The sequence below is a fragment of the Microcaecilia unicolor genome, chromosome 1, assembly GCF_901765095.1.
Source record: "Microcaecilia unicolor chromosome 1, aMicUni1.1, whole genome shotgun sequence".
Taxonomy (NCBI): domain Eukaryota; kingdom Metazoa; phylum Chordata; class Amphibia; order Gymnophiona; family Siphonopidae; genus Microcaecilia; species Microcaecilia unicolor.
Genome location: NC_044031.1, coordinates 165,509,952 through 165,582,040, shown reverse-complemented (window position 1 = coordinate 165,582,040; position 72,089 = coordinate 165,509,952). Strand labels below are relative to the sequence as shown.

General features: G+C 43.8%; 1 protein-coding gene across 1 annotated transcript; it reads left to right on the top strand.

The window, feature by feature from the left end:
- The first annotated feature begins 34,541 nt into the window (after positions 1-34,541).
- Positions 34,542-65,646, top strand: NPVF (neuropeptide VF precursor). Its single transcript, XM_030205159.1, has 4 exons — positions 34,542-34,632; positions 51,550-51,629; positions 58,696-59,078; positions 65,408-65,646. Exons 1-4 carry the CDS (start codon positions 34,542-34,544, stop codon positions 65,505-65,507), a joined length of 654 nt encoding a protein of 217 aa, XP_030061019.1. The 3' UTR covers positions 65,508-65,646.
- Positions 65,647-72,089: the final 6,443 nt, after the last annotated feature.

Here is a 72,089-nt window from a genome sequence, read left to right as displayed (position 1 = left end):
TACTTTTGTCAGTTGTGTTGGTCCCAGTCTCTGGTTTCTACCTTTGTCTTCTCTTAACTCTGTTGCCAGAATTTCCTATTCATTTGTCTTTTTTCTCACCTCCTTTTCCTTTCAGCTTTCTTAAATTTATTTCTGCCTCTGTCCACATTTCTTTCTTACTGTCCAATTTTTGATGTCCCTCTTTTGACTGTGTCTACCTATACTTTGTCCCTCCCTCGTCCCCACTTTAATCATCTGCTCCTCTCTCTCCCCATTTCCATCCAGCATGTCCCCTCTTTCTCCTCTGTGTCCCTATCTTAACCTGTCCTGCATTTCCATCTTGAATCCATATCCCTTCCCCTGTGATCAGCATCCACCCCTCCCCATGATCAACATTGTCCATGTCCCAATATATCTTCTCTGTCTTCCTGTTCCTCCTCTTTTCCCTTCCTCCCATGCCCCGCATCCCCTACCCCCTTCCCTGGGGCCAGTATCTCTCTGCTTCTCTCTTCCCCCCCCCCCCAAGCCTACTATATCTCCCTTTTGGGTACAGTGTCTTTTCCCCTTTCTTCCTCCTGGGTCCAGTGACTTCCCCCGTCTTCTTCTCTCCCCCTCCAGTCTCTGTCTCTGTCACCTTCTCCCTCCCTTCTACTCCCCCACTAGTCCAGCATCTATCCCTATTCCTGTACCTCAACCTCTAACTCCTGGGTCCAGCATCTCTTCCTTTCTGTCCCTCCCTCCCACTCCCCCAGCCCACTATATCTCCCTCTTGAGTACAGTGTCTTTTCCCCTCTCTCCCTCCTGGGTTCAGTGTCTTCCCCCCTTCATCTCTTCCCCTCCAGTCTCTGTCTCTCTTACCCTCTCCTTCCCTTCTACTTCCCCCACTAATTCAGCATCTATCCCTATTCCTCTACCTCTATATCTCCCTCTAACTCCTAGGTCCATACCTCTGCATGTGTGTTCCTCTCTATCCCCCAGTCCACTATAGCTCCCTATTGGGTATAGTGTCTTTCCCTTCTTTCCCTCCTAGATTCAGTGTCTCTCCCCCCCCCCCCAAATCTGTCTCTCACCCTCTCCCTCCCTTCTACTCAGGGCCAGTCTTAGCAATTGCAGGGCCCTGTGCAGACCAGTTCAGTGGGGCCCCCCAGCTCCTTGCCTAACCCCGGACCCTGGGTTGAGGGTGGTGGGGTCGCTGCCACTTACCACCAGAGCTTGATGATTATAGCCGGGGAGAGGAGGATGAAGAAGAGTCCAGAGCTGAGTACAGGAAGGAGGCAGCATGGTGTCCCACAGCCCCGGCCTCCCTCCCTGAGAGCTGAGTAGCGAGCAGCCAGAGATAAAAGGCAGGAGCAGGCCTCCAAGATTCCAGGCTGCCGGCACTGGCAGCAAAGTAAGTGCCACCTTCAGCCTGCCCCGGAAGCCTTCTCTGTATAGCCACTTCCTGTTTCCATATAGGCTGGACACTGTACAAAGAAGACTTCGGGAGCAGGCTGAAGGCGACGCTTACATCGCTGATTCACTGGCAGCAGCCTGCAGTGGACATGCAGGTGAGCAGGCGGGAGGTGGAGAGAGGAAGGAGAAGAATGCTGCACCAGTCAGGTAGGGGGACGGATGCACATGGCAGCATCACTTCATGATTGGCACCTGGGGCACGCCGCCCCCACCGCCCTGCCCTTAGTATGCCACTTCACCAGTACCAGTGTGCTTTGCATTAAGGTAGGTTCGTGGAGGGTCACGGGGCCTCTGGGAGCACGAGGTCCTGTATAAACACCCCTATCATCCCTGCCTAAGACCGGCCCTGCTTCTACTCCCCCTGATAATCCAGCAGGCTCTATCCCTCCAACTCCTGGGCCCTGATCCAGTAGACCAGCACCTTCATCTCTCTGTCCCTGGGTCCAGCACCTGTCTTTCCCCTCCATCTGGCAGATTCAGAATCCTATCCCCTTTCCTTTCCAGTGTCCTTCCCCCTTTCTCCTTCCACCTGCTTCCAGTGTCTCCTCTTTCTTTTCTTCCCTCCTTCCTGGGTCCAGCATCTGTCCCCCTCTCTGCACTCAGTCCCTCTGACTTTTTCCTTTTGTCGCCGGTAGCGGTACTGCATCAATTAAATCAGCCTGCCTCAGGGCTTCGGGCCTTCCCTGTGATGCGTACCGCACTTGTGGAAACAGGAAGTTGCATTGTTGAGGGCTGGACACATCATAGGGAAGGCCCAAGGAGGTTAGTTTGAGACAGGAGATGACATAAGCCTATATAGCCCTTTATGTGGACTGAATCCAGCAGGCAGAGCTTGCTGTCATTTTACAACAGTTGGGTGCGCAAGTTATAGTATTCAATTGCGTCCTTAGGAAATTGAAAGATTAGACATCCAAATGGAAGATTAAATTTAACGCAAAGTGATGCACATTAGAAAGAATAATCCAAATTATAGTTATCTGATGCTAGGGTCCACCTTGGTGGTTAGCACCAAAGAAAAAGATCTATCTGAAACTTCTACCCAGTGTGTGGTGGTGGCCAAAAAAGCAAAAAGGATGCTAGGAATTATTAGGAAACAGAAGGGAAATAAAACCAAAAATACTATAATGCCTCTGTATCGCTCCATGGTGAGACCTCAGCTTGAGTATTGCATTCAGTTCTGGTCTAATTCTGCTATCTCAAAAAAATTAGAAAAGGTTCAAAGAAAAGCAACCAAACTGAAAAAGGGGATGGAACGCCTCCCATTTTAGGAAAGGCTAAGGAGGTCAGGGCTCTTCAGCTTGGAAAAGAGATGGATGAGGGGAGATATGATTGAGGTCCACAAAATCCTGAGTGGTGTAGAACAAGTAGAAGTGAATCAAATTTTTACTCATTCCAAAAGTGCAAAGACTAGGGGACACTCAAGGAAGTTACATGGAAATACTTTTAAAAGGGAAATGGGACTTGATATAACGTATTTCTGTGTTTTTCGCAAATACATTCCAGTTTAGATAGTATATACAGGTACTTATTTGTGTAACATGAAATGATTTATACTTGGGGAAATTGCTTGAGAGCACTCACTAATATTTATAAGTTTCAAGATATATATATTTCTCCACCAGTTGCCCTATGAAGCAACAAGATTCGCGATTACAATGAATGAAAGGAATTAAGTATATTTATTGGATTACCTGCTTTACCAGGTCTAAGAGCATATGTAAAGAACAGAATATATATTTAGCTTCAAAAGGGTTTATTAAGTTACAATATGATTAATGCAATCGTATAAATAAGGTTACAAGCGAGAGATAGTTCTTTTAAGAGATCTTACAGAGAATCTGTGCTTGTAAGGTAGCAGGTTTAAAAGTTAAGGTTATAATTTAACTTACAGGAGAGTCTTTGTTACAGAGCATGCTGTGATCCAGCTGATTGATGAGCAGCATGAGGTGAGCACATGGTCAGGAGCAAGGCATCAGCAGAGATGGATCTGGGTTGCAGCTGAAGAGAAGAATCTGTGTTGTGTGGAACACTTCTTCCTTTTATATTCTTAGTTTGCAGGGAGAAATGAGTGCATATCCTGGATCATTTGCTTCCTGGTTTGCACCGGACTCTGGGTATTTGCAAAGCATTATGGTCCTGGTTTCATTGGTTGGTGTGTAGTTGTATCATGATAAGTCCTTATCTTCTGCACATGTGTGCTGGGTCTTTTGTCTGTAGCCAGCAAATGGTCACAGACAACAAGGTTTTATGGCTTCCTGTTGGTTTTATTGCAAAGCATCCTAGCACATGGTTTATTGTAGTAACTCCTAGGTCTGGTTTTCTGCTATCCATCTTTGATCTTTTGTTGTGTTGATATTTACACCCACAATGGTTTTGATCAGTAGTCTTTTGTTAAGGGAAGGGGGGAGATGAAAGCCAGACCAGTTTCTCTGTTGTAGTCCTTTTGTTAAGGGTCCCCAGAGGGAGGAGGGAGATGAAAGAGGGACTTGAAATTCAAACTATTTTCTCTGCTGTAGTTTCAATAAGTCCTTTAAAACTGTATTTTATATTGGTACCTGATTCAGCACAATTCTACATATTTCAATAATTCTGCTGCATATTTAATTCTGACAATTGAACTGACATCATGTTACATTTGTACCTGGGGCAATAGAGGATTAAGTGATTTGCCCAGAGTCACAAGGAGTTGCAGTAGGAATTGAACCCAGTTCCCCAGGATCAAAGTCCACTGCACTAACCACTAGGCTCTGGAAGTCTTTGCTGGAGGATGTAGTAACAGCAGTTAGTGTATCTGGGTTTAAAAATGGTTTGGACAAGTTCCTGGAGGAAAGTTTCATAGTCTGTTATTCAGATGGACATGGTGGAAGCCACTGTTTGCCCTGAGATTGGTAGCATAGAATGTTTCCACTATTTGGGTTTCTGCCAGGTACTTGTGACCTGGCTTGACCACTGTTGGAAACAGGATACTGGGCTAGATGGACCACTGGTCTGACCCAGAATGGCTATTCTTATGTTCTAACATTGTACCTAACTTCTGGGAATGCCTGCTTATCCGCCCATGTTCCTCCTATAGCCAAGCCCTGCTAAAAAATTTAGACACAGATGTTATAGGAGAGTGACTAGTGCAGATACACATCCAAATCCAACCTATTGCCAGTTAACTTCCATTACTGATTGTTGATACCTTGTTAGTTAATTTGCATGTGCATTTGCCCTGGGCACCCAAATGTGGGCACCCAGCTTTGAGCGACTTATATAGAATCCAGGGGTATGTTAAGAAAACGAACCTCATCTCTGCTTCTCAAAGGAACAGAGATTAAAAATAGGTGCTAAATTTAGATAATTGTAACAGAAGATAGCTATTGCACTCTAGGTATACAAAGATAGATAGATAGATAGATAGATAATCATCGTAGGCCTTTTTAAAGAGAAACATTTTAAGAGCCTCTTTACATTTTGGGAAAGACAGTTCAGTTCATTGTGCCAGAGGCACAATGTGAGCAATTTTGGTAACCGCATCTCAAAAACGATATAGTGGAATTAGAAAAGGTACAGAAAAAAGCAACAAAACTAATAGAAGGGATGGGACGACTTCTCTATGAGGAAAGGTTAAAGCAGTTAGGGCTCTTTAGCTTGGAGAAAAGACAGCTGAGGGGAGATATGATAGAGGTCTATAAAATAATGAGTGTAGTGGAATGGGTGAATGTAGTGGAATTGCTTGTATACCTTTTACAAAAATACTAGGACTAGGGTCACACAATGAAGCTAATAAGAAGTAAATTTAAAACAAATCAGAGAAAATATTTCTTCACTCAACATGTAATTAAACTCTGGAATTTGTTGTTAGAGAATATGGTAACAACAGTTAGCTTAGCAAGGTTTAAAAAAAAGGTTTGAACAATTTCCTAAAAGAAAGGTCCATAAGCCATTATTAAGATGGACTTGGGAGAACACATGGCTTATTTCTAGGATAAGCAGCATAAAATCTGATTTCCTCATTTGGGATCTTGCCAGGAACTTGTGACCTGGATTGGCCACTTTTGTAAAAAAGATACTGGGCTTGATGGATCTTCAGTCTGTCCCAGTATAGCAACGCTTAAGTTCTTATGTTCTTAATACCAAAGAAGGGGACAACACAGAAAAATTCACTCTGTTGGGTGGAGCTGAGATGTACAGAGTGAACAGAGGGGACATATGATCATCCGTCATCTAGTGAGCGAAATGCTCTGGAGGGAGTGTATAAGATGATCAGTGAGGCAAGGTATGAGGAGGTGCCCATGTACAGAGTCTTGCGTGTTAATGTAAGAATTTTATATAGGTAGCTTTGGATGAAATTAAATTTTCTCGTTGCCCAGAAGTAGTGTTTGACTAGGGACGTGATATGATTTTCAAAGAAGAGATGCTGATCTATTAGTATTCCCAGGTAGTGATTTATTTACTGCCTTTTTGAAAGAATTCACTCAAGACGGTGTACAGCAAGAACAACTCAAACATAAACTACAGACAATTACAGCAGTAAAAATATTCAAACAACAATACAAAGTATGGCATAGTATATTACATTACAATGTCAACACAAAACACAATAAAACATTTTAATAAACAGCATAAGATGTAAGCAAGAATAGAACATATAAATAGATAAGATAGAGTAACAGGAGTAAGAAAATAAGGAACTAATTTAAAGAACGTTGCAAATGAGATCAGAAAGGTGCTTGAACGTTATCTTAGCTAGGGTAGGAGTGGTTAGTAACGCTTAACCTGCTATCCCCCACTGAATATCCCCAGTTAGCGACTAGCAGATAGCTGGTTATGTAACCCCTAAGGGGTTAAAAATTACAAAAATGTAAAAGTACCTTGTAGTTGCAGGGCTGAGCAGCGATTTCGGTGGGGTGGCGAGTTTCAGCCACATCTGTTGTAGCAGCATGTTTTTTTAGCACTGCAGGAGTACCTCAAGGAGGGAGAGACAGCTGACAGCATGAGCCAGATGCTGGCTTATGGCAGAGCTGTGCAGTGGGCACATGCTGGAAAGAAAACTAAACATAAAGCACTCCAGGACTTTAAAAAGGTATGAAAAAATGTTTAAATGTTAATTAAATGCTGTATAATGTTAAAATGTTATAATTTATTGTAAAACTTGTGTTTTGGAGTTGTTTAGTGTACTTTATGTTAGTGCAGGGGCTTGTGCTGGGCTCATGTCATGTTATTTATTTATTTTATTTGTATCCCGCGCTTTCCCACTCATCGCAGGCTCAATGTGGCTTACATGGTAACAAGAGAATACAATCTGTAGTATCTGAATTAACAAAGGAGGTATGTGGTATTTTTTTTGTTACATTTGTACCCCACACTTTCCCACTCATGGCAGGCTCAATGTGGCTTACATGGGGCAATGGAGGGTTAAGTGACTTGCCCAGAGTCACAAGGAGCTGCCTGTGTCTGAAGTGGGAATTGAACTCAGTTTCTCAGGACCAAAGTACACCACCCTAACCACTAGGCCACTCCTCCATGGTATAACATGGTAAAGGTTCTAAACTGTGTGTTTAGGCAGTTGGGAGATAGGTTTGATGCTGAATAGACCTGTGTTGGTGGTCTCTGGTCAGCTGTGAGGAAAAATCCATTTTAAAATGGATTAAGTGAATTTTAGAAATTTAATATGTGTTGAGAAGTGTGACTGAATTAATTAATTAATTTTAAAAGCCTCCCACATCTTTTAAGGCTTATAGAGTTGTGGCTAAGAGCTGTATGGTAAAGCTGCTGTTTTAATAATAAAATAATTTGATATATCAAACAATATTAATAGTTTGTTAAGCTGGTAAGGCTTGTTTAGCTAAAAGTATGTCACACTGAGTACTTATGACAAATGTGTTTTCTTCTGTGCACACAGGGCCGTGCCAACCCGGTAAGCGGGGTAAGCACGGCAGGGGGGCGCCTGCCTTCAAGGGCGCTGCCGCCAGCCAAGACAGTGTTGTATTAAAAATTAAAAACATAAACCTACCGTACCGCGTTGGCGGGTTGGCGCGTTGGCACGTCGGTGCGTATGCGCAAGCGCTGCTGCCTTCCCGTGCAGCACTCGGCTGTTTGGCACCGCCCCCAGCTCTTCCACGCACGCGCCTTGGAGCCTCGCTCGCAGATGTGAAGCACATTGCCAGGCAGACAGTCCCAGTCCAAGTCTCCGACCGACTGTTTGATGGTTCCGATCAGAACATTGGTGTTTTCAGAGTCCTGGGCTGGTGTGATGCCGCACTGATGCTAGGCGCGTGCAGGAAACCTGACATCAGCTGTTCCGAACCCAGGCCAGTAGAACTGACAGGCAAGGTTAACATGGTTTGTTTGGGGTAAAATAAAACCGTGTCAAGTTTGGGTGTGGTGTGCAAAACTGATCTGTCACGATTTATATATGGAAATTGTTGTGCTACACATGGGGCTAAATCTATCTGAGCTATTTCTCTACAAGCATATAGTGCACTTGGGGCAAACCTCGTGGTACATCTTGTTTCTGAAAACCTGCCAGATGCCAATATGAAAGTCAGTCAGATTCTAATTTGGAAGGTTGAAGGGAGAAGATTTCCTGACTCTGGCAGATCACATTAACCTTCCCCTGACTGTATTTTTATACACTAGATAATCTGGCTCCTCTTTCTTAAAGAGTGAAGCGAGAGATTAGTTTTCCTAAGTGCAGGTTGATGCTGCAAGCCAACGTCTGGCCTCCCTTCTTCCGAGAATTTAGGATTTTTGTTTATGCTGGAGCGAGACAGGTGTGCTAAACTTTTATTCAGTGAATTTGTGAAATATAGCACTTTCAAATATATTTATTCCTCCTCTGTAATTCATGGTTATGGTGGTGGCTTAGTGCTTTATACAATTTCTTTCCGAAATGAGAACTCACAGTACCATTTCACAAACTTCACCGATTATCCAGAAAAGAAATGTCATTAAAATACTAATGTACTTACTTCACCACAATTTTCCCTGAAGCATTTTTATTTTAGCACGTCAAGAGTTAGATACCTGAGGACTCTGCGGTATCCTTAAAGCTGCTTGTTGGCAAAAACTATACAGCTGTTGCCTGTCTTAAGGTATCTCCAGAGCCGGATTACATTGGCGATCTTAATATCGCTATTGCCTGCTCAAGGATCCCTGAGGGGGGGCGCCAACTGATAGTCTGCAGGGGGGCGCCAGAGACCCTAGGCACGGCCCTGTGTGCACATTTAAGTTTGTTATTCTGAAGTGGGTTCTGTGAGAAATTGTTAATTGGAAAACTTCCGCTGAACCTTAGAATAAATTACTTTGAAAAGAAAAAGTAATTAAATTGATTAAAAATACAGTGGACTTTAGCACAGCTGTAGACTGTTCTGTTGGAGTAGACTTTAAAGTCTCTGAATTTGTATACCAATCTCAGTACTTCTGTAAGTGAAAGAGTTATACTGAGACTTCTGAAAATCCTTTTGAAAATTATTTGTGGGAGGGATAGAATAGGGTTAAACAATTATACATTTTTTTTACTGGGGAAAGCTAGATAGGGAAGTAATTCAAAAGTTACCTAATAGGATTACTTTAATAACTGACTTAGTTAGGGTTTAGGTTTTTTTTAGTTTTTTTAAAGTTCAGAGTAGTAGGTATCCCGGACCTGGTTCCTGCTGTCATCATGTATAAGGTACCCAATGATAAAAGAAAGGTGAAGAACCGAAGATATACAAGAAAGCTGGAAGAAATAGCTAAATTATCTAATTCAACTATACAAGAGAACTGACACACAAGACACTAACTAAAGAGACAAAAACAAAAACATATTTAATACTTACCTGCTCGTTTAATGAAGAACCTGAAGAGTAAATAAACACACAGAATCAATTCTTACAAATTAGAGGAATTTTAAAATAAACTATTGATGTTAAATGCATGTTTAAATATAAAATTTTGCTTGTTTCAAAATTGATACTTATCTGATAGGTTTTTGTTGTGTTCAGAACTGCAATGGTTTGGTAGTCTATGGAGGAACAAAGATATTATCAAACATAGTAGAAATTTGATGTTAAATTAATAGTTTTGAATAAATTTATTTAACTTTAAAGGTAAAACATCTGCCTGACCTAGTTACTTATTTTAGATTTATTCCCCTCCTATTTTAGAAATAGGAAGGTGAGGCTAGTGACAATATTTGGACCTTTACCTCCATTTTGATGGAGTATATCTGAGGTAAACATCTAGGTACAGTAAGATATACTTTTATCCTTGAAGGTGAGGTCACAATTATATCACACAATATAAACAGCTATCTGCCGATTTTTAAAGCGAGTTTAGCAGATATAATTGGCCAAGTAAAACAATAGAATATCTTTGGCTGGTTTCAAGATAACTGGCTAAATCTGAATATTGACACGACAAGGCGGTGGCCGTGGCCAGAAGTATACTAGACTGTATAGAGAGGGGTATAACCAGCAGAAGAAAGGAGGTGTTGATGCCCCTCTACATGTCGTTGGTGAAGCCCCACTTGGAGTACTGTGTTCAGTTTTGGAGACCATATCTTCCTAAAGATGTAAAATGACTGAACGCGGTGCAAAGAAAAGCTAAAAAAAAATGGTAGGGGATTTGCGTTGCAAACCGTACAAAGAGACTTCCCAACCTGAACATGTATACCTTGGAGAAAAGGAGAAACAGGGGTGACATGATACAGACGTTCAAATATTTGAAAGGTATTAATCAGCAAATAAACTGCAAATAGAATATTAGGTATTATTAGGAAAGGAATGGAAACAAAAATGAGGATGCTACAATGCCTTTGTATCGCTCCATGGTGCGACCGCACCTCGAATATTGTGTTTAATTCTGGTTGCCGCATCTCAATAAAGCTATAGTGGAATTAGAAAAGGTGCAGAGAAGGGCGAAGAAAATAATAAAGGGGATGGGATGATTTCCCTATGAGGAAAGGCTAAAGCGGCTAGGGCTCTTCAGCTTGGAGAAAAGACAACTGAGGGGAGATATGATAGAGGTCTATAAAATAATGAGTGGAGTGGAACAGGTAGACGTGAAGCGTCTGTTTACGCTTTCCAAATATACTACAACTAGGGGGCATGCAAAGTAGTAAATTTAAAATGAATCGGAGAAAATTTTTCTTCACTCAACATATAATTAAGCTCTGGAATTCGTTGCTAGAGAATGTGGTAAAGGCAGTTAGCTTAGCAGAGTTTTAAAAAGATTTGGACGGCTTCCTAAAGGAAAAGTCCATAGACCATTATTAAATTGGAATTGAGGAAAATCCACTATTTCTGGGATAAGCAGTATAAAATGTTTTGTATTTCTTTGGGATCTTGCCAGGTATCTGTGACCTGGATTGGCCACTGTTGGAAACAGGATGCTGGGCTTGATGGACCTTTGTGGGCTCATTTTCGAAAGAGAAGGGCGTCCATCTTTCGACATAAAACGGAAGATGGACGTCCTTCTCCCAGAAACGTCCAAATCGGTATAATCGAAACCCGATTTTGGACGTCTCCAACTGCAGTCCATCGTAAGGACGTCCAAAGTTCAAGAGGGCATGTCGGAGACATAACAAAGGCGAGACTTGAGCGTGCCTGACACTTGGACTTCTTTGACCCATAATCGAAAAAAACAAGGACGTCCCTAAGGAACACTTGGACATTTTCACCCGGACGTGTTTTTTTAACGAATAAGGCACAAAAAGGTGCCCGAAATGACCAGATGACCACCGGAGGGAATCGGGGATAACCTCTTGTTACTCCCTCAGTGGTCACTAACCCCCTCCCACCCTAAAAAAAACATCTTTAAAAATATGTCCTGCCACCCTCTATGCCAGCCTCAGATGTCATACTCAGGTCCATGACAGTGCATGAAGGTCCCAGGAGCAGTTTTAGTGAGTACTGCAGTGCACTTCAGACAGGCGGACCCAGGCCCATACCCTCCCTACCTGTTACATTTGTGGAGGAAACTGTGAGCTCTCCAAATCCCACCACAAACCCACTGTACCCACATCTAGGTGCCCCCCTTCAATCGTAAAGGTTATGGTAGTGGTGTATAGTTGTGGGTAGTGGGTTTTGGGGGCTCCGCACACAACATAAGGGAGCTATGTTGCTGGAAGCATTTTATGAAGTCCACTGCAGTGTTCCCTAGGGTGCCCGGTTGGTGGCCTGGCATGTCAAGGGGACCAGTGCACTACAAATGCTGGCTCTTCCCATGACCAAATGACTTGCATTAGGATGTTTTTGACATGGACGTCTTTGGTTTCAAAAATCGCCAAAAGTCAGAAATGTCCATATCTATGGACGTCCACATTTAAGGATTTGGACGTTTCTGATGGTATTTTCGAAATGAAAGATGGACGTCCATCTTGTTTCAAAAATACGGGTTTCCCCGCCCCTGGATTTCGCCATTTCTCAAGGTCGTCCAAATCGCAACTTGGACATTTCTTTCAAAAATGCCCCTCTTGGTCTGTCCCAGTATGGCAATACTTATGTACTTTTTCAGAGACGGGAAGGCGGTAGAACTAGAGGACATGAATTGAGGTTGAAGAGGGGCAGACTCAGGAGTAATGTAAGGAAATATTTTATCATGGAGAGGGTGATGGATATATGGAATGCCCTCCCACGGGAGGTGGTGAATTCAAACATGCGTGGGATAAACACAAAGGAATCCTGTTTAGAAGGGAGGGATCCACGGAATCTTAGCGGAGATTGGGTGGCAACAGCAGTAATTGGGAAGCAAAACCAGTGCTGGGCAGACTTCTACTACTACTACTACTACTTGGTTTGTGCCCTGATTATAACTGAATAGATATGGATGGTCTGGAGTGTAAATTTTAAGAGGCTTCGACGTTAGCTTCAGAATGTTTTCTACAAGAACAGTGCTGGGCAGGGCAGACTTCTACGGTCTGTGCCCTGAAAACGGCAAGGACAAATCAAACTCGGGTATATATATAAAGTATTGCATACCATGTAAAATGAGTTTATCTTGTTTTTATTTATTTATTTATTTGTTGCATTTGTATCCCACATTTTCCCACCTATTTGCGGGCTCAGTGTGGCTTACAATAAGACTTGAATAATAGAAATCCATTTGTTACAATTAAGTTATGGATTGCATTGAACAGAGTTGTGCGAGGCATTCGAATATCGTTGATAGTATAACAATGGGACAAAACATAGAAACATTAGAAGGAAACAATGGGAAAAAAGGGCATTATTAGGCGTTATTAGGCGCCTAGACATATAGTGTACATAGTTCCGTGGACGAATGTATGGATGACTGGATAAAGGGATGATGGAACAGATGCGGATGTGTATTGCATTGTGGACAATGAGTGATCTCTATGTGTTTTGGCTCTTTCCATAAGTTTGTTCGCACAGGTGTGTCTTCAGTAGTTTACGGAAGGAGGCTTGTTCGTTGATCATTCTTAGGTTGCGTGGTAATGTATTCCAAGATTTCGTGCTCTTGTAGGAAAAGGTTGACGCGTGTATCGTCTTGTACTTCAAGCCCCTACAGGTTGGGTAATGAAGGTTGAGGTGAGTTCGGGATGATCTTTTGGCGTTTCTAGGTGGTAGGTTTATTAAATCAGACATGTACGCTGGGGCTTCACCGTAAATGATCTTATGGACTAGTGTGCAAGTTTTAAAAGTAACGCGGTCCTTGAGTGGAAGCCAATGTAGTTTCTCTCGTAGTGGTTTTGCCCTTTCATATTTCGGTTTTCCGAAGATGAGCCTGGCTGCTGTGTTCTGGGCTGTTTGAAGTTTCCTTAGTATTTGCTCTTTGCAGCCAGCGTATAATGAGTTGCAGTAATCCAAGTGGCTAAGGACGAGGGATTGCACTAGGCTGCGGAAGACGAATCTTGGGAAGAATGGTCTAATTCTTTTCAATTTCCACATGCTGAAGAACATCTTCTTGGTTATGTTGTTTGCGTGAGTTTCGAGTGTTAGGTGGCGGTCGATGGTCACTCCAAGGATTTTTAGTGTTTCTGAGACTGGAAGTTTTAGGTTTGGTGTGTTTATCACGTTGAATTCTGTTGTGTTGTATTGGGAGGTGAGTATCAGGCATTGAGTTTTTTCTGCGTTCAGTTTCAGGCGGAACGCATCTGCCCATGTGTTCATGGTGTGTAGACTTTTATTGATTTCGCTGGAGATTTCTTTGATGTCTTGTTTGAATGGGATGTATATTGTCACATCATCGGCGTATATGTACGGGTTGAGGTTATGGTTATGGTTGAGGTTATGCTTGTTGAGCACTGGATGAACCATACAGGTCTATCTGCTGTCATTTACTACATTACTATGTTTACTCTGTTACTATGTGAAGTGAAAACCCTAAATGACCTGCTATATGAGTCGAGGAGTGGCCTAGTGGTTAGGGTGGTGGATTTTGGTCTTGAGGAACTAAGTTCAATTCCCACTTCAGGCACAGGCAGCTCCTTGTGACTCTGGGCAAGTCACTTAATCCTCCATTGCCCCATGTAAGCCGCATTGAGCCTGCCATGAGTGGGAAAGCGTGGGGTACAAATGTAACAAAAAATAAAAAAAAATCATTAACTATTCCATTTGCTCTGTGCCGACCTTCTGAAGGAAAAACACTCTGAACTGTACAGACCAATTTGACAAGTTTATGAACTGTTTATCAAGCTTGTTAATAAAGGAAGTTGAAGTTTTGCAACTGAGACTGCTGACTATTCTTTTTGACTAACAGTGCTCAGAGAAAGAGTTCCCTCTGCCTACTGGAGTAAGTCCGGCCCTGGACCATGCCCATCTCGTGTGATCTTGCCAGTGGAGTTGTGTGTGTGTGTGTGGCAGAGAATGAAGATTTTGGATTTCATTTGAACCTTTTCTCACATGAGCACGCAGTATTGGAATACACTGCCACGCAACTTAAGAACAATCAACGAGCAAGCTTCCTTCCGCAGATCACTGAAGACCCATCTTTTCGAAAAGATTTACAGAAAGAACCAAAACACATAAAGTCCACACCTACTATTCACGAATGCATCACACATTCACCTCGGAACTCTCATTCCCGTAATATCACATCATTCATAACTTCAATCACAGAAAAATATATATCATATGTCTTTATGCCTTCTTATCGCCCTCTAAGCTCCCATTGTTTCCTCCCAATGTTTCAATGTTTGTGCTCCATTGTTACACTCCCAAGGACACTCCAATTGTTTCGCATAATTATGCAAAATGTAATCCAAAACCAATCTGTAACAAATTGTATTTCCAATATTTAACTCATATTGTAAGCCACACTGAACCCGCAAAAAGGTGGGAAAATGTGGGATACAAATGCAATAAATAAATAAATTTGTGTGCCCGCTCAGGACCCCGGGAGGAGAAGTAGAGTGAAAACCTGGGATACAGCTGAGCCAGAGGTGGGTTACACTAGTCTTTCACAAAAACTGTTGATTTAGCATTAATGCTCCTGAGGGACAGCAAAGAAACCTTATATGGTATCTATTCACCTAGCCTCAACCTGTTACTTAATATATCTGATTCTATTCATTTGAAGCTTAGTAAAAGGTCCCCTAACATTTTCTCCTCATAAGACCATCTATCTAGCACCCACTTTTAAGGAACTCATATTTAGGAGCTTAGTATAATTAGACACCAAAATTTAAGTGGCCAGCCCTATTCAATTTTCAAACAGCATGGAACCTACACCCTTTGAAAACTGACTTCATGATGATTTTGTCTTTGATCATTTTTGCACTTTTTATAGTATGTTCTATATCCTAATGGGTTGGAAATGTTATCCATGAGCTAATTAAGAGAGTATGGATGTTAGAATGTGCCTCTTTCCGTGATTTTATAATGGGTTGAGTAGGAGGTATTTTGAATTGTAAATCACTTCAGGTTTTTAAGGGAAATGATGTATAAATTAGAATAAATAAATTAATATAATTTATGCCAGGCATAAATGCTGATAAATCGATCTGGTAGCATGCCTAATGCGGTCTTGCCTGTCTGTCTTGACTATGCTCCCAGGAGTTGGGACTATCAATTATAAGTGTCCATAAAGAACTGGGTACACGTGGAAAATGTGATATATATGCCAGGTAAATAAATAAGAGTGGGGGTTTCTGGATATAATTCAGGGCGAGTACCATATGTGGAAAGGCTGAAGCAACTAAGGCTCTTCAGCTTGGAGAAAAGACGGCTGAGGGGAGATATGATAGAGGTCTATAAAATAATGAGTGGAGTGGAACAGGTAGACGTGAAACATCTGTTTACGCTTTCCAAATATACTACAACTAGGGGGCATGCAATGAAGCTACAAAGTAGTAAATTTAAAACGAATCGGAGAAAACATTTCTTCACTCAACGTGTAATTAAACTCTGGAATTCGTTGCCAGAGAATGTGGTAAAGGCGCATAGCTTAGCGGGGTTTAAAAAAGGTTTGGACAGCTTCCTAAAGGAAAAGTCCATAGACCATTATTAAAATGACTTGGGGAAAATTCACTACTTATTTCTGGGTTAAGCAGCATAAAATGTATTAAACTTATTTGGGATCTTGCCAGGTATTTCTGACCTGGATTGGCCACTGTTGGAAACAGGATGCTGGGCTTGATGGACCTTTGGCCTGTCCCAGTGTGGCAATGCTTATGTACTTATTTAAATTGGTAAGGCTGATAATTATCAGTACTGATGCTTTCCAAAGATTTTCTAGCATTTTCTCTCTCTCTCTCTCTCTCTCTCTCTCTCTCTCTCTCTTATAACACAGTACTTCTCTAATACTTGCCTTGATTTGTTGCCACACCAAGCAGATGAATAATTTAGATAGAAAAATAAGGACCTGCTTTAAAAAAAAAAAGTTTCTGTCATGGGCACAGAATCAGAGAAAACCATAGATAAATCAGAAGCTAAGTTTTAATGGCTAAGAATGGCTCGGATATTTTGTGCATTCATAAGTGCTATTGCACCCTGCAGAGTAGTTAGTAGAAACTATTCCTAGTGCTGTTACAGAAGATCTGTTTATTATCTTAATAAGAGTGCATACATAATTGAGGCATATGTCCAACCAGAAATTATTGTGAGAGCCCCATGCAACAAATAGCTTAGATTCTCCCAATTTAGTAATTTAGCAATAATGACTTAAAGACAATTCTTTTTCCACCCATACTGTAATTTTCTAGAGTATGACATCTATACTATAGAAAGCCTTTCAACTGCAAGCTGATTTTGTAAAGTTCTCTGTTTAAAAAAAAATCTGGATATTGTTTCTTTTGAATTCTTGACACCTTGTTAATGCCAAAATCTTAAACTACTCCCCCCTCCAGAACACAAACACACTTACTTCATTAGCCTCTTTGACTGAGAAAGAATAAAGGGAAATGGGCACAGGTTTATATTCATATTGGCTTTAATTGGCAGAGATAGTGTATTATGGAACATATTCAACAAATTGCTAAAACCTGTTGTTTCTTCCTCAATAATATCACCAAAATTCGCCCTCTCCTTTCTGAGCACGCTACCAGAACCCTCATCCACACTCTTATCACCTCTCACTTGAACTACTGCAACTTGCTTCTCACAAGTCTTCCACTCAGCCATCTCTCTCCTCTTCAATCTGTTCAAAATTCTGCTGCACAATTAATATTTCGCCAAAGTCGCTATGCCCATATCAGCCCTCTTCTGAAGTCACTTCACTGGCTCCTTATCTGTTTCCGTATACAGTTCAAGCTCCTTTTATTAACCTAGAAGTGCATTCACTCTGCTGCCCCTCACTAACTCTCCACCCTCATCTCTCCCTATACTCCTTCCCAGGAACTCCGTTCACTAGGCAAATCTCTCCTAATTGCTCCCTTCTCCTCCATCGCTAACTGCAGACTCCGTTCCTTTTATCTCGCCGCACCTTATGCCTGGAATAAACTTCCTGAGCCATTATGTCAAGCTTCATCCCTGGCCGCCTTCAAATCCGGGCTAAAGACCCACCTGTTTGATGCTGCTTTCAATTCCTAACTTGCCACCTGCTCGTCACCTTTATCTTGTCTTCCTCTCTTCAATAGTCTCTTTTCCCTATGTGTCCTACCTGTCTGTCCTTCCCTTATCCCTTATTTGTCCTGTCTGTCCTGATTTAGATTGTAAGCTCTTTTGAGCAGGGGCTGTCTTTTCTTCATATTCAATTGTGAAGCACTGCGTACGACTGGTAGCGCTATAGAAATGATTTGTAGTAGTAGTAGTATTTGCCCTTTGTAAATCATCCCATAATGCATTAGGGCTGAGTTCCTGAAGCATCATGTTCCCACAACCAATCATAAGCAAATAAGGCAGCTGAAGCATTATGCATTACTAGTAAAAAAGGCCCATTTCGGTATGAAATGAAATGGGCGCTAGCAAGGTTATCCCTCCCTCCCTCGCTCTCTCCCTCTGTCCCCTCTAAGTCCCACGGCCCCCTTTCTTCCCTTCCGATTTCCAGGCCCTCCCTGCCTCCCTCTCTGTCTCTCTCTCTCTCTGCCCCCCTCTCTCTCCTTCCCTCTGTCCCTCCCCCGAGTTCCAATCCCCCCTCCTCTCTGTCTCACAGACACGTCCTTGCAGTGCCTCCACCCATGGCCCTCCCCTCCCCGGCACTGGCCCCACCCATCCCCCTCCAAAATCGCCAACCCCCCTCTGCTACCCTCCCCTCCCCCCTTACCGGGGTCCCGGCGGCAACAGTGAAGAGCCTCGCGAGTCTGCTGCCTTCCCTTCTCTTCGCTTTCAGCTCTGACTCTGGTCCCGCCCTCATTTCCTGTTTCCGCAAGGGTGGGACCATAGTCAGAGCTGAGAGCGAAGAGAAGGGAAGGCAGCAGACTCGCGAGGCTCTTCACTGCTGCGGCCGGGACCCCGGTAAGAGGGGAGGAGGGGAGGGTAGCAGAGGGGGGTTGGCGATTTTGGAGGGGGGGGGGGCGACGTGCACTTAGGGACATCTCTGCCCGCTCCTGCTGTTCTTCAACGCACGTCTCTCACTGGGATCGTAACCCCCTGCTGACTTCAGGCAAGCAGGGTTCCACTGCTGGCCAGTGACGTCAGCAGGAGGTTACGATCCCAGTGAGACACTTTAGAATGTTCACATAGCAAATTATTATATTAGATGAGTAGCTTAGACATTTGGAAGGCCATTTGTAATGCCTGCGTACTTGTAAGTACACACACCTTTACATACATGTACACCTTGTAGATCATTTTCATAAGTAAACCTGTCCAGGTAGTTTCTTTTTCAAAATTAGCTACTGCAAAGTACATGTCACAGGAGATACATCTACTTTGCAGGGTTTTTTTTGCACATGCTGCCTATTGGGGGCAAAACCAGTGCACACACACTAGAAAAATCAGTTTCCATGCACTTTTTTCCTCCACCTAATCTGAATGCATTCCTGGGAACTTTTCTTATGAGCCCAGTAAAAATTATACATGCTGTGGAAGCCTGTGTGCACTTTTAGCAGAATGACAGACAGCAATTTTCAGTCAAGCCATTTCATTGAAAACTGGCCAATTTATCACAAATGTACAGTATAGTCTTGATTATTTGACCTTCCCTAATCCGACCATCCAGCATATCTGACAGACCCCCCCCCCCCCCATATCACGGCCCCCACTGTGTCCCCCGCCTCACCCTCACACTTCCCGGGCAGCGTCTTCAAGGGAACCTCGACTCTCCCACTGGGGTGGACCACAGGCGGGTCTCTTCAATGCACTTCCCATGCATGTCATCCCTACAGACAGCCCTCTGTGCTTCTAAGCACTTCTGCATGGATTGTGTACAACCCATTGACTTTTGACATCTCTTTCTGATATCACCTGCGTCAGCTATTTGAGGCAGTAGCGTAGCTATGTGGGGCCACAGGAGCCTGGCCCCCCCCCAATTTCCTCTGGGCCCCTGGTTTTGCTGGCTGGGGTCCTCAACCCCCACCAGCTGAAACGTTGTCCAGCGTCACTCTCCGGCACCACCGTGTTGCCTGCCCTACTCTTTCTTCCCCTCAAGTCCAGCACACTCCTTTCAGTGAAACTGAGCATGCTCAATTTCACTAAAAGGAGTGTGCAGGATGTGAGGGGAAGACAGAGTATACTACTACTACTTGACATTTCTAAAGCGCTGCTAGGGTTACGCAGCGCTGTACAATTTAACATAGAAAGACAATCCCTGCTCAAAGAGCTTACAATGTGGCGGCGCCAGAGATCGGTGCTGGATAACACTTCAGCTGGTGGGGGTTGGGGACCCCCACCAGCCAAGGTATTTACTGCAGCAGTGAGTGGAGAGCAGCAGGGTGGTGGTGGTGGTGGGGGGGGGGTGTGCGGCAAGGAGGTGAGGGAGGGGTGGTGGCAGGGAGGCAGACCAAAATGTGCCCCCCACCTCGGGTTCTGGCCCCCTCCCACCACGAGGTCTGGCTACGTCCCTGATTTGAGGTGTCCCAAGTCCATTCCACTTGCTTCTGCAATGAGTTTTGTTGCTTGGGAGTCCTGCCTCAGCATTCCAGCCCTAGCCCTGCCTCAGTGTTTCAGTCCTAGTCCTGCCTCAGCATTCCTGCTCCAGTCCTACCTCTATATCCTGCATCCCAGGCCCTGGTCTGTCAGGCCTGGCCCAAGGGCTCTTTTCAGAGCCATCCTGGGTCCTGGTCTGCCAGACGGGCTCTTTTCAGAGTCATCCAGTCCACCAGGCCTGTCCCCATAGAAATATAGAAACATAGAAACATGATGGCAGATATGGGCTGTATGGTCCATCCAGTCTGCCCATCCTCAGTAACCACTAAATCCTCCTTTTCCTAAGAGATCCCTCATGTCTGTCCCACGCCACCTTAAACTCTGACACAGTCTTCATCTCCACGACCTCCACCGTGAAGCCATTCCACGCATCCACCACCCTTTCCATGAAAGAGTATTTCCTCAGATTCGTCCTAAGCCTATTTCCTCTGAACTTCATCTTATGCTCTCTCGTTCCAGAGGTTTCCTTCATTTGAAAAAGGCTCACCTCCTGTACATTAACGCCACTGAGGTATTTAAATGTCTCTATCATATCCCCTCTCTCCCGCCTCTCTTCCAGCATATACATGTTGAGGTTCACGAGCCTATCCCTATATGTTTTATGACCGAGACCACTGACCAATTTTGTAGCGGCCCTCTGGACCAACTCCATCCTGTTTATATCTTTCCATATGTGCGGTTTCCAGAATTGCACACAGTATTCTAAATAGGGCCTCACCAGAGACTTGTACAAGGGCACTATCACCTCTTTTTTCCTTCTGGTCATCCATCTCCTTATACATTCAAGCATCCTTCTGGCTTTGAGCTTCGCCTTTTCTATCTGTTTGGTCACTTTAAAGTTATCAGACACAATCATCCCCCAAGTCCCACTCTTCTATCATACACAGAAGCTCTTCACACCCTATACTGTACTGTTCCCTCGGGTTTTTGTGACCCAAGTGCATGACCCTGCATTCTTAGCATTAAATCTTAGTTGCCAATTTTTGGACCATTCTTCAAGCTTCACCAGATCTTTCTTCATGCTATCCACACCCTCCGGGATGTCTATCCTATTACAAAGTTTGCTATCATCTGCAAAGAGACAAACCTTACCAGACAGCCCTTCTGTAATATCACTCACAAAGATCACTCAGAGCCATCCCAGGTTCTGCCAGTCCTGCCACCAAAGAAATCTTTTCAGAGCCAGCCTCTAGCTCACATAGTCCAGCTGTGACTCCTCAGCCACCCGTGGCCTCTGTCAGGAGCCCTGCTGTGGTCCTATAGCTCACCATCCTGAACCTGACACCCCGGTGATGTCATCATATTTATTTCTTTTAAAAATCTTTATTTTAGAACAATGTTTTTAAAATGGGAAATCTATGAGGGGCATAATCGAACGGGGCGCCCAAGTTTTCCTGAGGACGTCCTCACAGGACATCCCCACGAAGGGGCGGGGAAACCCGTATTATCGAAACAAGATGGGCGTCCATCTTTCATTTTGATAATACGGTCGTGGACGCCCAAATCTCAACATTTAGGTCGTCCTTAAAGATGGTCGTCCTTAGAGATGGTCATCCCCAATTTTCGGCAAAAATGGAAACCGAGGACGCCCATCTTAGAAACAACCAAATCCAAGCCATTTGGTCGTGGGAGGAGCCAGCATTTGTAGTGCACTGGTCCCCCTCACTTGCCAGGACACCAACCGGGCACCCTAGGGGGCACTGCAGTGGACTTCAGAAAAGCTCCCAGGTGCATAGCTCCCTTACCTTGTGTACTGAGCCCCCCAACCCCTCCCAAAACCCACTCCCCACAACTGTACACCACTACCATAGCCCTTAGGGATGAAGGGGGGCACCAAGATGTGGGTACAGTGGGTTTTGGAGGGCTCACATTTATCACCACAAGTGTAACAGGTAGGGGGGTGGGCCTGGGTCCGCCTGCCTGAAGTGCACGGCAGTACCCACTAAAACTGCTCCAGGGACCTGCATACTCCTGTCATGGAGCTGGGTATGATATTTGAGGCTGGCATAGATGCTGAAAAAAATATTTAAAATTTATTTTTTTAGGGTGGGAGGGGGTTAGTGACCACTGGGGGAGTAAGGGGCGGTCATTCTCAATTCCCTCCGGTGGTCATCTAGTCATTTAGGGCACATTTTTGTGGCTTGGTCGTAAAAAAAAAAGGACCAAGTAAAGTCGTCCAAGTGTTCGTCAGGGATGCCCTTCTTTTTTCCATTATTGGCCGAGGACGCCATGTGTTAAGCACGCCCCAGTTCCGCCTTCGCTATGCTTCTGACATGCCCCCGTGAACTGTGGTCGTCCCCGCGACGGAAAGCAGTTGAGGATGCCCAAAATTGACTTTCGATTATGCCGATTTGGGCAACCCTGTGAAAAAGACGCCCATCTTCCGATTTGTGTTAAAAGATGGGCGCCCTTCTCTTTCAAAAATAAGCCTGTATGTCTTTGTTTATGCATTGCTTGAGGGGTTTATGCAGTGTTTTCCGTATTATCCAACTTTTTACTTATCTGACAATGGTCGGTCCCATTTAAGTTGGATAATCGAGACTACTGTACAATACATATAAGAACATAAGAATAGCCATATTGGGTCAGAACAATAGTCCATCTAGGCCAGTATCCTGTTTCCAACAGTGGCCAATCCAGGTCAAAAGTACCTGGCAGAAACCCAATTAGTAGCAACATTCCATGCTACCAATTCCAGTGCAAGCAGTGGCTTCCCCATGTTGATCTTAATAACAGACTATGGACTTTTCTTCCAGAAACTTGTCCAAACCTTTTTTTAAACCTAGGTACGCTGACCATTGTTACCACATCCTCCAGCAGCAAGTTCCAGAGCTTAACTATTCTTTGAGTGAAAAAATATTTCCTCCTATTTGATTGAGTGTCTCCTAGTTTTTGTACTTTTAGCGCGTGCTAAAAATTATTGCATGTTAATGCTAGAGACACCCATAGGAATATATAGGTGTCTCTAGCACTAGCGTGCGCTAATTTTTAGCACATTTAATTTCATTGAGTGTCCCCTAGTCTTTGTACTTTTTGAAACAGTGAAAAACTGATTCACTTTTACCCATTCTACACCACTCAGGATTTTACAGACTTCAATCATATCCCCCCTAAGCCATCTCTATTCCAAGCTGAAGAGCCCTAACCTCTTTAACGTTTCCTCATCTGGGAGGAGTTCAATCCCCTTTATCATTTTGGTCAATCTTCTTTGAAACTTTTCTAATTCCGCTATATCTTTTTTTTTGAGGTAGGCGACCAGAATTTAACACAATACTCAAGATGAGGTCGCACCATGAAGCAATACAAAGACATTACAATATTCTTGGACTTATTTTGCATTCCTCTCCTAATAATTCCTAGCATCCTGTTTGCTTTTTTGGCCGCTGCCACACACTGGGCAGAAGATTTCAGTGTATTCTCTACAATGACACCTAGATCTTTTTCTTGAGTGCTGACTCCTAAGGTGGACCCTAGCATCAAGTAACTATGATTCGGATTATTCTTCACAATGTGCATCATGTTTCATTTGTCCACATTAAATTTCATATGCCATTTGGATGCTCAATCTTCCAGTTTCATATGGTCTTCCTGCAATTTTTCACAATCTGCATGTGTTTTGACAGCTTTGAATAGTTTTGTGTCATCTTCAAATTTAATCACCTCACTCGTCATTCGGATTTACAGATAATTTACAAATAAGTTTAATAGCACTGGCCCCAGTACAGAGTCCTGTGGAACTCCATTATTCACCCTCTTCCATTGAGAAAAATGGTCATTAAACCCTACCTTCTGTTTTCTGTCCAATGATCAATCCCTAATCCACACCAGAATCTTGCCTCCTATCCCATGACTCTTTAATTTTCTCAAGAGTCTCTCATGAGGAACTTTGTCAAAAGCTTTCTGAAATCTAAATACACTTCATCAACTGGCTCACCTTTATCCACATGTTTTTTTCATGCCTTCATAAATTGATGAGGCAAGACTTACACTGGCTATTCTCCGAGGACAAGCAGGCTGCTTGTTCTCACTGATGGGTGACGTCCTCGGCAGCCCCTCCAATCGGAATCTTCCTAGCAAAGACCTTTGCTAGCTCTCGCGCGCCCGCGCGCACCGCGCATGCGCGGCCGTCTTCCTGCCCGAAACCGGCTCGAGCTGGCCAGTCTTCTTTCGTCCGCACTCGGTACGGCTGTGTTTTTGTCGTGTCGAGCCCCGGAGAGTCGACCTCGCGCGTCCGTTATCTTAATCGACGTGTTTTTCTTCGGAAAAGTTGTATTTTCGTTCGGAAAGTGCTCCGAAAACCCCCTTGGGTTTCGTTTGCCCCTTCCCGTATTTCCAGTTTTGCCCCGGTAAGTTTTCTTTCGTCGTCGGGGTAGGCCTCTTTTCGGCCTCGGTCGAGATTTTTTCTCCCTTAAAGTTTTGGTGCTCCAAATTCGTCATTTCGGATTTTGACTTCGCCGGCGTGATTTTTCCGCCCATGACATCGAAGCCTTCCAGCGGCTTCAAGAAGTGCACCCAGTGCGCCCGGGTAATCTCGCTCACTGATAGGCACTCTTCGTGTCTTCAGTGTCTGGGGGCCGAGCACCGTCCCCAGAACTGTAGTCTGTGTTCCTTGTTACAAAGGCGGACTCAAGTGGCGAGATTAGCCCAGTGGAACGTTTTGTTCTCGGGCTCTTCGTCGGCATCGGCACCGGGGTCATCGTGTGCATCGACGTCATCAGCGTCCAGACCTTCATCCTTGGCTGCCAGTGCATCGAGTGCATCGAGGCATCGGCCCTCTGCATCGGCGCCGAGACATCGGATAGCTGCATCGACGTCGGTGGTACCGGGACCTCGTCTCCTGATGTCGTCGGACGGTGGTGCATCGAGTGGAGTGCAGGTGAGGGCTGTCCATTCCCCTGCTGGTGGCGGTGAGCCCTCGGGTGGGTCTCCTCCTACCCTGAGGGCTCCTGCGGTACAGCCCCCCCGAGATCGACCCTCTTCGGTCTCGGCCCCGAGGAAGCGACGGATGGATTCTACGTCCTCCTCGTCGGTGCCGGGGAGCTCCGGTGACATGCTTCGGAAGAAGTCGAAGAAGCATCGACACCGGTCCCCTCCCCGCGTCGGCACCGAGAGCTCTGGGTCGCCGAGGGATTCGGCACCCAGCAGGCATCGGCACCGAGAGGACCGCTCACCCTCTGTTCAAGAGGTGTCGATGCGCTCCACTCTGGACAGCCCGGAACAGCCTCCACGCCCGGAACAGGTTCTGACGTCGACGCCTGCATCGACCTCTATGCCTTTCTCTGCAGCCGCTCTGAACGAGAGCCTCCGGGCCGTTCTCCCAGAGATTCTGGGAGAGCTGTTGCGCCCTACCCCTTCGGTACCGGCGGTGCTTGCGCCTCCGGTACCGTCGAGCGTGGCGCCGGCTGGCCCATCGCCCGGGGTGAGGTCCCCGACGTCGGTACCGCGTGCGGTGCCGACTGCGGCCACCTCCCAGGAGGGCTCCCCGACTACGTCGGCGGAGGGAGCTTCGCCGATGCGGGCGAGGGAGTCTACCTCTCGACGCCCCCATCGTGGACGTGGCTCCACGGAGTCGAGCCGGGCGCGGTTGCAGACGCAGGTCCGTGAACTTGTGTCTGACACCGAGGGTGAGGCCTCGTGGGAAGAAGAAGAAGATCCCAGATATTTCTCTGACGAGGAGTCTGAGGGTCTTCCTTCTGATCCCACTCCCTCTCCTGAAAGACAGCTTTCTCCTCCCGAGAGTCTGTCTTTTGCTTCCTTTGTCCGGGAGATGTCTACGGCCATCCCCTTCCCGGTGGTTGTGGAGGACGAGCCCAGGGCTGAAATGTTTGAGCTCCTGGACTATCCTTCTCCACCTAAGGAAGCGTCCACTGTTCCCCTGCACCATGTCCTCAAAAAGACATTGCTGGCGAACTGGACCAAGCCTTTAACTAATCCCCACATCCCCAAGAAGATCGAGTCCCAGTACCGGATCCATGGGGACCCAGAGCTGATGCGCACTCAGTTGCCTCACGACTCTGGAGTTGTGGATCTGGCCCTAAAGAAGGCTAAGAGTTCTAGGGAGCATGCTTCGGCGCCCCCGGGCAAAGACTCTAGAACCTTAGACTCCTTTGGGAGGAAGGCCTACCATTCCTCTATGCTCGTGGCCAAAATTCAGTCTTACCAGCTCTACACGAGCATACACATGCGGAATAATGTGCGACAGTTGGCGGGCTTGGTTGATGCTCTTCCCCCTGAGCAAGCCAAGCCTTTTCAGGAGGTGGTCAGGCAGCTGAAGGCGTGCAGAAAATTCCTGGCCAGAGGAGTTTATGACACTTTTGATGTTGCGTCCAGGGCCGCTGCTCAAGGTGTGGTGATGCGCAGGCTCTCATGGCTGCGTGCCGCCGACCTGGAGAATAGAATCCAGCAGCGGATTGCGGACTCGCCTTGCCGTGCGGACAACATTTTTGGAGAAAAAGTCGAGCAGGTGGTAGAGTCTCTCCACCAGCGGGACACCGCATTCGACAAGTTCTCCCGCCGGCAGCCTTCAGCTTCTACCTCTACAGGTAGACGATTTTTCGGGGGAAGGAAGACTGTTCCCTATACTTCTGGTAAGCGTAGGTACAATCCTCCTTCCCGACAGCCTGCGGCCCAGGCTAAGCCCCAGCGCGCTCGCTCTCGTCAGCAGCGTGCGCCTCAGCAAGGCCCCGCGGCTCCCCAGCAAAAGCAAGGGGCGAGCTTTTGACTGGCTCCAGCAGAGCATAGCCGACATCCAAGTGTCAGTGTCGGGCGACCTGCCAGTCGGAGGGAGGTTGAAAGCTTTTCACCAAAGGTGGCCTCTCATAACCTCCGATCAGTGGGTTCTGCAAATAGTCCGGCAAGGATACACCCTCAATTTGGCCTCCAAACCTCCAAATTGTCCACCGGGAGCTCAGTCTTACAGCTTCCAGCACAAGCAGGTACTTGCAGAGGAACTCTCCGCCCTTCTCAGCGCCAATGCGGTCGAGCCCGTGCCATCCGGGCAAGAAGGACTGGGATTCTATTCCAGGTACTTCCTTGTGGAAAAGAAAACATGGGGGATGCGTCCCATCCTAGACCTAAGGGCCCTGAACAAATATCTCGTAAAAGAAAAGTTCAGGATGCTTTCCCTGGGCACCCTTCTCCCCATGATTCAGCAAAACGATTGGCTATGCTCTCTGGACTTGAAGGATGCCTACACACACATCCCGATACTGCCAGCTCACAGACAGTATCTGCGATTTCAGTTGGGCACACGCCACTTCCAGTACTGTGTGCTACCCTTTGGGCTCGCCTCTGCGCCCAGGGTGTTCACAAAGTGCCTAGCTGTGGTAGCAGCGGCGCTTCGCAGGCTGGGGGTGCACGTGTTCCCATATCTCGACGATTGGCTGGTGAAGAACACATCCGAGGCAGGAGCCCTGCAGTCCATGCAGATGACTATTCGCCTCCTGGAGCTACTGGGGTTTGTGATAAATTATCCAAAGTCCCATCTTCTCCCAGTGCAGAAACTCGAATTCATAGGAGCTCTGCTGGATTCTCGGACGGCTCGCGCCTATCTCCCAGAGGCGAGAGCCAACAACTTGTTGTCCCTCGTCTCGCGGGTGCGAGCGTCCCGGCAGATCACAGCTCGGCAGATGTTGAGATTGCTGGGCCACATGGCCTCCACAGTTCATGTGACTCCCATGGCCCGTCTTCACATGAGATCTGCCCAATGGACCCTAGCCTCCCAGTGGTATCAGGCTGCTGGGGGTCTAGAAGACGTGATCCACCTGTCCACGAGTTTTCTCGAATCCCTGTATTGGTGGACAATCTGGTCCAATTTGACTCTGGGACGTCCTTTCCAAATTCCTCAGCCACAAAAAGTGCTGACAACGGATGCGTCTCTCCTGGGATGGGGAGCTCATGTCGATGGGCTTCACACCCAAGGAAGCTGGTCCCTCCAGGAACGCGGTCTACAGATCAATCTCCTGGAGTTGCGAGCGATCTGGAACGCTCTGAAGGCTTTCAGAGATCGGCTGTCCCATCAAATTATCCAAATTCAGACAGACAACCAGGTTGCCATGTACTATGTCAACAAGCAGGGGGGCACCGGATCTCGCCCCCTGTGTCAGGAAGCCGTCAGCATGTGGCTTTGGGCTCGCCGTCTCGGCATGGTACTCCAAGCCACATATCTGGCAGGCGTAAACAACAGTCTGGCCGACAGACTGAGCCGGATTATGCAACCTCACGAGTGGTCGCTCAACTCCAGAGTGGTGCGCCAGATCTTCCAAGCGTGGGGCACCCCCTTGGTGGATCTCTTCGCATCTCGAGTGAACCACAAAGTCCCTCAGTTCTGTTCCAGGCTTCAGGCCCCCGGCAGACTAGCATCGGATGCCTTCCTCCTGGATTGGGGGGAGGGCCTGCTGTATGCTTATCCTCCCATCCCTCTGGTGGGGAAGACTTTGTTGAAACTCAAGCAAGACCGAGGCACCATGATTCTGATTGCTCCTTTTTGGCCGCGTCAGATCTGGTTCCCCCTTCTTCTGGAGTTATCCTCCGAAGAACCGTGGAGATTGGAGTGTTTTCCGACCCTCATCACGCAGGACGAAGGGGCTCTTCTGCATCCCAGCCTCCGGTCCCTGGCTCTCACGGCCTGGATGTTGAGAGCGTAGACTTTGCCTCTTTGGGTCTGTCAGAGGGTGTCTCCCGCATCTTGCTTGTTTCCAGGAAAGATTCCACTAAGAGGAGTTACTTCTTTCTGTGGAGGAGGTTTGCCGTCTGGTGTGACAGCAAGGCCCTAGCTCCTCGCTCTTGTCCTACACAGACCCTGCTTGAATACCTTCTGCACTTGTCTGAGTCTGGTCTCAAGACCAACTCTGTAAGAGTTCACCTTAGCGCAATCAGTGCATACCATTACCATGTGGAAGGTAAGCCGATCTCAGGACAGCCTTTAGTTGTTCGCTTCATGAGAGGTTTGCTTTTGTCAAAGCCCCCTGTCAAGCCTCCTACAGTGTCATGGGATCTCAATGTCGTTCTCACCCAGCTGATGAAACCTCCTTTTGAGCCACTGAATTCCTGCCATCCGAAGTACTTGACCTGGAAGGTCATTTTCTTGGTGGCAGTTACTTCAGCTCGTAGAGTCAGTGAGCTTCAGGCCCTGGTAGCCCAGGCCCCTTACACCAAATTTCATCATAACAGAGTAGTCCTCCGCACTCACCCTAAGTTCTTGCCAAAGGTCGTGTCGGAGTTCCATATGAACCAGTCAATTGTCTTGCCAACATTCTTTCCCCGTCCTCATTCCTGCCCTGCTGAACGTCAGCTGCACACATTGGACTGCAAGAGAGCATTGGCCTTCTATCTGGAGCGGACACAGCCCCACAGACAGTCCGCCCAATTGTTTGTTTCTTTTGATCCCAATAGGAGGGGAGTGGCTGTAGGGAAACGCACCATATCCAATTGGCTAGCAGATTGCATTTCCTTCACTTACGCCCAGGCGGGGCTGGCTCTTGAGGGTCATGTCACGGCTCATAATGTTAGAGCCATGGCTGCGTCGGTAGCCCACTTGAAGTCAGCCTCTATTGAAGAAATTTGCAAAGCTGCGACGTGGTCATCTGTCCACACATTCACATCTCATTACTGCCTGCAGCAGGATACCCGACGCGACAGTCGGTTCGGGCAGTCAGTTCTTCAGAACCTGTTTGGGCTTTAGGATCCAACTCCACCCCCCGAGGGCCCTGTTTGTTCTGTTCCAGGCTGCACTCTCAGTTAGTTGGTAAATTTTTTAGGTCAATCTCAGTTATGTCCTCGCCGTTGCGAGGCCCAATTGACCATGGTTGTTGTTTTGAGTGAGCCTGGGGGCTAGGGATACCCCATCAGTGAGAACAAGCAGCCTGCTTGTCCTCAGAGAAAGCGAATGCTACATACCTGTAGAAGGTATTCTCCGAGGACAGCAGGCTGATTGTTCTCACAAACCCGCCCGCCTCCCCTTTGGAGTTGAGTCTTCCCTTGAAGTGTATTGTCTTGCTACATACTGGACTGGCCGGCTCGAGCCGGTTTCGGGCGGGAAGACGGCCGCGCATGCGCGGTGCGCGCGGGCGCGCGAGAGCTAGCAAAGGTCTTTGCTAGGAAGATTCCGATTGGAGGGGCTGCCGAGGACGTCACCCATCAGTGAGAACAATCAGCCTGCTGTCCTCGGAGAATACCTTCTACAGGTATGTAGCATTCGCTAACTCATGCTGATTCTGTCCCATTAAACCATGTTTGTCTATGTGTTCCATAATTTTATTCTTTATAATAGTTTCCACTATTTTCCCTGGCACTGAAGTCAGGTTTACTAGTCTGTAATTTCCTGGATCACCCCTGGAACCCTTTTTAAAAATTGGCATTACATGGGCCACCCTCCAATCTTCAGGTACTGTGGACGATTTTAATAACAGGTTACTGATCACTAAGAACAGATCAGCAATTTCATGTTTGAGTTCTTTCAGTGCCCTGGGGTGTATACCATCCAGTCCAGGTGATTTATCACTCTTTAACTTGTTGATTTGGCTCAGTACATCTTCCAGGTTCACATAGATTTCTTTCAGTTCCTCTACATTGTCACCCACCTATCTCTGTTTTCTTTTTTCCACCAAGCAAAGTGAGATCAATTTTGGGGAGACTAGGGGGGATAGGGCGTTATCAATGTGGGCTACCATTAAGACATGTTATTTTACTGTTAACCCCAGTTATTAGATCTAATTGCATAAAATGGGGCTTTTGCTAAAATAGCATGAGTTAGTGATATAATAACACATCCTACTGCTAGCTTTAGGCTCCTTAATAGAGAAAGATATGATTCAAAGAGCCCTATTTACTAAGGTGTGCTAGTGATTTTAGCCTGTGCTAAAAATTAGTGCACGCTAACGCTAGAGACATCCATAGGAATATGTAGGTATCTCTAGCATTAGCGTGCGCTAATTTTTAGCACATGCTAAAAACGCTAGCGTGCCTTCAGCACAGGTCAATAGGGCCCAAAGTTTGTAAGCCTAAGATTATTATACAAATAAAAGAAACAAAATATACTGAACTAAGGAACAAATATGAGCTATGCTAAAAAAGAAGTTGAACTCAGTAGAACAGAATTATGTTAGTTGGAGAAACAGATTACATGCAGGTTATGAAACATTTTTATCAGGCCAACATTAATAAGGCACTGCATAGGTCCCTTCTTAACTTTTGATGGTAAGCGGTCTTTGAACTACACACCTATGAGAAATTAATGTGTGTGGACCTTTCATCCTTAAGAATGTATGGGGTCCTTTTACCAAGCTGTGGTAAACACTCGCTGAGGCCCCCTTTTACCACAGCGGGTCAAAGGCTGTCTTTTTGAATGGAAAAGAAATGGCCGTGCAGTAAGTGAACAAGTTGCCACATGGCCATTTTTTTTTGGGGGGGGGGGGGCACTTACCACCACCCATTGAGGTGGTGGTAAGGGCTTCCATTCTAACCTGGTGGTAACGTGTGCTGCCCAATTACCGCCGGGTAAGCACCAGTGCTACAAAAATAGAAATATTTTTGTAGCGACGGAAATGGCATGCACTAGCCTGGTGGTAGTTCCAGTTTGGTGCACAGCAACCCTTTAGTAAAAGGGCCCCTGTGTGAACAGCTGTCCAGATCTTCAGATTCCAAAGAACTGCCTGCTTGAAGAGGGAAGTATCATCATATCAAGGCAGGAAGAGTGTAGGAAAACAATGTGGTCCAGCCTATGGACAAAGACAAAGAGATTTATAGCTCAACTCAGCAACAGCCCTCTCTTTTTCCCACAGACGTGGCTACAGTACCTTCTCTTGTTCAATATGTGACTTCCAAACACAGTCCAGACTCAAAACCTCAGTAAAAAGAAATCAAATCAGACCCCATAGAACCCTGGGAGTCCCTCAGTTCTTCTTCCTTCTCCCTGGGAACATCCACTCATTGACCATCTGTAGCCACTCTCAAGGGTCCAGTAAACTTGACTGATTCCTATCTATAATCAACATTCACCTAACTACCTAGTCAGACTCCTCTTCCCCAGCCATGCTCTTCTCTTCTCTGTGGCTCCTTGAACCACAGTCCTTATTGAAACACAAGTCATACACCCAAAGACATATATGTGGACCTTTTCTCCCAAGCCCAAGACCTCCATGACACCTAGAACCTACTACCCAGAGCCCAGGCTACTCTCTTTATGCCTCAGCACCCTGCAGGAAGGGTTGAGAAGGATACCAACTCCTCCCACACTGTGGGTTGTCCATCACGCTCCTCTATTGACATCTCCCCTTACTAGTGATATCAACACATATTGCTCTCTTATATGGGTCAATAGATATTCAGTACTAGGCCATATGTGGTCATCAGTGGCACCAGGAAGTTATGCAGGTATGGCCAATATTCAGTGCCGTACCTGAATAGCTAAGCAGACAAAGTCGGGCTTGCTGTTTAAGCAGTCTTACTTGCCTGCTTAGCTATGCAGAAACCACCCTGCCTGCACGCCGGCACTGCCTGGAATGTGCCAGGGCAGTCAAATTCAATTTTCAGCAGCACTGCCCAGTTCAGTGGTGCTGAATAGTGGGAGATGGCCAGTTGACCACAATTTAACCAGGCAGAGACCTAGTTAAATCATTTTGAATATCGACCTAGTTAAATCATTTTGAATATCGACCCATACATTACTGCCAGAGACTGTGAAACCTCTAAAGCTGTTTTATTGTGAGCGGGAAATGTATTAACTCCCTTATGCCAGTATTATAAACTTTTGTGTACTTGCTATCTCTTATGTAATTTAGTAAATGTAAGCCAAGTTTTAAGGGGCCCTTTTACTAAGCCGCTGAGGCACCTACATGTGCCCAATGCACGCCAATTTGGAACTACCGTCCAGCTACCGTGTGACCCGGGCAGTAATTTCATTTTTTACATGCGACATGCGGCATGCAGCGGTAATCAGCAGTGTATGCACACTGACGATAACCACCCATTTAATGAGTAAGACTTTACCGCTAAGTCAATGGGTGGCGATAAGGTCTCAGGCCCAAAATGGACGCGTGCCATTTTTTATTTTGCCGCATGTCCATTTTGGGCCAAAAAAAGGGCCTTTTTTGCAGGTGCACTGAAAAATGGACCTGCGCGCGTCCAATACACACGTCTACACCAGCACAGGCCATTTTTTAGCACACCTCAATAAAAGGTGACTCCTCTGTGTGGATGACCTGTCTGCTAGAAATGTCCAAAGAACTGGGAGCCACACACTTGCTTACCAATTGGACTTCAGTTGCCCGAATTTAACTTAAAAATGTGAAAATCTGGTCACTACAATTTGGGATGTATTTGCATTTTCGTAGCACCGTATAAGCATGCAGGCAATTGTCAGACAAAATCAACATAGCAGACAGGGTTCCCTTTTGAACCCTATTTACATTTTAAAGCTCGCTCCTTCAAAAGTGGTCATAAAATAGGTCAGCCAACACAGCGTGGCAAGACAAATGCATGATGTTACTAGTTTATCATCACAAGGATGCTCAGTTCCTTATTGGCCACATGAGTCATGTATAATAACCAGTGCAACAATAATTGTTAATTATTTACAATGTCTCCTGTTATCAAATGATGCCATTAAGCGTGCCAGAGTGAACACTTCTAAGCACTTTATTTATTTATGGAAAGCAAATATTTTATTATGTAATGGCTTTGTTAATGGAACTCAAATAAAACATGTCACTTGTAATCACGTTTTAATGTAAAATAATCTTATAAATGTCAAGCCAGTTGTAGTTAATTTCCATGCGATAATAACCTGTATATTTCTAAAACTAGGCAGCAATCATATTTGTGCTGTTGCACTTCTATGTGTTCCATAAGCCTTCAAATGATGTGACGGTATCACTCCAATAAGCTAACTTATACCTCTCTCCATCAGGCTTAGCTCACTGTGAAATGCCTCCACTTGACAGTAGTGGCAGAACAAAAACTCTAAAGGGCCCTTTTACAAAGCTGCTTACCACAGCAAAAAAAAAAAAAAAAGGCATACCATGGGGCGTGCTGAGACATCCCACGGTAATTTCAGAATGTGTGCATGCTACCCATGCACTAAACACTAAAATGAATTTTTTTGGCTCGGGTGTGTCTGGAGGGGTGGAGAGTGGGTGTGTTCTATGCTAATCGGTTAATGCAGCTACATTGCACTTACTGCATACATGATGGGTGGCGGTATGGGCTCACATGCTAGTCTGTTTTAATGGCCAGGTGCTAATGGCAAAATCAGCGCGTGGCCATTAATACAAAAAATAGGAAATTCCGCCATTTTACCCCAGCGGTAAAAATGGACTTAGTGTGCATGAAAGACCGGTGTAAGGGCATGCTAAAGCCACTTTCTACCGCTGTCTGGTAAACGCAGTGGCGTACCTACTTTTGTTGCCACCCGGGATGGAGCACCCCCTCCTCCAAAGAAGGGAGTGCACTGAGCAGTCACCTGGTCGCCGGCTCTGTCAGTCCCCTCCCCTGGAACAGGAAGTTAACATAAGAGAGAGCATAGGACTGGCAGAGACAGCTGTGTGTCTGTTCAGCACACCCATCTGCTGCCTGCACCCAGGATGAACCGCCCCACTATCCCATCCTTGGTACCTTAGAGGGTAAAAGGACCCCTATAAATGACACTCCTGATTGACTAACATGGGGATGCTTCAGTCCAGTCCTGGGATAGCCATCAGGATTACAGCACAGAATGGACAATTTGTAGACCACTCTAGCATGCCTACCTCAGGTAAGTTTTCTAAGGAGCTACCTGTATTGCTGTTCTTTGAAAATTAGCAAGTGCAATGTATGGCTAGCTGATGGAGAGGAGAGGGAATAGTGCATTTGTACTTGAAAGATGAACGCACATATATTTATCTTTCTCAACCTAAATGTGAATCATAACAAACTAGATGGATAGCATAGAAATTTGAGGTTCTTCCTGTCATTTGGGGGGTTAAAACCACCAGATCAATCTCTCTCTTGCCTTTCCCTCCTCCCTTCCTTTGGCAGTGTTCCTGCCGGCTTCCAGCAGCATGATAAAGGAAGCAGCTTGCCTCTGGCTGGCCTCTGAAGTGTTTTCTCTACTGTGTTCCACCTGTGCAGACACAAGAAGTTGTGTCAGAGGAGGCAGGACAAAGCAGAGGGAACATTTACCAGACCAGCCAGAGGCAGGCTGCTTTCATTTTAGATGCTACTAGGAGCCTTCAGTAACACTGCCAAGAGAAGGAGGGAAAGACCAGAGAGATGCTGAACTGGGGGGGTGGGGGTGAGAAATGCCAGTTTGCATGTAAAACTGGGCTGTCAAAGCCATTTGTGCCACACTATTGTGATGCTTATGGCCAGGCCCCCCTTGGAGGCTGGGCCTGGGAGAATCTTGCCCCACCCCTCTCTCAGTGGCCCTGGTGTGCACAACTCTTGCAGTAGCCTGTAGCCAAGAACAGTAGACCGGATGCATGTCATATGCAAAAAATCTCCTTTCCATATGTGCATGACAGGAAGGGAGACATTTCAAAAACGTCCACTGCCAAGCAAGGGGTCACTTCCACCCCTCCAAAAAAAAACCTCCCTGATCTCCCACTCCCTAAGAAGACCTCAAACCTCCAATTACCCCCCCTCCATGATAACCCCTGATCCTCTAACCCCCAGAATCTCCCCCAAATAGCCCTGATGTCTAGTGGCACCCTCGAGCACCCACCACCACTAGATTCCAGATCATCCCAGCATACCTTCAAGCAGAGGCAGCAGCAATGCCAACTCACTCCTGCCTCAGCATCACCATCTACTCAGGAGAAGGAAGCTGAAAATATCTCTCAAACTGCACCGTTAATTTAAATTTGTGTGAAAGAAACTGTCAAGAGACTGAGTTTCTTTCACACAAATTTAAATTAACGGTGCAGTTTGAGGGATATTTTCAGCCTCCTTCTGAGTAGATGGTGATGCTGAGACTGAGTTCAACCTTCTTCAATCTGCACCGTGCTAGAGTTCAAAATGTTCAAAGATAGCATGAGCCTTAGGCGAAAGACAGTGCTAGGCTAGAAATGTGATATACTCTTAATTAGCTTTGCCACTACAAACCTTTGAAGCATGTTTTTATGAAAAGTGACATCGAAACATTGAATTATATGGTATGTTGGCTTAACTGAGGCACAGGAAGTCTGTGCACTCTGTGACTGTTAAGTAGAAGAAATGCTGAAAATGCCTGGCTGGATTTTGATTGCTATTAACAGATCATTAATTACCCAAAGCATTCAAAGGGCTGTAAAATGTGTGAAAACAACCCACATGATTTCATCACATCAGCATCATTAGAGGCCTTTTGAAAGTTGGCTCTATTGAATGTTTAATTGGTAATCTGCCAAACATTTTATAGATGCTTTGAAGATGCAAACATTGTGTGTGTGGTGTAAAGAAAAAGCAGTTTAACACTGTATCAATCTATTGTGCCATCTCTATGAAACATTAGGTATTCTTTCTTGTATATCCTTAGGGGTCTGCAGTTTCTGGAACAGTCACACAGCTGGAAGCATAAGAATAAAGATAAACTAGGACAAAACTGTCATTTGATACCAGCAAAGTGGTTTTCCTTACAACTTCTTCACCTGCAAACATTTGGAAGTCTATGCACTCAGCTGCCTGCACTGAAACCAGCAAATATGGGGATAGCAGCACAGTAAGGGGTCCTTTTACCTACTGCGGTAAAAAGGGCCCTGCGGTAGCGACGGTGGCCGTTTATGTCGCGATCCGGGGCCCTTTTTACCGCAGCAGGTAAAAAAGGCTGAAAATCGACATGGCCATGCAGTAAAATTGCATTTATCGCATGGCCATGTGGGGGAGGGGAGCACTTACCACCATCCATTGAGGTGGAGGTAAGGGTTTCCATGGTAACCCAGCAGTAACTGGGCAGCGATTACCACCAGGTTAGCGCCACCTGATTCTTCAAAACTAAAAACAGCTTTCCTTGCCAATTGAGTGTTCTGGAACTCATCTGGAAAAATCTGTATGTTTTTCCCGCAAAAGGGCATAGATTTCATTTTAAAATAAGTGCTCAACACTGCAGATTTATCCCATTCATGAAAGAAGGTAATCAGGAGGGTGGTCCTGGCAGCAATTAAGTCCATAGACTCCTCCAAAAATGCAGTTAAATTAGTACTATCTGTTGGACCCAAAACTGCCCGATCACCCTCCTGACCTTCTAAGGAAACTTTTCTCATAGATATATACAATACGAACAAACCCACAACTATAAACACCCTCCTTATCTCAGATAGCCTGAAAATACTCAGCGTTACAATCAACTGTAACCTTACACTCGAGAGCCAAGTGAACTCCACAATTAAGAAAATGTTTCACTCAATGTGGAAACTTAAACGCGTGAAACCATTCTTCCCGAGGGAAGCATTTTGCAACCTAATACAATCAATGGTACTAAGCCATGCAGACTACTGCAGTGGAATTTATGCGGGATGTAAAGAACAACTCACAAAGAAACTCCGGACCACTCAAAACACAGCAGCCAGGCTTATATTTGGAAAAACTCGATTCGAAAATGCCAAACCGCTCCGAGAAAAACTGCACTGGCTCCTAATCAAAGAACATATTACCTTCAAAATTTGCACACTAGTCCATAAAATCATCTATGGTGAAGCCCCAGGATACATGACAGACCTTATAGGCCTACCAACCAGAAACATACTCGGATCATCACAAACATATCTAAACCTCCACTACCCAAGTTGCAAAGGACTCAAATACAAATCAACTTTTGCTTCCAGCTTCTCCTATATAAGCACATAACTATGGAATGCACTTCCAAGAGCTGTGAAAACAACCTATGACCATCTAAACTTCAGGAAATCACTAAAAACCACCCTGTTCAAAAAGGCATATCCTACCGACCCAACATAGGTGCCTGAACCCTGCAACACAGCAAAACCAAAGCTCGTAATGGGCACTATATAACCCTTCCTCTCTTCGACCCCTATTGAGTCTGACACACATAAACCTTATTTGACCACAACATCAACTTGTATCTGTTTCTCTACCGGATTTGGCGAATGCCTTTATGGTACTATGTAAGCCACATTGAGCCTGCAAATAGGTGGGAAAATGTGGGATACAAATGTAACAAATAAATAAATATTTATATAATAACACTTAACAAAAATCAACTCCTCCAAGATAAGCAAACCAAGCACTTTCTTAAAATATTTGCTTGCCAGAATTTCTGCCAAAAGATAATGAGTTATTGGAAAATTAACGAACCTAAGATTCCGATTCCTCATAGTATTCTCCATCATCTCAAGCTTGCGATGCAAGAAGAGACTATCTTTAATGGCAGAGATGCTGGTATTTTGCAAGGAAGAAATTTTATTCTCAAAACTAGTCACTTGAGAAGAAACATTATTAAATCTAGGGTCCAGTTGCTTAAACTTAGGAATTGATTCAGCTGTAAAAGAGCACAATTGAGGCACCACACACCGCAATAATGCCTCTGTCCATGTAACAACTGTCCAAATATCCTTGAGAGTGACATCTTTCTGAGATGTTCTGAAAGAACATTTCTTTGGTAAGTGAACACTATTTTGCTTTGGGAACATAACGATTAGGGTTTAAAGGAGGAATTGTAGGTTAGTGATAGGCATAATAAAAATATAAAATAGCAAATTTTATCTACTAATCTCCATAGTCTTTTCCCCTTAGTTTTACTTCAACTTCGTACCACATCATTAACAGATAGACTCTAGCAGGCACTGCAGGATCTAGTTTAGTCTTCCCGCCCACCCTCCCCAACAGCCACCCACCCACCCCTAGGACAACTCTTTATTTATAGTCAGCTATTGTAATTAGGATAACAAGCAAGGAGTGCTCTTAAAGAGTTTTAAATACATTTTCATTACCATCTAAGAAGGAAACACTAAATAAATCACACACAGCCTTATTTTCGAAAGTGATGGGTGCCCATATTTCGACCCAAATCGGGAGATAGGCGCCCATCTCGCAAAGGCGCCCAAATTGGTATAATTGAAAGCCGATTTTGGGCGTCTTCAACTGCAATCTGTCACGGAAACGGGCAAAGTTGACAGGGGCGTGTGGAAGGCATGGTGAAGGCAGGACTGGGGTGTGTTTATCGGCCGAGGAAAGATGGGCGCCTTCGGCCGATAAGCGAAAAAAGAAAGGCGTTTTTAGCGCGAATTTGGGTCACTTTTTTTGGACCCTTGTTTTCACGAACAAGTCCCAAAAAAGTGCCCTAAATGATCAGATGACCACCAGAGGGAATCGGGGATAACCACCCCTGACTCCCCCAGTGGTCACTAACCCCCTCCCACCAAAAAAAACCAACTTTAGCAACTTTTTTTCCAGCCTCAAATGCTATACCCAGCTCCATCAGATCAGTATGTAGGTCCCTGGAGCAGTTAGTGGGTGCAGTGGACTTCACCCAGGTGGACACAGGCCCATCCCCCCCTACCTGTTACGCTTGTGGTGGTAAATGGGAGCACTCCAAACCGCCCCCAAACCCACTGTACCCACGTGTAGGTGCCTCCCTTCAGCCATAAGGGCTATGGTAATGGTGTAGAGTTGTGGGCAGTGAGCTTTGGGGGGATTTGAGGGGCTCAGCACCCAAGGGATGGGAGCTATGGACTTGGGAGGTATTTGACTTTTTTTTAAATTGTTACAAGTGCCCCCTAGGGTGCCCGGTTGGTGTCCTGGCATGTGAGGGGGACCAGTGCACTACAAATCCTGGCCCCTCCTACGAGCAAATGCCTTGGATTTGTTTGTTTTTGAGCTGGGCGCCTTCGGTTTCCATTATCGCTGAAAAACGAAACCGCCCAACTCAAATCTGCACAAATCCGATGCATTTGCCAGGCACAAACCGTATTATCGTAAAAAAAAGATGGACGCCCATTTTTTTCGAAAATATGGTCTGTCCCGCCCCTTCACGTACCCGTTCTTGGACATAGACGCCCATGGAGATGGGCGTTCATGTTCGATTATGCCCATCACAATATACTATCTAAACTAAAAGACATTTTTATATTAGGCTAAAATCCTTAATACTGTAGCAAGTTTTAAATTATTGAAAAACTCAAAAACACTAAGATGGAGTCAGCAGTCCAGAAGCGAGAGGGGTACTATCCAGTCTTTTGCATTGAGTGTTACCATAGGCGCCCCGTATAAGAGGCTTGGGGAGGCTAAGCCTCCCCAGCCCAGCTGTGACCTTTCCCACCCATGCTGCATTGCCCCCCCCCCCCCCCCCCAAACGTAGCCACTTTCCCTCCAGGCCCGAGGCCCGCTCATCCAGACCTGCCAAGTTGGGAGTCTCCCGCACTCCCGAGTCTGGGCTGGCAAAGTGGGAAAGTCTCCTCTTCAGCGCGAGTCGCGCGATAAAACAAAAAAAAGAAGCAAGAGCGGGGCCGTGGCAGCCTTCAAGCATGGGCTGTCTGCGCTGCAGCCACTCCTCTCTCTGCCCCTGGAAGAGCAGGAAGGAAGTTGACATCGACTTCCTGCTCTGCTCCGGGGACAGAGAGGAGCGGCTGCAGTGCCGATAGCCCATGCTGAAAGCTGCTACGGTACAGCCCCGCGCTTGTTCCAGCAGCCAACTGTTGCTCCTGGGGGCTCCAAAGCGGTTGAAGCTGCGTGTGGTGTCGGTCCTCCCAGCTGATTCCTGCGCTTTGGGTGCGTGTAACGCGTGTTACCTTTTTTTTTTTTTTTTGTCTGGACTCGGGGCGCTGCTGCTGAAGAGGAGAATCAGCAGCAGTGGCCAACAAATTAATACCGGGTGGAATGGGGAGCGAGAGGCACTAGCCAGGTATAATGGAGAGAGTGGGAAGATGGGGAGAGAAGGAGGGGACATGGAGAAGGGCTGGAGTCCTGGAGAAAGGGAGAAGCTGCTTAAAATGAGGAGAAAATGGGAGGGGGTGTGAAAGAGGGAAGACACTGGAAGGAAGAGTAGGGAGAGAGAAACTAACAGGAGGAGAAACATTGAAGGATGGGGAGAGAGAGGGGGGGCATGATGAATGGAAAAGGGTAGAGAGAGAGAGACACTGGATGGAAAAGGGGATAGAGAGAGAGAGAGAGACTGGATGGAAGGATTGGGAGAGAGGGGGGTAGATGTTGGATGGCAGGATCGGGAGAGGGGGTAGACGAATGGAAGGACACGGAGAGAAAGAGGGAAGAGGAAGACAGAAGGATGGGGAGATAAAGAGGGAAAACGGATGGAAGGATGAGGAGAGGGGGGGTAGACGGGACGGGAGAGAAGAGAAATCACTGGACTGGACATGTAGGGGAGGGCAGGGGAGAGAGGAGAATTGCTAGATATGGAAGGATGGAGGGGTCAGGGGAGAGAGGAGATTTGCTAGATGGATGGATGGAAGGACCGGGGAGAAAGGAGATTTGCTAGATATGGATGGAGGACAGGGGAGGGAGGAGAGTTGCTGGACACGGATGGATGGATGAATGGAGGGGAGGGGAGTGAGGAGAAATGCTGAATATGGATGGAGGGGAAACTGCTGAATTTAAGGACTGGATTGAAACACTTTGAGGGCAGATGCTGCAACTGGAGGAAGGATAGGGACAGGGTGCCACAGATGGTAGACAGAACGCATAAGGACACAGGAGGATGGTGGATATGGTGAGTGAAAGAATATCAAATGGAAAGAAGACACCATAAAACAGACGACACTGGGACCAAAGCGAATAGAAAAACTAAATGCTCAGAAAACAAAGGTAGAAAAAAGTATTTTTTTCAGAATGTATTAATTGGAATATGTCAGCTTTTGGAAATGTGCATCTGTGATATTTTGCACGTAAGTTTCAATTTCTCTAGTATTGCTGCATGCCAAGTCTGACTTCTTGAGGTAATTTTCCAATTCATAATTTTGCCTTCATATCTTTTGATTTCTAGTTCCTTTTGTCATATCTGTTGTCATGTGTTTTTCATGTGTGATCAAGGTGCAGTATTCTGCTAGCGTGTACTATTTGCAGCCCTTTTGGTTTTGGTTTTTTCACTAGGTAGTGTATTGGTGTTTTAGAGCCTGGTGTAATTACAGTGCTGCTTTTCCACGCATAAGATTGTAGCTCGTCCTGTCCTTGGAATTAGTGCTGTTATGATTTGGTAAGTTTCTGAGTGTGTTTTTGCACAAGTTTGTGTATAGTGTTTTGCAGTGGAAAGATTGTGTGTTGGCCGTACTAAGGTGACATCAACACTTTAAATTCATTTTAGTTTGTCATAACATCAGACATAGTTTTATAATATTTTGGAGGATCTGATGTTGAATTGTTAAAGGTATTAATTGTGACTATTTTACTTTTATTTATTTATTTTTCCTGTGTGTTGTCGGACAATTATGGATGTAAGCCCCGCCCCCTGGTACCACCCATAACCCCGCCCCCTTTAGCCTCCCCAAACAGTTGGGCCACCGACCGCCTATGAGTGTTACATGTATGATTATCTCCCAGTTGGTGAGATGTGATATGTGTGTGCCCGATGCAAAGAGCTTCTAGCTCTCAGAGAACGTGTCCATTCTCTTGAGGCTAGACTAGCAGACTTGGTGGAGCTGAGGGAGACAGAGAGGTGCATAAAGGAGACCTACAGGGATGTTGTAGAGAAGACTCACCTCCAGTCTGGTAGCCCCTGTGCTACCTTGGAGGAGAGAGGTCTCCTAGAAGGACAGCATCACCCTGGTGAAGTAGGAAGTACACCTGCTCACCAGGGGATGTACTATCCTCTCGCACCGAGGATATGTCTCCAAGTGCTGCCCAGGAGGGAAGGGTTAGGACAGCTGTTGTAGTTGGTGATTCAATCATTAGGCATATAGATAGCTGGGTGGCTGGTGGACGCGAGGATCGCCTGGTGACTTGCCTGCCTGGTGCAAAGGTGATGGACCTAACGCGTCACCTAGATAGGATTTTAGATAGTGCTGGGGAGGAGCTGGCTGTCTTGGTACATGTGGGTACCAATGTCATAGGAAAATGTGAGAGAGAGGTTCTAGAAGCCAAATTTAGGCTCTTATGTAGAAAGCTCAAATCCAGAACCTCTAGGGTAGCATTTTCTAAAATGCTACCCATTCCACGCGCAGGGCCCAAGAGACAGGCAGAGCTCCAGAGTCTCAATGCATGGATGAGACGATGGTGCAGGGAGGAGGGTTTTAGATTTGTTAGGAACTGGGCAACATTCTGGAGAAGGGAGAGCCTATTCCAAAAGGAAGGGCTCCACCTTAACCAGGGTGGGACCAGGCTGCTGGCATCGGCATTTAAAAAGGAGATAGAGCAGCTTTTAAACTAGAAACGGGGGGAAGGCCAACAGTCATTCAAAAAGTGCATGGTTCAGAATAAGGTATCTTTCAAAGATATCACCAAAACAGGAAAGATAGGGTATCCTGATAGTGAGGTTGCAAAAGAGACCGTAGTAGAACAGGTGTCCTTAAATAAAAATAAAAATCAGACAAAAGATTGCAAATTAATACTGTCAAGTACTGAGCATGATGTAAATAGGAACAACAAACATAGTTTGAAATGTCTATATGCGAATGCCAGGAGCCAATGAAATAAGATGGGAGAGTTAAAATATATTGCACTAAATGAAAAATTAGATATAATAGGCATCTCTGAGACCTGGTGGAAGGAGGATAACCAGTGGGACACTGTCATACCGGGGTGCAAATTATATCATAATGATAGGGTGGATCGAATTGGTGGAGGGGTAGCATTGTATATTAAGGAGAGCCTCGAATCAAATAGATTGAAAATTCTACAGGAAACAAAACATTTCTTGGAATCACTGTGGATTGAAATTCCATGTGTAACGGGGAAAAGGATAGTGATAGGAGTGTACTACCATCCGCCTGGCCAGGATGAACAGACTGATGCAGAAATGTTAAAGGAAATTAGGGATGCAAACAAACTGGGCAACACAATAATAATGGGTGATTTCATTTACCCTGATATTGACTGGGTAAATGTAACATCGGGGGACACTAGGGAGGTAAAATTTCTTGATGAAATCATGGACTGCTTTATGGAGCAGCTGGTACAGGAGCCGTTGAGAGAAGGAAAAATTCTAGACCTAGTCCTTAGTGGAGTGCATGATCTGGTATGGGAGGTAATGGTGCTGGGGCTGCTTGATAACAGTGATCATAATATGATCGGATTTGATATTAGCTTTAAAGTAAGTATACATAGAAAATCAAATACGTTTTTCTTTAAAAAAGGAGACTATGATAAAATGAGAAGAACGGTGAAGAAAAAACTTAGAGGAGCAGCTGCGAGGGTCAAAAATTTACTTCAGGCGCGGATGCCATTCAAAAACACCATCCTGGAAGCCCAGGCCAAATATATTCCACGTATTAAGAAAAGAGGACGGAAGACCAAACGACAGCTGGCATGGTTAAAAAGTGAGATGAAGGAAGCTATTAAAGCTGAAAGAAAATCCTTAAGAAAATGGAAGAAGGAACCAACTGAAAATAATAAGAAACAGCATAAGGAATGTCACGTCAAATGCAAAGCGCTGATAAGGAAGGCTAAGAGGGACTTCGAAAAAAAGATTACAAAAACACATAGTAAAACATTTTTTAGGTATATTTAAAGCAAGAAGCCAGCAAAAGAATTGGTTGGACTGCTAGATGACCGAGGGGTAAAAAGGGCGATCAGGAAAGACAAAGCCATTGTGAAGAGATTAAATGAATTCTTTGCTTCGGTTTTCACTGAGGAAGATTTGGGGAGATACCGGTGCCAGAAATAGCATTCAATGCTGACGAGTCAGAGAAACTGAATGAAATCTCTATAAACCTAGAGGATGTAATGGGGCAATTTGCCAAACTGAAGAGTAGCAAATCTCCTGGACCAGATGGTATTCATCCCAGAGTACTGATAGAACTGAAATATGGCCAGTCTTAGGCAGGGATGACAGGGGTGGTCGCACAGAGTCTTGTGCACCCAGGAGCCCCGCGGCAACCTTAGCATCTCCCTCCCACTCCCTGCTTCAGCTTTCATGCCGTCTCCTTTCTCAATCTAACCACTTTGGTCAGCTCTCTCCTACTCCCTTTTGGCTCCCTGCAGCACTGCCTTCTTCATTCCGGGCCACCAGCAGCGTCAGTGAGGTAAGCACTCTACCTTCAGCAACCCGGAAGCTTTCTCTCTGCTGTAATTTCCTGTCCCACATAGGTGAGATGTTGTAACAGCCAGAGCTTCCAGGGCCACCAAAGGCAATGTGTCTACCTCACTGATGCTACTCGCAGCCTGGAAAATTGAAAAAGGCAGTGGTGCCGTGAGCCAGAACTAAGGGAGCGGGTAGGTGAGAACTGAAGGTGGTTAGACTGAGACAGCTGCTGAAGCCCATGAAGTTGGTCTCACCTTTCCCTCTCCTCCACGCACCCCTCATGCCTTTACCCAAACAAAGCATAAGCAAGTAAATCTATGAGCTGCTGTATCTACGTTATCATTCTTTATTGTTGGTAGCATTTTTATAGGACCTCACATATTTTCAAAGATGCTCACTTGTGTAGCATATGGATGTATACAGAGGAAGTATTGGTTTCCTCTAATTAGTTCTAAATCATAATCATTGTGTCATTTGGAGGGACTGGTTTATAGAGACTCACTATTATGATGTTTTCACCTAGTAAAGGGCCACCAAAACAAACATTATGAGTATGAGGTGCTTAACAATCAGACTTACTATTTATAAGTACAGTTTAAAAACATCATTAGTTAGGTTGAAACCTGGGAGCATTTAACATCTTTTTTTCCTGTACCTACATCAGAAGAAAAAGATGGCATGTGGGAACTTGCTCCTTTTGCTTTGAGGAATGCAGTGGTATATTATAAAAATGCACTTGACTTTTTTTTTATTAGTACCACTTAACAGAGAAGGTATTGAATAATGAGGGAAGGGTTTCCTTCATGCAGAACAGTCCAGAGTCAGTCTAACCATGCCAACATTATCCAGTTCAGCACACTATTAGCTGTCAAGCTCATACAACGTTAATTATGTTCAGTAGAAAATAAATCTGTTGGCTCAGGCTGCTTGCTATGTGAATATTCAATCACAGTTTCATTATTGGTACCAAGTATTACACATTAAGGGCATTTGTTTTAATTCATTTATCCAGTCCTTACATGCACATGATTTTGCTTTTTAAACCCAAAGGTTTCCTATGATAGCATTGTGCTTATTTGAATTAGTTTTTTCTGTACAAGGTTTGCTTAATTTGTCTTTATTTGAAATACAATATTTAAACACACGTATTATCAACAAGGGGCGGGGCTAGGTGGGGGCAGGGGGCCCCACCGAACTAGTCTGCACAGGGCCTCGCAATTGCTAGGACCAGCCCTGCCCCCCCCTCATACTGGCAGAGATCCAACTTAGATCTTCCCTCCTTCCAGACAGACCCTCCCCTGGGCTTACCATACCACCCTCATGTCGAACAATCCCCACTCACTTCTGCACATACCGTCTCCTTAGTAAAAATGGCTGCTGATACTTCCAGCAGCAGTCTTGTGAGATTGCCACTGGAAGTCGCGGCAGCCATTTTGAGAGACCTACCATGAGTCCAGAAAGGGGATTCATCTGTTCGGAGGGAGGGAGGGGAGAAGTAAGTGGGAACTCTGCCAGTTTAGGGGGGCAGGCAGCAGCAGTAGAGAAGGAGGGACACCAAGGGGAAGGAGAGAATAGGAGGAATGTCAGACACCACAGGGGTGGGAGGGAGGTGCTCTCAAATATAAGGGCACCCACATACACATACCCCTTGCATACATAAATATACACAATATTAGCATTTATACTGTGAAAGTGCCAGCAGGGCACTTATGCACTATTCAGTACAGGGCACACGTTTGTGCTAGAGCACGTGAATGCAAGGGGGCATATACTGTAATGGTATCAGTTTATTATTCCAACTTAACAAAAGGAGTTTGATAAATATGTATGTAAAGATAGTTTGGAGGTGTCCCTTTAAATTGGTGAAAAACAAATGCTTTCACCCCATTTATAATTTAAATCTTAACAAGTGGAACCTCAAACCTCCTAACAGGGAACAATACCAAAGTACTACCAATCCCTTGTATGAACAGGAGTAGGTTAATATCATAGGTTCCTATTTAAGGAAGAAAAAGAGAAAAAAAAACCCACGCAAAAACTCATGCTACATGAGAAAACCGTGTGGGATTAAAAAACTCTCTTTCCCTCTTAAAGAATATATACAAATTATATTAAATGGACACCAAAAAACCAAACTACCCAAAACTGACCCCAGCCAGTAAAAGACTACCTAAAGAAGCCCCCCAGGGAGGAAAAAAACCTGAAGTTCACTTAAAGGTAAGAAAAAGCCTCAGATATATTCTTAAAGGAACCTTCTCTATCCTACCACAATACCAAAATACATAGTAAACCAAGTTTACTTAACTTAATCCAGGCGTAACAGCTTCAGGAATATTCCAATCAAAAATCTCCCCAAAAGACTCCGGAGCCTTACAAATTTTCTGCAACGGCGAAAAAACGCCAACCCTTCAACAAGAGCGCCTTGTTTCGCCAACCTCGTGGCTGCTTCAGGAAGGGCGCTTTTTACATCCATCTGGAAAAATGCAACCATATTAACACTGAAAACTAAAAGCGTCAGTCGTATGGATCCCAAAGATGGTGCAGGAACAAAGACTCCAATTCTGATTGAATTTTTTTTTAAACGGAAGCGTGTAAAGACGTCATAACGTGAAAACGTCATGACGTTACAAGTCCAATCCTAATATCAAAAAGGCAAAGGAAACCACACCTCCCCAGTAGCACCTCATTAATAATAAGCATTCCACTCGATGTTTCTATTTAACCCTTGAGGAGCAACTGTTTTAAGTGTGTAGATCCAGTGTTGTTCCTTACGCCAAAGAATTGTTGGAATATTTTCTATAGAGTTTGTAGTCTCCTATAGCAGTTAGAGTTTTTTCTATAATCAGTTTATTATTGAAATATGTAGCATGATATTTTGCTGGATCACATATAGCAATACAAAAATACAGCTTTAAAAATATATTTGAAGATGCAACTGGCTTTCATTCCAAAGCCCTCTTCCCCCTCCCTTTGGGGAACATTTAAAAGACATTTAAAGGACAAAAGGTACTGCTGACCTCACCTCCCCCTTTAACAAAAGACTTCTCAAGTAAGAGACTGCCTCAAGGTTAAATTGACTCTCTTCCTCTGATCAACACAACAAATAAGGCTGATCAACACAACAAATATCAAAGGTAACCAGTAAAGGCAAGGAGACAGGCAGGTGTGAAAGGTATGAAATACAGCTACTAAAAACAAAGGACACCTGCTGGCCGCCTCAGACAAATCTTATCAGAATATCTATCACAGAAATTAAAGCAGGGAAAACTTTGCACTACAATAAACCATTTATCAGCAAAATCCAGACAGCAAGCCTTGTGATATCATAAGACATGAGACCAAGATACCACAATGCTTTGCAAATGCCCAAGGGTCGTGTGCAAACCAGGAAACCAAGACAAAGATTCACATGGCATGTCTTCCTGCAGCTTGCAAGAGTATAAAAGATAGAAGCTGTTCCAGACAAGCAGATGCTTCCCTTCAACTGCAACACAGATTCTTCTCTACAGAATTTCTCTCTTCCTGACCTGTAGCCCACCTGCCTGCTATGAGGACCTCTTCTGCAAACATGTGCTTACCTCATGCTGTTCATACTATGTAACAAGGACTTGTAAGTAACATAACTTTTGATCTAGACCTGCTACTTTACTTTACTTAAGTACAGATTATCTGTAAAGATTTCTTTAAAAAACCTATCTCTCGTGTGCAATTGTATTTTAAAATAAACCTTTTCTGAAGCTAAAAATATAGTCTCTTTGTGCACTGAGTACATGCTTTCAAATCTTGCAGTACAGAATACTGCATTTCAACAGAGATATATACTTAATTTATTTAATTTATTGCAATTATCACCTTTGGTGATTGGTGGAGAAATTAATATCCTAAAACTTATAAATACAGCGCCTGCTCTTAAATTATAAACAGTAGCGAGTGCTCTAGAGCTCTTTCCCCCAAAATAACATCATTTCCGGTAACAATACTTGGGCAGACGATGTGCGGGACATGGGAAGGGCCCCACTTACATACGTAACTTACAGAATAGTCAGTTATGAGCATTTCTGCCACATTTACACCCAGATCTACAGCTGGTATAACAGTGGGCGCATGAATGTAAGGTGTGCAGATATCAGGTTATGCTAGAATTTTATAATGGAGAATCTGGGCATCCAGATGCTATTACAGAATATGCCTTTCATCATGCACCCTAAGGCACCTACTGTAAATGGAAATGCCTACTTATAGAATTGCCCCCACCTACCCAATACACTGTTTAGAAGGAGGAAGAATTCTGGGGCAGGAGTCAAAATTTGCATTATCCAATGCACTCAAGATAATTGGATCCATTCGAGGAGACAGCATAAATGACTGTCCTAACTTACAGTAAATGGGGCCCTTTTACTAAGCTGTGGTAAGTGCTACTGTACACTTACCACAACTTAAAATGGTGTCCCTGTGGTAATTTCCCAATCTGTACGTGCAAACTACGTGCTACAAAATATTTTTATTTTTATCAAGGAGGGGGCATGTCTGGGGGTGGAGCGTGGGCATTTCAGTGCTAATCAGCACATCTCCATTTCTGCGCACTAACTGATTAGCACAGGATTACTGCCTAAGCCCTTATCGCCTACAAAATAAGTGGTGATAAGTGCTCACACAGTAATTCTTTTTAATAGCAACCGTAGCTGAACTTGCTGTCACTTTAAGAGGTGGTGGGAAGTGCAGCTATACTGCCAGCAGTCAAATAGAGAAGCACCCTGTCAATGATCTCACGATGGCACTACCCCAAACCATTAATTGAAAAAAAATCTAAAACTGGCTATTTTCCAGCGGCAGTAAAAATAGACCTAGCATGCAGGAAGAACCTGCATAAGGGCGCGTTACAGACATTTTTTACCACAGCTTAGTAAAAGGACCCCTTGTAAGCGTATTCAACGATCTGACTAAAATGGACACAGTGAGTAAAAATATGCTTAACGATATATGAATCACTTATCTGGATAGCCTTAGATGGCAATCACCCCAGTGAATATTGAGCACTCTATGGGAAGTACTTCACTTGGCAAGATTTAGGGGTAGTTGTATCTTTAGAAAATTTCTAGGTAGTTTCTCTTTGAAAATGTGCTTATGCTTTTGCAGGTACAAAGGTACCTCCATTCTTTGCACAACTTTTTTTGCAGCTGGTGTTAATAGGGCAGAATATATGCATATATTTTAATATTCTATATATGCGCAATTGCGCATAGTTTACTCCTCCAACCCAACACCACCTCATAAAATGCTCACTTTCTGAGTGGCTAAAATAGAGCAGTCTAGTGATACTAGGTATCTATATTTGTCTCCACTGTGTGTAGTTATTTCAAAACTCTTATGATATAGCTGATCAACTCCTCAGCAAGCCAACCATATAATTCTGATATCACCATGTATAGACAAAAATGGGCTAGGAACTGGTTGACTTATTAGATTCAGGCAAGTTTTTTGAGCCTTTTAATTCCTGGTCACCAGTTCAAGTCCAGCCTAGGTCATGGGATATGACCAAATTCTTATACCATTCATAAACTCTTTTGTGGCTCACACTGAATGAGCCATTAGTTGATATTCTATGAGAATCCACAAAATGAGAAATGCTATCAGTCAGCACCTTTACTGGCAGATTCAGCAAAGAGGTCAAAGATGGTGCAGAAAGGAAGAATGAATTTCCTACTCAGCCTTAGAGATGGTCCCTCTAGAACAGGGCTCAGGACAAGTCAACTTGAAAAACTGCTCTCATGCATAAGGGTGAATCGCCACAGCTGCCCTTTGAAGCTGCTGGGCATTTCTTTTGTACAGAAAGACTATAAAATGTCATGGTCAAACATTCCAAGATATTTCTTGTATGGAATTTAAGGCTTATAAATTAGTGTAACTGGTAATATGGTACTATAGTAATTCAATATTCACAGTATACAATTCTAAAAACAGGCAGATATATGTATACTAATTAATAAGATGGCTTCCTCTTTTTAAGCTACTTGATTTGTAATCTGACATGGCATTTCAAAAACAGTAAACTCATTTCTAAACGTTGTGATCATGCCAATCAAAAGATGAATATTACATATTTTATTACAAAGTACTACTTCGTAGGTTGATGTAATAAGTAAAGGGAAGAAACTCTTATGTAAGAAAATATGCTAATGAATCACAGTGGTTATTTTGAAGCCCAATTACCCTGGCCTTCCAAGGTAGCTAATTAATGGGTCTTGAGTGCAAGGGACAATATTTGTAAAGATAATGTGTATGCAAGGGGGAAGAATACTGAAAGGTGCTCTGAGAACAAATTTCCAACATTCCTGATTAACGATCATTAGCTTGGGTGCTAGTTAATACAGGATGGGATAGAATGTTAAGAAATGATGTCAGTTTATCGAACAATTCTTTTTTGTTTCAAGACAGTATATAAAGTATGATGGGCTCCATCGCTGAATAGATTTGATTCTGCAGACAGAATCAATTAATATTTTCAGAAGATGGCAGTTCTTCTGGGCCATAAACTTGTTTTGATTATTTCTGCCTCTTTTGCTTTGCTAGCTGCTCGTGGCTTCTGCTTCGAGGATTCTTCAATGTTCGGTCTGAATGGCAGAAGAAGTTCTGGTGAAGACCATTTTGAGGTAAGATTTGTCTTTGTGGGGGCAATTTTATAAATGTGTGCCCTCAAGAAGGCTCTTATAGAATTGCACAGAGGTATATATGAGTAAAAATGTGGATGCATACTTTGTGTATAAGTATACCCCCCAGACAATTTTATAGGAAACCACTTGAGTGTGTAACTGACATTCTACATGCTCAAGTCCTTTATAAAATTACCTCAGTGTGCCTACTTTCATGCGATATGTATGTAGGCATTCCCAGGGGTGGAGAACTGGTGGTTTGAGGGAAGGATTAGCACTTATAGTTGAGATGTGAAGAGTCATATTTCAGATTTTTAAAAGCCCTCAAAACCTGACTCTTTGGTGTGGCGTTTGGAAAAGGGGATCAGATTCTTGGCCGTTGGCCGGATGACAGAGAAATGTCTTGAAACTAAGTTTTTTTTCTTTGTTATATTTCTTTCTATTTAAAATCTGGAATTTGGTGTATTTTCTCTTTTATATCCTCTTTTCATTTACTTGTTTCTTTATATGTTTTTATTTTTCTTTTGATACTTTACATGGTTTTTTCTCTTTCTTTGTTATTGTATATAGGCAGTTTTGCTACATAAACTACCTTGATATTTATTTATTTGTTACATTTGTATCCCACATTTTCCCACCTATTTGCAAGCTCAATGTGGCTTACATAGTACCGTAAAGGCATTCGCCAATTCCGGTATGAAGAAATACAGTAATGTTTTGGTAGAACAAGGTTCAGGTGTAACAGACACTTTAGGGAATTTTATAGAGGAAGAGGATTGTAGAGAGGAAGAGTTCTTGTATATCCATTACGAGCTTTGGTTTCATTGTGTTGCAAGGTACCGGCATTTAGTTTGGGTCGGTGGGGTATGCCTTTTTGAACAGCTTGGTTTTTAATGATTTCCGGAAGTTTAAGTGATCATATGTTGTTTTCACAGCTTTAGGTAGTACGTTCCATTGTTGTGTGCTTATGTAGGAGAAGCTGGATGAATAGGTTGATTTGTATTTAAGTCCTTTGCAGCTTGGGTAGTGGAGATTTAAGTATGTTCGTGTTGATCCTATTGTGTTTCTTGTTGGTAGGTCTATGAGGTCTGCCATATATCCCGGGGCTTCCGTAGATGATTTTATGCACCAGGGTGCAGATTTTGAAAGCAATACGTTCTTTGATTGGAAGCCAGAGCAGTTTTTCACAGAGGGGTTTGGCGCTTTTGAATCGCGTTTTTCCAAATACAAGCCTGGCTGCCGTGTTTTGAGCGGTCTGAAGTTTCTTTAAAATTTGTTCTTTACATCCTGCATAAATTCCATTGCAGTAGTCTACATGGCTTAGTGTCATTGATTGTATCAAGTTGCAAAATGTTTCCCTTGGGAAGAATGGTTTCAGGCGTTTGAGTTTCCACATTGAGTGGAACATTTTCTTTGTTGTAGATTTCACTTGGTTCTCTAGTGTGAGGTTGCGGTCGATTGTGACGCCGAGAATTTTCAGGCTGTCTGAGATAGGGAGGGTATGGTCTGGGGTGTTTATTTTTGTTGGTTTGTACATATTGTATTGGGATCAGAGGATGAGAAAGTGTGTTTTTTCTGTGTTGAGTTTTAGCTGAAATGCATTTGCCCATGAGTTCATGATATTCAGGCTGAGTTTGATTTCTACGTAGCCAGTACAAATATAGAATAAAATAGATATAGATATTTTCCTTTCATGGCACCTGATTTATGTCCTCCTGTATTAATGGGGTTTTCCCATCTCATGTGCATAGAAAACCCCTTAATTAAGGTTTCATCCCCTTTGTGGACTATGAAAAATTTCTTCATGGGTGAAGGAATCCTCTAATGGCAGCATGGTCTGTGTTAGATATGCTGAGGCCCAGGGCAGATATTAGGAAGGAGGCTCCCATAGACCACTGGCAGTCTGTGCCTTCTTCAATTTCAAGCAGGTTTGGACTCTCTTTGAAGTCTGTGTGTGTCCAGAAAGGATGCAGTTGCTGTGACACTGCAGCTACACCGCTCTCTTCTGTATACCCACACAGCATGCCAGGCTTTAGAAGCAGAGTTAAAACAGTATTAGTGTATGGGTGTGCCCTATGCCTTGTCTACTAAGGATGCTGAAACATTGCAACCCACTTTGAGGGGCATTTTCAATATGACATCTAAATCCAATTTTAGATATTTTATGAAAACGTCCAAAAATCCAGAAGTGAACACGGCCATTTTTAAAACCAGAAAAATGTCCAACTTTTTGTTTCAAATATGGCCATTTGCTATAAATTTTTGTGCTCAGTACATCTATCTTTTAGGACCAGTAAAAAAAAAGTCCAGTCAAAAAATATGCACCAAACCAAACCATTGGGATGTATGGGGGTCAGCGTTCTTAGTAGATTGGCCACACAGACATCCCAGTAGAGCACTGGAGCATTCTAGGGTGCACTGCAGTGGACTTCACATAAAAAGGTCCGAGGTACACAACTCACTGTTACCCCTTTATATTGAATGGGGAGCCCTCCAAAACCCACCAGAAACCTTCTGTACATCTTCTGTCTGCAGGTGTCATCTATACACGACTACTACTACTAATCATTTCTATAGTGCTACTAGACATACACAGCACTGTACACTGTCAGCAGGTCTCCCGTCCACTCCTCGGCCTGGGTTGACCCTGATTAGCGGGAATGCTTCAATGCGGGTTCTTGTTTCCTCTGGCACCTGCCGCCTCTCAGCTCCTGCCTCAGACATCCATGTCTCCCTCAGTTTAGGCGCTCCCTGAGGTTGCACTTAAGTGGCATTCCAACAAATGACCAGAAACTCCCATCATTTATAAAAAGGATTTTTATTTTATTTTCCACAGCTCAGTTATCACCATTTCCAGAGCACTTAATACTGCCTCATCTCAAGTCATTGACATTTGTTCACATTCACAATGCCCAATTGAGGTTTCTCTCAAACCTTGCTGAATATAGTTCATCACACTCTAATGCCACCTTCAGGTAGCTACCAGTTGTCCTGTTGATCAAAAGTTCATTCCAACATACAGTTTTACTTTCCTGCTCCCTTAATGCTCTGGGTTACTCACTGCCACAGATTCTTTCCCAGCTGCCTCAATTCTCTCCTTCCAATTTTAATCAGTTGAGGAAATACAGCAGCCAGTAAACCCCTCACCTTAGCACCGGCAGCCTGGGCGAATGCAGACACCTCCATACTCTCCTCCTTACTCCCTCTGCCTCCTCCATTTTATCCCATTCCATCTCTTCCTCCTCCACCCAGGGCTCTCTCAGTTGCTCCTCATCCCCCTGATTGGAAACCATCTCCCAATCCCGCCCCTCCCCCTCCACTTCCTGTGAGTCCTGTAGTGGGTCAGGTGCATTGTGGGGATGGTAGTCCCTAGCCTTACTCCTCATTCTAATCAATCTCTTACCCACCAGGGGGTGAGCTTCCCACCTATAATGGATGTGTGCCTGCCTCTTTAGCTCCTTCCTGGGCTGCTCTTGCTTTCCCTGAGGTCATCCTCTCAGCAACCCCTTACAACACTAAATATGTAAAAGATAGCCCCTAAACATGTAAGAGACCATCCTTGCTGGACATAGCTTACAATCTAAATCAAAACAAACAAAAAGGGCAAATAAGGGAATTATCCCTTATTTGTCCTAACACACCCCCTTGTGATTTGGATGCACTACAAAGAAAAACATCTCAAATCCGAGTTTCGAAAAATGCAATTTGCACTTTTTTTTTTTTTTTTAGAAAAACTTCCAAATGCCACTTTATGCCAATTTTGAGACATTTTTCTCTTTTCTATATAGTGCACCTAGAGATCTGCGCCAAAATCAAAGCATATTCTATAATAATGTGCATAACTTAAGTGGCTTAACAAGCTAATTAGCATTGATAACAGCATTTAAGAAGCAATAATGAGCACTAATTGGCAATAATTAGAATTTACATACACAAATCACTAAGCATATTCTGTAATGCAGTGCACCTAACTTCTAACATGTGCAGGCAAAAGGAGTGTGGTTATGGGTGGGGAAATGGGTGTTTTGTGGGCGTTCTGAAATTTACACGCATTGTCATAGAAGATGGCCCTCTGTGTCTACATCTACGTGCCAGAATTTATGTTACATTTTCATTGGTGTAAATGGATGTGCATAGTTTTAGGCCCTGGGATATCGACTAAGAGTATTCTAGGCGCTACTTATAGAATACGCTTAGTCAGAAATGTTTCCACATGGATTTTTTAGGCGCAATATATAGAGTCTGGCCCTTTATGTTTTAGTTTCTTGATATACCTCTTTTTGTGGTACAACCAAAGTGGTTTACGTAATACATACAGGCCAAGCAATTCTGTGCACTCAGATGTGTCAAACTTTGCTGGCAGAGTGACTCACACTACAGGGAGACTGTGTTTATGTGTCTTTTGCCCTGCCTTCCCCTGCTGTATCTCTGCTAGCCCTCTGCTCTTCAACAATCAAGCCCCTCACAATATACAGATTGTCTTTTGCTGGACAATCTGCAGTTGCAGCACATCCAGGTTTAGGAATTTGTTTCAGATAAATGTAGTGTGAATCAGGCAGCCCAATCCCTCTCTGTACCTGAGCCTCAAATGTGCTTTATTTCTGTCTAAGGCTGATTATATTTTTCAATTTTCACTTCTTTTTTTTCCTACATAAGTACACAATTGTGGAACACATTACCAAAAGCCTTGAAAACTACGTACAACTACCTACACTTCCGGAGAACACTAAAAACTTATCTATTTAAAAAAGGCATACCCTACCAACCCAACATAAATGACTGATCTCTGCAACATAAGAAAACTAAAATACGGAATGGACATAACACAATTTTTCCATTGTACAATTCCCTTATGTGGCTGTACCACATGAACTTTATCTTAGCTCAACATCACTCTGTATTTGTTTACACCAGAGTCTGCAAACGCATCTCTGGTACTATGTAAGCCACATTGAGCCTGCAAATAGGTGGGAAAATGTGGGATACAAATGTAACAAATAAATAAATAAAACTCTCATAGCCTACAGCTAACAAGCAGGATTTGAACTGGGGTCCATTGAAGTCCACTGCACTAACCACTAGGCTATACCTATGCTCGGCCTGGACATCTGTGTGGCCATTTTTCCCAAAATGATACCAGATAGAAGTCACAAGTTGGACTTTTTTTAGAAAATGGCAATTCATTTTGGACATTCTCAGTACAAAAAAAGTTAATCTCACAGCCATTTCCAAACAGAAAATGTGGACATTGGGACATCCTGCTCTTAATTTCCAAAAAAAACCGAAAACAGTTTCGAACAATTTCAAACAGGAAAAATGTCCAGATTTTCTGTTTGAAAATGGCTGTGAGATGAACTTTTTTTGTACTGAGAATAGCCATTTTCTAAAATGAAAAAGTCCAACTTGTGACTTCTATCTGGTATAATTCTGACTTAGATGACTTTTCAAAAATGCCCCTCCACATGTCCCTGAAAATCACTGTTCCCTTCTAAGGAACGAATCATAGTCTAATATTGAGTAAAATGGAAAATCTATACTTGCTTTATAACATCATTCGTAATTCGGAAAAAGGACATTGAATGATGTCACCACATCAGCTACTATCTGCTTTGTGAACTAATGACTGCCATCAAGAACATTAATATCTTTCAAAGAGTTATACCAACCAATACTCTATAGTCCTATTTAATTTTATCTAACTTTAGAACCTTCTTATACAATGAATTTGGAAGACATTTTCAAAACAGAAAAACATCCAAAAAGCAGCACATAGCGGCGGATGGAAATTTTTCTTGCAGTGCATCCAAATCACAAGGGCGTGTGTTGGGAGGGGGGTGTTGAGAATGGGATTTGGTAATTCCCACAATTTTTCTACCATAATGGAACAAAGCAAAAACGTCCAGGGCTAAAGGTTGGACATTTTGGTCTAGACTTGTTTCAATCACAAATAAGTCATAAAAAGGTGCCCTAAATGATCAGATGACCACTGGAGGGATTGAGGCATGACCCACCCCTTACTCCCACAGTGATTAATGACCTCCCTCCCCCCCCCCCAAAAAAAAAAAAGATGTGAAAGAAACAGTACATACCAGGTTCTATGACAGCTTCAGATATATAGCCAGTCCTATCAGAGCAGCAAGCAGGTCCCTGGAGTAGCCTAGTGGTCAGTGCAGTGCACTGTAAAGAAGGGGACCCAGGCCTATATCCCACTCTAACTATTGCACTTGTGGTGGAAAGTGTGAGCCCTCCAAAAACCACCAAAAAAACCTACTGTATCCAAATATAGGTGACACCTGCAGGTATAAGAGCTATTATAGTGGTTTACAGTTGGGTAGAGTAGGGGGTAATGGTGAGATGTGTAGCTGGGACCTTTTATGTGAACTCCACTGCCATGCCCCCTAGGGTGCCCCACTGCCCTACTGGGATGTCTGTGTGCTCAGTCTACTAAGAATGCTACCCCCCCCCCCCCCCCCCCCCCCCCCCCCCCCCAATATGCTCATTGGCTTGTTTTGGTGCATTTTCCCTTGGACTTTTTTTTTTTTTTTTTTTTCAAAAATGATCACAAAAGAAAAACACTGAACACAAAACATTTAAAAGCATCTAGAAAATGGGCATTTTTGAAACAAAAAGCTAGACCTTTTTCAGGTTTCAAAATGGCCATGTTTGCCACTTGATTTTTGGACATTTTCAGCAAAACATCCAAAATCGGATTTAGATGTCATATCGAAAATGCAACTTCCCGTGTGCTATCTTCCACCAGTGAAGAATTTCATTTTGTTTATTGAATTTGTATTTCATTCTCTATAAAAAAATTGTCTTAGACAGATTCTGAAAAAAACATTCATAAGTCTTTAACAAACACCATAGGACATAATAAAGTAATAACACATAACTAAATCAAAGTAAAAGCATTACACTCTCATGAGCAAAATGTCTGTACAAACCAAAATGAGTTCAACTGCCTTCAAACAATGGGGGTTTTCATCTTTTTATAAATGGTTTCAAATTTGCTTCAAATTCATTTCAGGAGACAAATGAGACATATATCTTCCTTTTCAAATTCTAGCCTGGCGCAATTCTGGATGACAAACAGAGAAGCCTCACATCTGAGGAACTGAAAGACTGGGCACCTAAAGACATCATTAAAATGAGCATCCCAGTGGTCAATAAGATAGCTAATTCTGTTGCCAATTTGCCACTGCGGTTTGGCAGAGCATTCCAGGAAGACAGAAGTACTAAGTCACTAGCTAACTTGCCTCTCAGATTTGGAAGGGCTTTGGAAGAAAGAATTTGTAAAAGTGTCCCCAATCTACCTCAAAGGTTTGGACGATCTCTATTTACTAAATATTCCATCCAACCTCTAGCCAACTTGCCCCAAAGATTTGGTCGATCACCATTGAATGGCCAGTTTATACAACCTCTAGCCAATTTGCCGCAAAGATTTGGAAGGTGAGTTCCTCTGCAAAAATTAAATTATTTTATGAATATACATCCTCCAGAAATGCAAGAAACGAGCAACAGCAGGTAAATGAATTATTTTTGTTCAAATTTCTTCTTAAAATTATATTTTTGGAATATGCAATTGTATTTGTGCTTCTCTTATCTACTTTTATCCTTTTTCTCTTCCCACTCCCCTCCTTCTTATCACACCTTCCCCTCCCCCCCCCCCCCCCCCCCCCCCAGTGATTTCTCTTTTTATTTTATTTTACCTCCTAATGTTTATAGAAATTTTTCTCTGCACATGTGGCAAGAAAACACAAAGGGAGTCTTTTACTAAGCTGCAGTAGCGTTTTTAGCTCATAGTAGAAATCAGCTGGTTGTAAATGCTGAGAAAACCATCAGCATTTACCACCAGCAGATTTCTACCGTGAGCTAAAAATGCTACCGTGACTTAGTAAAAGACCCTCAATATCATGATCATATTCTTAGAATAAATATTTCAAAGTTACTCTGCTAATGCAGAGCCATCTATCTTCTTTAGGCCCCCTTTTACTAAGCTGCGGAAAAAAGGGGGCCTGTGTTGACGTTGGCACGTGTTTTACACGTGCGCCGAGTCCCCCTTTTACCGCAGCTAGTAAAAGGGCCGGTCTCACTTTTCTTCAGGAAATGACTGGGCAGCAAGTAAAGCACTTGCTGTGCGGTCATTTTGGGGGGGGGGGGGGGGGAGCCCTTACTGCCACCCATTGAGGTGGCGGTAAGGGCTCCAGTGCTAACCCGGCAGTAACCGGGCAGCATGTGACACTGCCCAATTACCGCAGGGTAGTATCCGGCGCTACAAATTTGAGTAGTGCCAGAAATGACGGCGCGGTGGGGAGGGGAGTACCGCCGGGCTGCTGCGTTAACCTGGTGGTACTTCCTAAATAGCAAATGATAAGCCCGCATTGGTCTTACTGCCACTTACTAAAAGGAGCCCTTAGTAAACCAATACACATCTAAAAAATGCTTCCTATGGAATAATGGCAGAAAATACGTTAAGTATTAGGCATGCAATGATCTTGAACAGCACCTAATCAGATCATAAATGAATCCAATGTAGGGAGTCAAGGCCAGATTTACATTTTAGTGAAGTCAGTACTGAACAAAAAGTTCATCAATCAGTTTTCTTGTACACAAGTAGAGGAGTGTGGTAGCCTTGTTAGTCCACTCTTAAGGTTATCAATAGAAATCCAACAAAATAAAACATGGAAAAGAAAATAAGATGATACCTTTTTTATTGGACATAACTTAATACATTTCTTGATTAGCTTTCGAAGGTTGCCCTTCTTCATCAGATCGGAAATAAGCAAATGTGCTAGCTGACAGTGTATATAAGTGAAAACATTCAAGCATTACTATGACAGTCTGACGGGGTGGGAGGATGGGGATGGGTCGGAGGTATGCATGGGGACATCAAAGCATATCATTGATATTCTAACAGGATGGGTGTGGATAGGTGAGGGGTGGGGTGGGGTGATCAACAGAGACATACAGCTTTATGATTTATAATGCGCTAGGAACCCCAGATCCTTGTTAAGTCCTTTCTGTTGGGTGTTAAAATATTCAATCATTCTGACTTCAAAGGTCTTACGTTCTTGTATGGTTTTAAAGTTACCTTTCAGTATTCTCAGAATGAGAATTAGCTCTGTTATTGCTCTACTTGTTAACAATAAAGAGATTTTAGAGAGTATGCATAGGCATTTTCTTTTCCACGTGGAATTTTCAGGTGCCATATATAGAATTTAGCTACGGTAGCAGGCTACCGCACAAACATGTTAAGGGGTTGTGCGGTAGTTTGGCTGTTAAACGTGCAAACAGTGGATCCAAAAAGAGTCCTCTCACAAATGGATCCACTGTTTGTAAGTTACTCTTTTTGGATCCACTGTTTGTACGTTTGACTTCCGTTTCTCCTGTGGAGAGATCACCTTCTGTGGGTGTTGGCGTAGTTTGGCTGTTACCACACCGAAGACTAATTTTCAAACTAGCATTTAATCACATCTTGCTAAACTACACTGGTTAACAATAGTCAAAAGAATTAGGTTTAAAGCCACCTGTCTTTTGTTTTTTAATCTCTTTATTGTTAACAAGTAGAGCAATAACAGAGCTAATTCACATTCTTGACAGACTATAGAATATTGAGCATTAACATATCATCAATATAAACTTTAGCATCAAACATGGACCCATAGCCTAATTCAATGCTCTACTTGCCTTTTAACTAATAGGAAAATAAAGAAAGAAAGCCCAGGATTCCCCCCTTCCCTACCCATTTAAAAGCCGCCTGCCTAATCTATCAAATTCTACAAGGCACTACCTCTGAATTACTGATTAACACCTCATCCGTCTGTATCATCCAGTCCAACAGACTGAAAAAAAACAACTGATCTTAGCCCAAGAGCACCTTAAGGGAACCTGTTTTCAGAAAAAAAAAGCCACAGACAGAATTCCCCTTGTAGTAACATACAACCCAGAGCTGGAGAAACTGAGGAAAATCATAAGGGACCTACAGCCCCTACTCCAGGGGGATGAATTATTGAAAGAGATATTCCCATCCCCGCCAGTGCTGGCCTTCCGACAGCCACCAAACTTAAAACACAAGCTGATCAGGAGTAAACTCCCAACACAGACTGAAGGTGAAGAGAAGGGCACATTTCCCTGCAATACATCCAGCTGCAAGCTATGCCAAAACATTTCACAGGACCCCACAGTCATTCACAAAGGAAAAATATTCAACATAAAGGAATCTTTCACATGCTCATCTTCCAATGTGGTATATATCATTCAGTGTAAAAAATGTAATGAAGGATGCTATTTTGGAGAAACAGGCCAGATGCTTAAGACAAGATTCAATCTGCACAGACATCACATGAAAATAGCTGGTGCCAGTCAAGCCCCCACCCCTGTGGGCCAACACTTTACAAGACCAGAACACTGCACCAGTGATTTCACAGTAAGGATCCTGAAAGGTAACTTTAAAACAATACAAGAACGTAAGACCTTTGAAGTTAAAATGATTGAATATTTTGACACCCAACAGACAGGACTTAATAAGGATCTGGGTTTTCTAGCCCATTATAAACCATAAAGTTGTATTTCTCTGTTTATTTCTCTGTTTATCACCCTCCTCTCACCTTCCCACACCATCCTGTTAGAATTTCAATGAAATGCTTTGATGTCCCCATGCATACCCCCACCCTCCCACTCTGTCAGACTGTCAAAGTAATGCTTTGATGTTTCTCTTATATATACTATCTGCTACCACATTTGCTTATTTCCGATCTGACGAAGAAGGGCAACCTTCGAAAGCTAATCAAGAAATGTATTAAGTTATGTCCAATAAAAAAGGTATCATCTTATTTTCTTATTTTCTTTTCCATGTTTTATTTTGTTTGATTTCTATTGATAACCTTTAAATTACCCCCAAAGTGACTTCAGTGACAGAGGGAGGAAGATGCATTAAGGATAAAATGTTTTCTGCTAATCATGGTCCTATGTTTGATGTCACAGTGTTGAAGGTCTGTGGTGGATTACACTTAAAGGGCAATTATCTAACTGTTGCGTGCTGTTATGCACATCTTGTGCACATAAGCAACACCTTTTAATTGGAATTTAGATGTACAAGTGCACTAAGCGTATTCCATAAGGGAGCTTGTAAATGCTATTGTACGTAACAGGAAGTGGGGAGTTCATGCGCTTGGAGCATTGGTGGGGCATGGACATGTCTCCTACGTACATACACTCCTTATAGAATATTATAAGTTGCATGGTGCACTTCCAGCTTACAACAGCCATAAGAACATAAGAATACCATACTGGGTCAGACCAATGGTCCATCTAGCTCAGTATCCTGCTTCCAACAGTAGTCAATCCAGGTCACTACCTTGCAGAAACCCAAATATTAACAACATTCCATGTTACCAATCCCGGGGCAAGCAGTGGCTCCCCCCACGTCTATCTCAATAACAAACTATGGACTTTTCCTCCAGGAACTTGTCCAAACCTTTTTTAAACCCAGATACGTTAACTGCTGTTACTACATCCTCCAGCAATTAGTTCCAGAGCTTAAGTGTAACTTAGATCAGTTCCTTATATCTTGTTTAATTGTATAAAAATCTTGCCTTGAGTTTAGTCACTCATCTATTTATCCCAACTGACTCTGTAACACCCATCTTGTTCCCATTTATATATTTGCACTTGGCCTCTCAGCTATATGGTAAGCTGTATTGTAGAAAAATATTAGTATCATATCTATGTTAGTTGAATGTTCAAATATTTGAAAGGTATAAATCCGCAAACGAACCTTTTCATGAGATGGGAAGGCGGTAAAACGAGAGGACATGAAATGAGATTGAAGGGAGGCAGACTCAAGAAAAATGTCAGGAAGTATTTTTTCACAGAGAGAGTGGTGGATTCTTGGATTGCCCTCCCGCAGGAGGTGGTGGAGATGAAAACGCTAACGGAATTCAAAAATGAGTGGGATAAACATACAGGAATCCTGTTCGGAAGGAAGGGATCCTCAGAAGCTTAGCCAAGATTGGGTGGCAGAGCCGGTGGGGGGAGGCGGGGCTGGTGGTTGGGGGGTGAGTCTTGTTCTGGGCAGACTTCTACGGTCTGTGCCCTGAAAATGGCAGAAACAAATCAAGGTCAGGTATACACATAAAGTAGCACATATGAGTTTAAATTGTTGGGCAGACTAGATGGACCGTGCAGGTCTTTTTCTGCCGTCATTTACTATGTTATTATGTAACTATTCTTCGAGTGAAAAAAATATTTCCTCCTATTTGTTTTAAAGGTATATCCATGGAATTTCATTGAGTGTCCTCTGGTGTTTATACTTTTTGAAAGAGTGAAAGATCAATTCACTTTTACCTGTTCTACACCACTCAGGATTTTGTAGACCTCAATCGTATCCCCTCTCAGTCATTTCTTTTCCAAGCTGAAGAGCCCTAACCTCTTTAGCCTTTCCTCATATGAGAGGAATTCCATCCCCTTTATCGTTTTGGTCGCCCTTCTTTCATCCTTTTCTAGTTCTGCTATATCTTTTTTGATATACGGTGACCAGAATTGAACGCAATACTCAAGGTGAGGTCGCACCATAGACCTAGTATAAATGGGTACCTCAATGCCAACTTATGCTAGTGTTCTATAATGGAGTCTTGGTACCAAGTTGCTGTTATAGAATTAACACCTAACGTGAACTTGTAGAATTGCCTTTTATGGGGGTTTATGTTTTAAAGCTTTATTCTTGTGTAAAATATGTTTTGCATGCAGTAAACTGCTCTTATAAATTTGAGCATTGATGAAAGAGGTACGCAGAACTGATACAGCTAAATTTACACAGCCCATGCATAGCCATTCCTGGGGGGGGGGGGGATCATAGTTTGGGCGGAGTAACGCAGAGTTGCAATGTATCTGCAAAATATATAGCATACACAAGTGCACAGCTGCACATGCCTCAGAGCAGCTTTATGCATTGCTGTGGCTGATTCTGGGTGCTTACTTTATAAAAGGCACATAGGCACCTCTGTATCTGAGGATACTTCCAAAATGGTCTGCTCAGGTTTACACAACAACACAATTAGCAGCCAATTTATCAAGATTGCAATTAAAATATACATAATTATGTGCATTTTGAAAACAGGCACTATTTTGACATTCCACATAGCTGTTCTTTTATCAAACTTTTTTATGTCCAGTTAAGATTTTTCACAACAATGGTTCATCAACAATTTCAAAAATGCAAAAATACAAAATGCATCATAAAAAATGAAGGGCATTAGATTGTGTTTGCAACCACCTTTGAGAGGATTTCTGTAGCAGTGAATCACCGGGCCACTATTGATCTGGGAGCTTGCAGCCCCAGATTATAAAATAGTCAGATTTTCCTGGTGTTTTCTCTGTCTTTTCTGCCAATGTGCAGTGATTGAAAAGGTGGTTGCCTTTTATATTTCCTTACACTGTAGGCACAATTTCTTTTTCTGAGCACATTTATTATCCTTTTATACATATTTTTTATGATGCATTTTGCAAAATTGTTGCTGAACCATTATGTACATTATTCATCTCCTGGTTCAGGTGTTTTATGATAACCCCGGCGTTTGTATTATAGTTTGTTTAAAATATATTATACAGTATGATGTATTTTGGAGGAAGGCAGGAGTTTATATTTAACGTTTGAACATAAAATCCTCATTGTGTTTATATTTACACATTGCCCGTAGTCTGATTAGGGTAAAACTCAATTTGCTCCGTGCCTGTTCTGATATTCAGATGTGCTGAACTTTCTGTTCTGTATGTTCTAGGACACTGGACTTAAACAACGATGCTGATGGGGAAGATAAAGACATGATGGCAAATCAAAATATGTGGAGTCAGTATTCCACCCACATGACAATGGAATAGAATTTCTATATATTTCGGCAGGAAACACAAAAACAGCACCACCGACCTGATGAAAATGAAAAATCTACAGACAGTTTGCTTGTTTAGACTTTCTTAATAAGAGTAGATTATTAGTTCTATATTTGTTCTGTCAATTGTAAAGTCAGCTTGGAATGAGAGTAGCAATGTGTCATCAAACAAAATAAAAGTGGACCACAGGGAAAGCAGCATCCTGCTCGATTTAGAGGTGAAGGCTGGCTGATGAAAGAGCCACTGAATATTATTCTCTTTTTATTCTTGTGTGGACATTAAGAAGTGAACAAAAGCAACAATAAAAATTCAACTATATATTGTTTTTGTGCTAAAGATGTTTAGTGAGAGTGTTTGACGGGTTTTAATCAGTTTAGGTCAAAAGCCCTTTATAAATGGACATCCACGTTTATTAGAGTGACTGATTCTCACTAATGCATGACCCTTTCATTGTGATCTAAAACAAAAGACTGCACAAGATCCATAAAGTCCTGGTTTGGGGTTCCCTTGATCTTAGCATTTAAATGTGAGTGGGGCTGAAAAACATATTTTAAAATAGGATTGGGTGAGCCTGGTTTGGCTCAAGCCTAGTTCAAAATAGAGTTGCCAACTTGACTGGCAAGGAAGCTGATGCAATAGACCTATTTGGCATTTGAACGCTGAGCTACTTGAATTTCTGTGATACTGTTGTAGAGGAGTGTGGTAGCCGTGTTAGTCCACTCTTAAGGTTATCAATAGAAATCAAACAAAATAAAACATGGAAAAGAAAATAAGATGATACCTTTTTTATTGGACATAACTTAATACATTTCTTGATTAGCTTTCGAAGGTTGCCCTTCTTCGTCATACTGTTGAAAAGGCCATTGAGGAATTTTTCACTGGCCTTTTCAACAGTATCACAGAAATTCAAGTGATACTGAATATCACTTATAATCATGTTGAAGACAGGATGAAAAACTTTATGGGATGTATTTAAAGCTTACAAGTGTGGCATTATACTGGCATTTTCAGTCATCAAATCACTAATAAACATTCTCTGATAGTAACATAGCAGATGATTGCAGATAAAGACCTGTATGGTCTACCCAGCCTGCCCATCATGATAAACTCATAGCATAAGTATACTTGATCTTGATTTGTCCTTGCCATTATCAGGGCACAGATGGTAGAAGTCTGCCCGGCACTGGCTTTGCTCTCCAACTACTGAAGCTGTCATTGAAGCCCCACTCCAGCCCACCCAAATCTGTCCAGCCACAATCAGGGCACAGACAGTAGAAGTCTGCCCTGCACTGGCTTCCTTCCCAATTATTGGAGTTGCCATCTAAGCACCACTAAATTTGTTTGGTTCCATTCTTTCCATACAGGATTCTTTAGTGTTTAGCCCACTGATTTTTGAATTCTTTTACCATTTTCATCTCCACCACCTCCCACGGGAGGGCATTCAAGGTATCTACCACCCTCTCTGTGAAAAAATACTTCCTTTCATTATTCCTAAGTCAGCCCCCTGCAACCTAAATTCATGTCTTCTAGTTCTAACACTTTCTCATCTCTGGAAAAGATTTGTTTGTAGATTAATACCTATCAAATATTTGAATGTCTGTATCATATCACTCCTGTCCAAATTTCAAGGGGGTGTGTCATAGGCGTAGCAAAGGCGCAACTTGGGCATGCCTAACACTTGGACGTCTTTGAACCATAATCGAAAAAAGCAAGGACATCCCTGACAAACACTTGGACATTTTCACCCAAACGTGTTTTTACTATGAATAAGGCACAAAAAGGTGCCCGAAATGACCAGATGGCCACTGGAGAGAATCGTGGATGACCTCCGGTTACTCCCTCAGTAGTCACTAACCCTCTCCCACTCTCAAATAACATCTTTCAAAATATGTCGTGCCAGCCTCAGATGTCATACTCAGGTCCATGACAGCGCATGAAGGTTCCAGAAGCAGTCTTAGTGGGTACTGCAGTGCACTTCAGAGAGGCAGACCCAGGCCCAAACCACCCCCCCTACCTGTTACATTTATAGAGGAAACAGCGAGCTCTCTAAAACTCACCACAAACCCACTGTACCCATATATAGGTGCCCCCTTCACCCGTAAGGGCTATGGTAGTGATGTACAGTTGAGGGTAGTGGGTTTTGGGGGGCTCAGCACACAAGGTAAGGGAGCTATGTTCCTGGGAGCATTTTCTGAAGTCCACTGCAGTTCCCCCTAGGGTGCCCAGTTGGTGTCCTGGCATGTCAGGGGAACCAGTGCACTACAAATGCTGGCTCCTCCCACCTCCAAATGGCTTGCATTTGGATGTTTTTGACATGGATGTCTTTGGTTTTGAAAATTGCCGAAAGTCAGAAACATCCATGTCTAGGGATGTCCAAATCTAGGGACATCCAAATTTAAGGATTTGTACATCTCTGTATTTTCGAAACAAAAGATGGACGTCCATCTTTTTTTGAAAATACGGTTTTCCCCGCCCCTGGATTTGGATGTTTTGCAAGGACGTCCAAATTGCAACTTGGACATTTCTTTCGAAAATGCCCCTCCATGTCTCTTCTCATACGTCTTGTGGTGAAAACCCTATACAATTTTCATCACTTTTCTCTGAACAGCTTCAAGTCTTTTTACATCCTTAGCAAGATAGGGCCTTCAAAACTGGACATAATACTCCAAGTGGGACCTCACCAATGACTTGTACAGGGGCATCATCACTTCCTTTCTTTTGCTGGTTATACCCTTCTCTATACAGCCCAGCATCCTTCTGGCCACGCCACCTTATTGTCACACTGTTTCATCACCTTTAGATCCTCAGACACCATCACCCCAAGGTCCCTCTCCTGAGCAGAGCTTATCAATCTCTCACCTCCTATCTGGTACATCTTATTTGGATTTATGCACCCCAAGTGCATCACTGCACTTCTTTGCATTATATTTTAGCTGCCAGACCTTTGATCAGTCTTCTAATTTTTTGGGATCTCTTCTCATGCTGTCTACTCCCTACGGGGTATCCACTCTGTTTGCAATCTTCAAATCATCTGCAAAAAATCAAACTTTTTCTTCTAACCCTACAGCAATGTCTCTCACAAATACATGAAACAGAATTGGCCCCAGAACCAACCCCCGAGGCACCCTACAACTCACCTTCCTTTCCTGCAAGCGAATTCCATTTACCACCACCCTTTGTCACCTATTGGTCAACCAGTTTTCAATCCAGTTCACCACTTTGGGTCCTAAGTTCAGCCCTCTCAGCCAGTGGCGTTCCTAGGGGGGGGGGGGCGGTGGGTGCGGTCCACCCCGGGTGCACGCCGCCAAGGGGGTGCCGCACGCGCCTGTCCTCCATTGTTCCATGCTTCTTCTCTGCCCCGGAACAGGTTACTTCCTGTTCCGGGGCAGAGAAGAAGCATGGAACAACGGAGGACAGGCGCGTGCGGCACCCCCCTGGCGGCGTGCACCTGGTGGGGGAGGTTCCTTCGCGGGGGTGTCCTTTCGCCGGGGGGGGGGGGTCCGTGCTGCATCGGGAGGGGGCGCTGCACCCGGGGGGCAGGGCGCATCGGCGATCCGTCCCGGGTGCCAGCCCCCCCAGGAACGCCACTGCTCTCAGCTTATTCATAAGTCTTCTGAAATACAAGTAGATTGCATCTAGCTCATGTCATTTATCCAGTTCTTTAGTCACCTAGTCAAAAAAAAAATCAATCAGATTCATTTGGCAGGATATTCCTTTGGTAAAACAATGTTGCTTCAGATCCTGTAACCCGTTGGATTCTAGAAAGTTAACTCTCTTTTCCTTCACCAGCAACTCCATTATTTTTCCTACCACTGATGTAAGGCTTACCAGCTTGTAGTTTCCCAATTTTTTCCTGTCCCCACTTTTTTGAAGAGGGACCATATCCACTCATCTCCAATCCTGCAGAACCTCTCCCATCTCTAAAGATCTATGAAATAAATCCATAAGAGGTCCCACCTGGATTTCTCTGAGCTCCCTCAGTATTCTGAGAAGCTCCATAGCTTTGTCCACTTTCAGATTTTCAAGTTGTTTGTAAACACTTTATAAACACCTTCATCCGTGAACGGTTCAATATCCATTCCCAGATATACCCTCAAGCAGGCGACTGTGTTTGTTTAGCACATTCATTTTTACCTCATCACTCTCAACATAGCTATTCTCAACATCTCAGTCTTGCAATTTAATTCCTAGCCTTTCTTCTTTCCCATCTACTGTACCAAGGGCGGGCCGGTAGGGGTGGGCCGCCCAGGGTGCAGGCAGCAAGGGGGTGTGTGGAGCAAGTGCAAGACTGTCGGCTCTACATAAGTGCATAAGTATTGCCATACTGGGAAAGACGAAAGGTCCATCAAGCCCAGCATCCTGTTTCCAACAGTAGCCAATCCAGGTCACAAATACCTGGCAAGATCCCAAAAAAGTACAAAACATTTTATACTGCTTATCCCAGAAATAGTGGATTTTCCACAAGTCCATTTAATAACTTTTCCTTTAGGAAGTCGTCCAAACCTTTTTAAAACTCCGCTAAGCTAACCGCCTTTACCACATTCTCTGGCAACGAATTCCAGAGTTTAATTACACATTGAGTGAAGAAAAATTTTCTCCGATTCATTTTACATTTTCTACATTGTAGCTTCATCGCATGCCCCCTCGTCCTAGTATTTTTGGAAAGCGTAAACAGACGCTTCACATCTACCCGTTCAACTCCACTCATTATTTTATAGAACTCTATCATGTCTCCCCTCAGCAGCCTTTTCTCCAAGCTGAAGATCCCTAGCCGCTTTACCCTTTCCTCAAAGGGAAGTCGTCCCATCCCCTTTATCATTTTCATCGCCCTTCTCTGCACCTTTTCTAATTCCACTATATCATTTTGAGATACGGCGACCAGAATTGAACACAATATTCGAGGTGCAGTCGCACCATGCAGCGATACAAAGGCATTATAACGTCCTCATTTTTGTTTTCCATTCCTTTCCTAATAATACCTAACATTCTATTTGCCTTCTTAGTCGCCGCAGCACACTGAGCAGAAGGTTTCAACGTATCATCAACAACGACACCTAGATCCCTTTCTTGGTCTGTGACTCCTAACGTGGAACCTTGCATGACGTAGCTATAATTCGGGTTCCTCTTTCCCACATGCATCACTTTGCACTTGCTCACATTAAACGTCATCTGCCATTTAGACGCACAGTCTCCCAGTCTCGTAAGGTCCTCTTGTAATTTTTCACAATCCTGCGGCAATTTAACAACTTTGAATAATTTTGTGTCATCAGCAAATTTAATTACCTCACTAGTTACTCTCATCTCTAGGTCATTTATAAATATGTTAAAAAGCAGCGGTCCCAGCACAGACCCCTGGGGAACCCCACTAACTACCCTTCTCCATTGAAAATAATGACCATTTAACCCTACTCTCTGTTTTCTATCTTTTAACCAGTTTTTAATCCACAATAGAACACTACCTCCTATCCCATGACTCTCCAATTTCCTCTGGAGTCTTTCATGAGGTACTTTGTCAAACCCCTTCTGAAAATCCAGATACACAATATCAACCGGCTCACCTTTATCCACATGTTTGTTCACCCCTTCAAAGAAATGTAGTAGATTGGAGAGGCAAGATTTCCCTTCACTAAATCCATGTTGACTTTGTCTCATTAATCCATGCTTTTGAATATGCTCTGTAATTTTGTTCTTAATAATAGTCTCTACCATTTTGCCCAGCACCAACGTCAGACTCACCGGTCTATTTTTTTCCTGGATTTCCTCTGGAACCATTTTTAAAAATTGGCGTTACATTGGCCACTCTCCAATCTTCCGGTACCACACTCAATTTTAAGGATAAATGACATATTTCTAATAATAGCTCTAACAATAGCTCCTGGTCTCCTGCCCCCTCTGACATCAATTTCCTGTATTGGGGCAGGGGACCGGGAGAGCCAACAGCCATGCACCTGCTCCACTGACCCCTTGCTCAGAGGAGAGGGTGCTCCATCCCAAGTGGCAACTAAAGTAGGTACTCCACTGCCTTTCCCCAATATATTTGAAAAAGGTCTTGTCACCTCTCTTTACATTGTTAGCCATTTTTTATTCTGCCTGCACTTTTGCTAGCCGTACTTCCCTCTTCGCTTCTTTGAACTTAATCTTTTCTATGATCCTCTTGTTGCGTTCTTCTGTATTTCTTGAATACAGCCTTTTTTGCTCTTATTTGTTTCAGCCACTTGTTTGGAGAACCATATAGGCTTCCTATTTCTCTTGTTTTTGTTTACTTTCCTTGTATAAAGATCTGTTGCTATATTTATAGCAGCTTTCAGCTTGAACCTCTGCCCTTCCACTTCTCCTATGCCTACCCATGCCATCAGCTCCTTCTTCAAGTATTCCCCCATTTTACCAAAATCAGCATGTCTGAAATCCAGTATTTTGATTTTTGTGTGTTTGCACTTCGCTTTTGCTCTTATATCAAACCATACCGTGTGATGATCACTCTTGCCTAGGTAGGCACCCACCCAGACATTGGAAACACTTCCTCCATTTGTATTAGATCCAGCATAACCCCTTCACTTATGTTTCCACCACTAT

Coding starts and splice junctions, on each gene's coding strand:
- NPVF (XM_030205159.1), top strand. CDS start 34,542: ATGGGGATGCTTCAGTCCAGTCCTGGGATAGCCATCAGGATTACAGCA. Junction 34,633..51,549: donor CTCTAGCATGCCTACCTCAG/GTAAGTTTTCTA, acceptor TTGCTTTGCTAG/CTGCTCGTGGCTTCTGCTTC. Junction 59,079..65,407: donor TTGCCGCAAAGATTTGGAAG/GTGAGTTCCTCT, acceptor TGTATGTTCTAG/GACACTGGACTTAAACAACG.